Here is a 72,089-nt window from a genome sequence, read left to right as displayed (position 1 = left end):
GGATAAAGACTTGACTTTGTGGTATATTCCTGCTTGTGAAGAATCTTCAAGGGCTTGGACTAAGGTTGCCTTCTGTTTTGAAGTCTCAGGGCCATCAAAGACTTCCTTTGCCAACACCTGTACTCTCTGCTGAGACCCCTGCCCTGCCAAGTGGTGCCCATCCAATCCCTGGGCCCTTGAAAGGTGAAGCTGCTAGGACAAGGTCTGAAATCCAAGCATAGGACGCCGTGTGGGGAAAATTTCAACACACCACCTGCAACGTGGCTGAAAAACGACACGCCACACGCTTTGCGGCTAAAATCGACGCTCCACCTGCATCGCAGCTGGGAGATCGATGCATTGCGGCTGGAGAAATGACACAATACCCGCTTGCTGCTGCTGATAATGACACAGACCCAACACAGTGTGGTTTTCAAACACTGTACGACCGGATTTCTCACACATCATTGAAGTGTGTCAAAAAGCTTGCATGGATCCGAGGTTCCTGTCCAGAAATCGATGCATTGCTCTCTTGTGGGAGAGAAAAACGACCCATCGCCGACTCAACTGGAGAAAAAACTACGCATGGCCTCACTTGCAAGTAAGGAATCGATGCATCGCTGACTTTTCCTATGCACGCTCGTCCGTGTGGCTTAATTTTTGACGCAAACAAGGTACTTTGTGTAACAACGTTTCCACTGTTTTCTATGGCGTAAGAATCTTAATCTTTTGAAAATTCATATCTTGACTTGTGTATGTTGGATTTTTGTTGTTCTGGTCTTGTTTGATTTAGATAAATATTGCCTATTTCTCTAAACTGGTGTGGTGTCCATTTTGTAGTGTTTTCAATGTACTACTGGGTGTGTTGGTACAAATACTTTACACATTGCCTTTGAGATAAGCCTGGCTGCTTGTGCCAAGTTGCCAAGGGAGTGAGCAGGGGTTATCTAAAGTGTGCATCTCCATTGCCCTGACTAGAGTGAGGGTCCCTGCTTGGACAGAGTGCAAACTGACTGCCAACCAGAGACCCCATTTCTAACAGGTAGAATAAACTAGGGACAAACCAATATAACCATGTTTTTTTATGAGAAAGCATTAGCACTTTAGGACTGGTTAGCAGTGGTGAAGTGCAAATAATTTGAAGGCCATCAAAAAGAAAGTCAGCAAAACCAGGAGGTCTGAAGGCAAAAAGTGAGGGGAAACCACACCAAAGATGCCAGGTTAAACAATTAATATTGTGCAAGCAAGTGGACAATCTTCACAGAGACTGCTACATGTGGCTCTTCTACTTGGATTAAATAAATCGACATACATCTTCAAATAATTGAAGTGAGTCAAACACTACTAAATAATTTTGACTACTGTGTTCATCTAAAATATGTGGCAAACTAATCCGTTGTAGCGTTTTGATGATGGGAATAGGGTTGATCAATACTCAGGTCCCTCTTACACAGCACCACACCCAAAGCATGCCCTTGTAGCTGTGGACAAGTAGTCCTCACTCCTCTCCTCATTAACTAGGAGACCAGCACTTGATGTCAGCTCAACTCTGAAACCTAAATAAGAATCCATCATTGTGCGCTCGCTGTAAGCTCAGCTCATCCAAGTGTAGTGTTTTCTGTGTGTTTTGGCCTTCAGACAGATACTCCAAATCTCATCAGGAGCCTCCATCTGATCGTACCAGCTCATATTTAATTCCTTCAGGCAGGCACAAAGAAAGTATGTTAGCAGATGACTCCAAACCAAAGGTACAGATTGAGTGAGACACACTTTAAAGATGTGTGTCTTCAGCACTTTTCTTAATTTGTATAAGGGTCGGGCACACCTGATGGATATGGAGATCAAGTATTTTTAACCTCTCAGGTGCCCGGTATAAGCTCGTCTCGTCCTCGGCCATGATTGCCGTGTGCCAAGAACGAGACCGCTCATCCTGCACCCAGCCCATGAGAGGAGCACTAGCGCTCCCCCATGGGCCTGCCACCCACACCACTTGTCAGGGATGAAAGAGGACTCGCTTCCCCTTCCACCCTCCCACCCCCCCCTCGGCAAACTGATGAAGTTGGCACGCTCACAGCGCGCCGCCATCATCAAATGCTGCCAGGGACGCGCTGGAAGCCATTTGCTTTCAGCGCGTCTTGGAGAGAGGACCCTTTTCAGGTAAGTCCTTCTCCTCGGGGGTGGTTTAGGGGGAAAAAACAGACACAGGGTGAAAGGAAAGAGTTTTTCGTTTCCCCCTGTGCCTGTTTTGAGTGGATTCCTGCTCCACGATCGCGGGCAAGACCTGCGATCGTGGAGCAGGAATCTACCCACTAGACACTAGGGATTGTTTATTGTGTATTTTGGGGAGCAACCCCTTAGGCAAGGGTCGCTCCCTTGGGGGCAATAATCTATCCGTGTTTCGACCCCCCTGGGGGTCGAAACCCACTAAACAACAGGTATTACTTTATTTTGTATATTGTCTAGCAGCAACTCCCTGGAAAAGGATTGCTGCCATGGGCGCATGATATTTTTGTATGTTTCGGCCCCCCTGGGGCTAGATCGACCATGTTTTCAGCTGATCTGGCCCCCAGGGGGTTGAAACCCACTAGGCCCCAGGGATTGTTGTATTTGTGTGTTTTTGGGGGGCACCCCTTGGGCATGGGTTAACCCCTCCCAAAAGAGGCATAAGCGTGATAGCCATTTCTGCCCCCCTTGGGGGCAGATCGGCCTATTTTTTTAGGCCCTTCTGCCCCCAAGAGGAGCAGAAGCCACTAAGAAGCCAGGGATTTTTGTATTTGTTTTGTGTTGGGGAGCACCCCCTTTGGCAAGGGTCACCCCTCAAAGAGGGCACAGAACTGTTAGCCATTTCTGCTCCCCTTGGGAGCAGATATGCCTATTTTGTTTAGGCCCATCTGCCCCCAACAGGGGCAGAATCCACTTAGGCACCAGGAATCTTGTGTGTGTGTGTTTTGTGTGGGGGGTGGCCCCTTTGGCAATGGTCGCCTCACAAAGGGGGCACATTACTGATGGTCATTTCTGCCCCCCTTGGGGGAAGATTGGACTATTTTCTTAGGCCCATATGCTCCAGAATCTGCTTAGACACCAGGGCCCGTATTTATACTTTTTGACGCTAAACTGCGCTAACGCAGTTTAGCGGCAAAAATTTTTGCGCCGGCTAACGCCATTCTGAAGCGCCATGCGGGCGCCGTATTTATTGAATGGCGTTAGCCGGCGCAAGCAGACCGGCGCTGCCTGGTGTGCGTGGAAAAAAACCACGTACACCAGGCAGCGCCGGCGTTGGGAAAAATGGCGCTAGGGCGTCTTAAAAATGGTGCAAGTCAGGTTGACGCAAAAAATCGCCTCCACCCGATTTGCGCCATTTTTTAACGATGCCCAGATGCCATTTACATGACTCCTGTCTTAGTAAAGACAGGAGTCATGCCCCCTTGCCCAATGGCCATGCCCAGGGGACTTATGTCCCCTGGGCATGGTCATTGGGCATTGAGGCATGTAGGGGGGCACAAATCAGGCCCCCCTATGCCAAAAAAAAAAAAAAAAAAAAAAAAAAAAACAATTATACTTACCTGAACTTACCTGAATGTCCCTGGGGTGGGTCCCTCCATCCTTGGGTGTCCTCCTGGGGTGGGCAAGGGTGGCAGGGGGGGTCCCTGGGGGCATGGGAGGGCAGCTGTGGGCTCATTTTGAGCCCACAGGTCCCTTAACGCCTGCCCTGACCCAGGCGCTAAAATCCGGCGCAAATGCAGGGTTTTTTGCCCCGCCCACTCCCGGGCGTCATTTTTGCCGGGAGTATAAATACAACGCATTTGCGGCGCAGTCATTTTTTTAGACGGGAACGCCTACCTTGCATCTCATTAACGCAAGGAAGGCGTTCACGCAAAAAAATGACGCTCTTTCCTCATACTTTGGCGCTAGACGCGTCTAACGCCAAAGTATAAATATGGCGTTAGTTTTGCGCCGAATTTGCGTCGAAAAAAACGACGCTAATTCGGCGCAAACGGAGTATAAATATGCCCCCAGGAATCTTGTGTGTGTGTGTGTTTTGTATGGAGGGGTGGCCATTTCTACCCCATTTGACAGTAAATCGGCCTAATTTGTTTAGGCCTATCTGCCCCCAAGGGCGGGGGTGGTGCAGAAGCCACCAGGACACCAGGGTTTTTTTTTTGTGCCTTTGTTTTTTTTTGTGTTGAGGGGCACCCCTTTGGCAAGGGTCACCCCCAAAGGGGGCACAGAACAGTTGGCCATTTCTGCCCCCAAGATCTGCCTATTTTTTGTAGGCCCATATGCCCCAAAGTGTGGCAGAATCCACTTAGGCACGAGGGAAAATTTCTAAATGCTTGGTTGCGGGGTGTTTGTTAATTGGCAAAGTATTTGCATTTGTGATTATAACAGTTTATTTCTCCTTTTTGTTCTAGTTCTAAGCTTTTGCTTCCTTTGCTGTGGCTCCTTCCGGTTTTCGCAGTGGTTGACCTGTGGTTTGCGCAGTTGCATGTTTTAGGTAAGTATAAACAGTTTACTCCTATGGAGTATTATTGCCATGCATGAATGACATGTTTATAGGTGGTGTACTAACTGCAGGATTGTGTGTGAAATTGTCCTTAGATTTGTGCACAATGATATTTGTGTTGTCTTATGTCTAATTTGCTTTTCTTTTTTCCTTTTAGTGGGATATCAGTGGTGATTGCTGTGTCTGTGCAGAGTAGTTGCTGGTGAGTCTAGCTTTTTCAGTCATGTGAATGGTATAGTTTTTGAATACAGAACTCTTTGTGATAAAGCCACACTTTGTGTATTACTTATTTTAGACAGTGCTGGTTGTTTTTGACGCATTTGGCAAGTTACACTTTTTAGAAAGGATAAGGGCTAGCCGCAGAGTGACCGCTCAGCAGGTTGTTGGCATGCTTTTTGAGTCGTATTCTGACCATGAGTATGAGACTGACTGCATTTGAGGCAGAGGAGGAAGTGAGCAGTTCTGGCAGTGAGTTTTCTGTCTGAGAGGAATCTTCTGATGAGGAAGCCATTCTGAGTGCAAATGAAGGGCCTGCTTTAGAAGAGGACACTGATGTGCCAATAGTGCAGCAGCCTGGGGCTGAAAGGTTTCCCATTGGAAGACCTGACACCTGGGTTGCCCCAAACATGGAGCAGCCACAGTTGCCTGCCTTTAATGGTCTCCCATGGTGTAGAGTAAGTAAGGAAAACTTTTTGCCTGTCAATTTCTTTGAATTGTTAATGGAGAATGCTTTTTTGGATGAGTTTGTTGAGCAGACTAATTTGAATGCGGAGCAGTACTTGAGGGACAACGCTGCCAGACTGAGGGCTCAGTCTAAAGCTACCCAGTGGATTCCCACAAATCTGGAAGACATGAAAAAGTTCTTCAGTTTGACTTTTTTTATGGGATTGATGAGGAAGCCGTCACTGGCTATTTATTGGTCTACTAGCCCCTTGATGGCAACAGCTATATTTCCTGCAACCATGACTCGTAATCGGTATTTGCTTCTTCTTCAGATGCTTAATTTTGTTGACAATGCTTTAGCCTTGCCACAAGATCACCCTGATTGTGACCATCTTTTTATGATTAGGCCTGTCCTTGCTCATTTTGTAGATTGTTTTTCAGAGGTGTATGTTCCAAGTAAAGAAATAAGTTTGTCCGAGTCTTTGGTCCTGTTCAAGGGGCATTTGGTTTTTAAGCAGTACATTCCTAGCAAGAGAGCACATTATGAAATTAAGATGTATATGCTGTCTGAAAGTAGTACAGGATATGTGTATAATTTCCAGCTCTATACTAGTAGGGATTCCAGTACTGATCCCCCTGGTTGTCCTCCCACTTTTGGAGTTATTGAGAAAATTGTGTGGGAACTTGGTAGGCGACTGTTTAACAAAGGTCACCATTTGTATGTAGATAACTTCTACACTGGAGTGCAGTTGTTCGAGGAATTGTTCAAAATGGAGACTGTTGCTTGTGGCACAATTCATTCTAACTGGAAAGGCTATCCAAGGGAGCTTGTCTGTAAAAAACTTGAGAGGGGACAGTGCAGTGCCTTGCGGAGTAATGAGCTGCTAGCTCTGAAAGTTTCAGACGGCAGGGATGTGTACATGCTAACTACCATCCATGATAAGTGTCCTTCACCTGTGGCTGTTTGGGATCAGGCTGCGGAAGTGCACAAACCTGCATGCATTTTGGACTATAATAAGCATACGGGTGGTGTTGATAGAGTAGATCAGAAGTTGGAACCTTACACTACTCTTCATAAGTCTTACGTGTGGTATAAAAGGTTGGCCATTCATTTGTTTCATTTGGTAGCTTTTAATGCTTTTATTATGTTCAAGGATTGTTCCCCTGAGTCAAGGATGACATTTGGTAAATTTCAGGAGTAAGTGATAGAGAGCCTTATTGTGGTGGAACAGGCAAGAGCTCCTAGAGTAGCAGTGCTGGAGGATGTGACTAGATTGAAAGATCACCACTTTCCTGATCACGTTCCTCCCACTCCTAAAAAGACTTGCGCATTAAGAAATGTAGAGTCTGTGCCCAAAGAGGTATCCGGAGAGAGAGACGGATGTACTGCCCTGACTGTCCTTCAAAGCCTGGGTTGTGTGTGGCTGGCTGTTTCAGGAGTTACCACACCCAGAAGAATTACTGGGAACTACTGTGAGTGTAAACTGCCTGTTTTATATTTTCATATGTTCAGTTTCATGGTTGGCATTACTGTCATGTATTTAGTTAGAGTTTTGTGTTTGTAGTTTTGTAATTATTTCTCATTAGTTAGTAATTTATTTGTTGTTTAAAAAAATAAAAGTGATGACGGTGTGCACTGAGTGGAGCTAGGCTGGCGGTGTGCGTGGAGTGACGCTTGGCTGGTGGTGTAAGTAGTGCTTTGCTGTTGGCCACGGCAACAAACTTCCAGCCAAATGCCAGTCCACACACTCCCATCAACTGGTGTGACTGCTGCATCAGGCATGTGGGTGTATGCAAGTGATGGGCCCTTGAATGGCACTGTCTGTTGATGAGAGTGTTGTAATGTGCTCGGCCCACAGTTGGCAGCGTGAATGGTCTTGTGCATGTCATGTATGAAAGGTGTGTGAATGGCTGTAAAGCGGTTGGTGCCTTGACGCAGCTTTACAGCTCACCAGCTGTGAGTCATTGTTTCTGTTATTTGGCCTTTCAATTATTAACAGTGCATTTCATGTTTGTGAAATCTCTTGTGAATAAAATTTGATCTACTGAACCATCATTCACCCTTGTGCCAAATCCAATCAGTAAGTGTGGTAAAAATGACAAACCCTGCTCTGCTGTAATCAGTCGTCGCAGCACACCTATGACATGCTAGGTGTCTCGGGTGGGACCCCAATGATGTAGCATGCCACCAACTTGGTTGGTGGGTGAGGGGTCTTTTTAACATAACCTAAGTGTGTTTCTTTTCACAATGTTAGTGTTTGGAACATCACAGAAGGATGTGGATACACCAAAATAATCTATTACAAAACAACCTCTTTTTCCAGGTGAGTAGGCACTTACGTTTTTGGTACCCAGTGTGGCGTTCATCTAACCTACGGAACCCAGACATTCTTAAACCAGACACCTGGAGGAGTCCAGGGAGATGTGGCTTGCGTGCATCACCCAACATTTTCTTACCTTTTAGAAATGTTTAGCTGTCCAGGATCCAGCATTAGTTTCACACCCATTTATGTCACTAACTGGAAGGAGACTAAAAGCACAAAAAATAGTAAAAATGCCGAAATTGTGTTGAAAAATGTGGTTTTCTGATTCAAGTCTGCCTGTTCCTGAAAGCTTGGAAGATGGTGATTTTAACACTGCAAACCCTTTGTTGATGCTATTTTCAGGGGAAGAAACACAAGCCTTCTTCTGCAGCCCTTTTTCCAAAATTTGTTTTTTTTTTTACAAAATGTTCGCTCTATTTTAGCTAATTTCTTGGTCTTTTCCAGGGGAACTCACAAACTCTGGGTACCTCTAGAATCCCTAGGATGTTGGAAAAAAGGACGCAAATTTGGCATGGGTAGCTTATGCGGCCAAAAAGTTATGAGGGCCTAAGTGTGAACTGCCCAAAATAGCCAAAAACAGGCCTAGCACCTGAGGGGGAAAAGGCCTGGCAAAGTAGGGGTTAATGTGTCTCCTAAATTGAGACTAATCTGAAGTCTGAATTTTCCAAAACACATTTGTACTGGCTTCTGGTAAGAGGGTAGTTTATTTCTATGACTAACATACCCACATCCAACCTGATCTTATCATGAAGCTAGATTCCCTGCTGGGGCCCACACGGGACATGACTCTCTTGTCAAAAGGCATGAATTTTTGTTTGTTGTATCATTTATACAGCACTTCACACCCACTGGTGGGGCCCCAAATCCTATTATCCTATTATATAACTGTTGGGATTTCATGATTGTCAGTGTTAGATTTGTTTTGATCCCATGTAGAAAGTATTTTGGTGTTGTACATGAGTGACCAGAATGGTGCTTTTATCTTGTTTATGGGGTGCAGCTCTTAGCACTGTGATGGAGGAGGAGTAGTGAGAGATACACGTGAAAATTATAATTTAATTAGCTTGGTTATAATTTACTTTGGAGGTGTTATGATTGGTGGTTATTGATTTGCTTTAATTTTATATCCCATGCTAACTGCAGAAGCTAGGTGAACCACTCTGCAACATTTTGAGAGTCTGGGACAAGAACAAGTGGAGGAAATTGAGAGGTGGTAGTGATTTTCTGCATTATAAGTACGGCTCCCAGTTTTAAGGTATTTATTTTTTTACATTTCTGTCTGTATCCATATTTATTCTTTGGCCATCCTATTGATAGTTATCCATATTTATTTTGTGTTTTGAGAATATATGGAATCTAAAATGGTATATTTCAACAATTATTTAACTGATAAACATGCCTCATACTTTGATGCCTGTAGCGTTTTAGCAAATTTAACAGCCAAATATAGCACCACTACACCCTCAGATAAATACCAGTGTTATACTACAAATATATATTAACATATGTCAGAAAGTAGGGAAATCGGAACCTGTGTTTGAATTTCCCATGCTGTCTGTCTGCTCAGCTGTTCTGAAATTCAAGAAAGACAACATGCAACAAGCACAATTTTCAGTATTTTGCGCTTTTAAAAATAAATACAGACAGGAAACATGTTGTTTTCTGTCTGCATTTATCTGTAAAAAAATCAGTAAAAATGGAAATCTGGGAGTCTTAATTATAAGTAGCCAAATTTAAAGGGAGGGGAAGAGGGAGGGAAAAAGACATATAGGCCCTCATTACAGCCCTGGCGGTAAATCCCGCTTTCCGCTGTGCTGACGACCGCCAACATACTGTTGCGGCGGCGGAATTCTGCTACAGGTATTACGACCCACATCTCGGAATCCGTCACAATACAGACACCCACACAAGTCCACCCTCCAAAGGTCAGTGATAAACTGGCGATACCAAACCACACCGTCACGCCAACAAGAATACGCCCACACTATCACGACCCATGAATCAAAATACACACACACTTACAAAACACAACCACATTGGACAATTCAAATACACACACCTGATACACATACACACACCACACCCACACCACTATAATACACACACCTACATTACCCACAAACCCTTACAACCTAAAATTTTGAAGAAGGCCAGAGAGAGAGATTAGCAAACACAACACCAGCATCCCCAGACACACAACACCATCACTTATACAACATCCATGCACCTCAAACAACACACACAAACACATCCCCCCGCACATCACAACAGACAGCATCTCACACATCACCCACACCACATCATGGCACCTCAAAGACACCCCAGGTTTTCTGAGGAGGAGCTCAGGGTCATGGTGGAGGAAATCATCCGGGTAGAGCCACAGCTATTCGGATCACAGGTGCAGCATGCCTCCATTGCGAGGAAGATGGAGCTATGGAGAAGAATCGTCGACAGAGTCAACACAGTGGGACAGCATCCAAGAACATGGGATGACATCAGGAAGAGGTGAAATGACCTACGGGGGAAACGGCGTTCCGTGGTATCCAAACACCAGATTGCTGTACAGAGGACTGGCGTGGACCGCCCACACTATCACGACCCACTAATCCACGGGGCGGACTTTCAACCGCGGTATTCCATGGGCGGTACACACCGCCGAGCTCAAAATACACACACATGTACAAAACACAACCACATTGGACAATTACAAATACACACACCTGATACACATACACACACCACTCCCACACACTCAATACAATATAAAACACCCACCCACAAACCCTTACTACCAAATATTTTGACGAAGGCCAGAGAGACAGCACAGCAAAGACACCAGCATACAGAGGCACACAGCACCATCACACATACACATCAACGCACAAAACACCACACACCCCTAAACATCACCCCACACATCACAACACACACCACCTCTCACATCACCCACACCACCCTATGGCACCGAAAAGACACCCCAGGTTTTCTGAGGAGGAGCTCAGGGTCATGGTGGAGGAAATCATCCGGGTAGAGCCACAGCTATTCGGATCACAGGTGCAGCACACCACCATAGCTAGGAAGATGGAGCTATGGCGTAGAATCGTAGACAGGGTCAATGCAGTGGGACAGCACCCAAGAACACGGGATGAGATCAGGAAGAGGTGGAACGACCTAGGGGGGAAGGTGTGTTCCGTGGTCTCAAGACACCACATTGCTGTTCAGAGGACTGGTGGCGGACCCCAACCTCCTCCCCCACAACTAACAACATGGGGGGAGCAGGTCTTGGCTATACTGCATCCTGAGGGCCTTGAAGGAGTAGCAGGAGGAATGGACTCTGGTAACCAAATCTTAACTATTACATCCCCCACCCTACCTGCATGCTATCACATACTCCCACCCTCACCCTCATCACTCCAACACCTCACATATGTCCCACTATCACAACCCACACATCCCAACACCAAGCCCTGCATGCAACAACAAAGCATGGACACCCATTCCCAATGCATGGCCACTACACATATCCACACAGACCCCTAAACAATTGGCACACAAGGTCCTATACAGGAATGCAAGCACTGGGGTACACCCATTGCACATCATGGCACACACAGATGCAATAATCATGCCTTTACACCCTTGCAGGACCTCTACCCAACGTCACCGGACAGGAGGTTCCAGACATGTCCGCTCCACCCACAGAAGAGGCCCACACTGATGACAACAGCCCATCTGGGACCTCAGGACAGTTGGTTCCCCTCACACAGTCACAGGCCACCACAGAGCCTCCCCCCTCTGGAAACACCAGCACAGCACCCACCCAGCAGGCCCATACCTCTGTCCCCAGGACACATCAAACAGCAGCGTGTTCACCACTACAGGGAATCCAGGCTAACCCCAGCACCCCAAGAACAGCAGGGACCTGGGGGCAGTGGTAGTGGGCACACAGTTCAAGGAACAGAGGCCCAGGAACATAGGGGAACTGGGGGGGCTGCTGTCCGACAGGGGGAGGACAGGCCAAGGGAACCGACTCTCCATGAGGCCCTCTCCAACATCATGGGAGCCTACCATCATTCCCAGGAGACGATGGCAACGGTACTGGACAAGTTTCAGGAGACACAGTGGCTGCAGGAGGAACAGTATTTGGGGTTCAGGGAGGAACTCAAATCCATCAATACCACCCTGAGCACCATTGTAGGGGTGCTGAAGGAACTCGTGAACACCAGGAGGGACACTGTGGCACAACAAGGGGCCCCTGACACTAGCCTGGACGATGAACTGCCCACCACCTTCGCTGGCGCTAGTGGACAGGAGGCACTGCCACAGGACCACGACACCAGCACCCCACCCCCTGCAGATGGAGAACCGCCCCACAAGCAGTCCCTGAGATCTAGGACAATGACAGAGAACAATGCCAAGACCCCCGCCAAGAAATGAGACCACCCTGATTGTCATCCTTCTGTACCACTTTGTCACCCTGTCCATCCTTAAACTGCCCCAGCTCCACTTCCTATGCCCCTTTGGACAATGCACCTGTGAGACCAAGAGACAGGACTCTGCCATGGACATTCCTCCACCATCACCCCAGCCAATTTCACACACCCCTCCACTTATTTGCACAGAAATAAACACCCTTGAATCACCAAAAAATCTGGAGTCAGTCTGTGCTTTCACAAATGTGTAATTGCAAAATCTCTGGAATATAGCAATGTCAATGTACTTGTTCACATACCAATGTTACACAGCTGTAGGCCAGGAGTAAACATAGCAGAGGGCACAAATTGGGACCCAGATCTGTGAAATGGAAAGCCAAAGTGACAAGTCAGGGTCAATACACAGAGATAAAAAGGCAGACATATGCTAGGTCCTACAATAATATGAGATGTGGGAAGCAGTTCCATCTTCTTACCTGTGTCTCATTGGAAGTATTGCATGATGATGTTGTTTCGGTTGTCTACATCTTCTTCCTCTGCCTCCTCTTCTTCACTGTCCACTGACTCCACAGCTGCCACAAGACCAGCATCAGGCCCATCCTCCTGCAGAAAAGGCACCTGGCGTTGCAAAGCCAGGTAGTGCACCATACAGCAGGCCACGATTATCTGGCACACCTTCTTCGGTGAGTAGTATAGGGAGTCACCTGTCAGATGGAGGCACCGGAATCTGGCCTTCAGGAGGCCGAAGGTACGCTCGATTATCCTCCTAGTTCACCCATGTGCCTCATTGTAGCATTCCTCTGCCCTTGTCCTGGGATTCCTCACTGGGGTCAGTAGCCTTGACAGGTTGGGGTAACCAGAGTCACCTGCAAATATTGAGGGACAACTGTTCGACATCCTCCAAACATTAGGGAATCTCCCATACCCAGACAGCAAGTGAAACTGTGTAGGGACTTTAGGCTCACCTATTAGCCACACCTGGTGCCTCTGGAGTTGGCACATCACATAAGGGATGCTGCTATTCCACAAAATGTAAGCGTCATGCACTGAGCCAGGATACTTGGCATTCACATGGGAGATGTACTGGTCTGCCAAACACATAATCTGCACAATCATTGAATGGTAGCTTTTGCGGTATCTGTACACCTCTTCATTCCTGCGGGGGGACAAATGCCACATGTGTGCCATCAATGGCACCAATGATGTTGGGGATATGTCCCAGGGCATAGAAGTCACCTTTCACTGTGGGCAAATCCTCCACTTGAGGGAAAACGATGTAGCTGCGCATGTGTTTCAGCAGGGCAGACAACACTCTGGACAACACGTTAGAGAACATTGGCTGGGACATCCCTGATGCCATGGCTTCCTTTGTCTGAAAAGGCCCACAGGCCAGGAAATGGAGTACAGACAGGACCTGCATTAGAGGGGGGAGTCCTGTGGGATGGCGGATAGCTGAAATCAGATCAGGCTCCAACTGGGCACACAGTTCCTGAATTGTTGCACAATCAAGTCTGTAAGTGATAATGAGTATGTCTTCCATTGGTGACAGGTCCACCAGGGGTCTGTATAATGGAGGATTCCGCCATCTCATCACCTGCCCCAACGGACGTGCCCTATGGAGGAGAACGGTAAGCAGAGGGTCATACAACACTTAGGTATCACAATGCTGTTTTGCAAAAACTTTACATTTTCTCTATGTGCCTTTGTCTGTCCGTATTCCTGGCCTAAATAGGTGTGACACAGTTATTTGGCCTGCCATGTGGCCCTCTGAAATGGCAGCTGCCTCACCTGTAAGGTGGGGCAAGGGGAAATGAGGTAACTGCGCTGGCGTTGTACACCGTTGCGGTAGGCAGTCAAAGACTGCGGCGCAATTCAGCATTGGTTAACATTGGGCCCTATGGGTTCCAGGAGCCAATGACGATGTACGCTGGCAGTGACGGTACGCAGTGCCGCGGACGTGGCCGTCATTTTCTATCTGTTCCCTCACTTGATACCTGACCTTCAACAGGAGAGGACCTACACTGCAAGTGCTGCTGTGACCTATGTCTGGAAGCGACAATGGCTACAGTGTTGGGGGAAAGGTCCCCTACCTTCACTTCAGAGAAGTTGGAGAAACTAGTGGATGGGGTCCTCCCCCATTACATGCAACTGTACGGTCCTCCAGACAAACAGGTGAGTACACTGTGAGCATGGTGGATGGCACATGATTGCATGAAGTGTCGTGGATGGAAGAGGGGGGGACAGGTCAGCATGTGAGGATAGTGTGTGTGTATGTATGTCTGGGCCAATGTGGGAGGTTTTTAGGCAACATGTGAGAAGAACTGTACGGGAGAGTAACATCCATTATAACTTCACTTTTCCTCTAGGTCAGCGCCGACCAGAAGAAGGGTGTTTGGCGTGCCATCGCCAAGGGAGTGTGGACCCTGGGGGTCTACCATAGACGGAGCACCCATTGCTGGAAAAGATGGGAAGACCTGCACCGCTGGAGCAAGAAGATGGCAGAGGTCCAGCTGGGGATGGCCTTCCAATGTGGAAGGGGTGCCCATCGCACCATGACCCCCCCTAATGTACCGGATCCTGGCAGTGGCATATCTGGATTTGGATGAGCGCTTGAGGGCATCACAGTAGCCACAAGGGGGTGAGTACACTCTCATTCAGCAGACTCTGCGCGCTTGACGAGGTGTCTGGGTGGGGGTGGCTGGCCAGTGGGTTCCCCTAGGCCAGGGAAGACGCGCAAAGATAGATCCATTGTTTTGCAGCCTTATTTCTACTCCAACCTCAAAGGTGGTATTTGTCCTCTACACCTAGTCAGGCTCCCATGGGTTCCAGCAGTGCATGAAATGGGTCTAGACAGAGTCCCCCTTGTGCATGTGCTATTCCCCTGCACTGTTAGTGCATGGCTTAGTGCCTAGGGCTGCTCCCTGTGTGTTGTGTCCGCCAACGGTAGTGGTGTTGCATGCACTGACCATGTGTCTCTTCTGTCTTTCCCCCACTTTTTGTTTTGTCACCCTGTTCTTGCGTGCATTAGCATCATCTGGTGGAGGAGCAGTGGCACCAGAGGAGGAGGAAGCTGCATCCCACATGGCAGTGGAGGGTGAAGTAACGGAGTCTGAAGGCACCAGTGGGACGGAGGGCGAGGGGAGCTCCATGACGGGGACAGAAGCATACACCACGACAGCAACTCCTCCTCTGATGGGAGCTCCCTTGCGATGTCGGGCACCTCTGTGCCCACATCAACAGGTACAGCCCCCACCCCCCCTACCAGCACCGCCTTCCCAACAGCCCCTCAGCATGTTTCCCGTGCTCGCTCACCCAGAGGGTGGGCCTCTCCTTTGCCCCAGGCACCTCAGCCCCTGCTCTAGTCAGCCCTGCTGCCCTCAGTGAGGAGGCTATTGACCTCCTGAGATCCGTCACTGTTGGGTAATTTACTATTTTGAATGCATCCAGGGTGTTGAGAGGCATTTGCAGCAAACAAATGCATACCTGGAGGGCATTCATTCTGGCCAGGCGGCCCAACAGAGAGCATTTCAGACTCTGGCCTCAGCACTGATGGCAGCCATTGTCTGTGTCCAAGCTCCCCCCTTTAACTTCCTCCACCCAGACCCAACCCCCTGTAGCTCAGCCTATCCCAAGCACACCATCAGACCAGCATGCACACTCACCAACACACAAGAGTGGACATGGCACACCTAAGCACCACACATCCCACAGGAACTCACACAAGCAATATACCCATGCAGACACACCAACATCCACTGCCTCAACTGTGCCCCCGCCTCCATGTCCTCCTCCTTCCTCCCTGTCTCGTCTCCACTCACACCTGCATGCACTACATCCTCAGCCACTACCTCCATCACCAGCATGCCCATCACCACACACCACTCACATGCACTCACCACCCCCACTACCATTCACACATCCCCTGTGTCCTCTCCCATTGTGTGTCTGTGAGCCCTCCTCCCAAAGTACACAAACGCAGGCACACACCCACCCAACAGCCATTCACCTCACAACAGCCTCTGGCTCATGCAACTTCACCCAAATTCAGCAAACGTACACCTCCTACAACCACTACCTCTTCGTCCACTCCCAAACCCCCTCTATCTCCCCATCCCAGTGTGTCAAAGAAACTTTTCCTGGCTAACATTGACCTCTTCCCTACACCTTCCCCCCCCCGTCCTTCCCCTAGGGCCAGGCTGTCCAGGTCCCAGGCCAGCACCTCAGCCACCAAATCCTCAAGCACAGCGGTCCCAGCAACTCTGGTCTTATCGCGGGCGCCACCCATCAGGGCTGCCAGTGTGCGACCTAGTGAGGCCAAGGAGCAGGCCATTCCACCACCTGCCAAGGTGAAGAAGGTGCCCACATGCCAAAGGGAGAAGCCGCACCTACCAGCAAGCAAGGACTCCTCCAAATCAAAAGGGGACAGTGGCAAGACACCAGCAGCAACATCAAAGGTGGGGAAGGGACACAAGCCGAAGAGCAGGTCAGGACACTGCATGGTGGCTCAGGCTGAGGGACCAGAGTCACCCCTTATGTCAACCACAACATCAACCTGTACGGCGGTGGACACCGCCACCTGCAACGCCATCAGCACCGCCACCAGCACCGCCACCTGCACGTCTGCTGCTTCAGCAACAGTCCCCAGCATCATCCCCAGTGGGCAGCCGTCCGAGGCTGCAGGAGACATCCTGCTGTGTCCCTCAACATGTGCAGACACATGCACCACCACCAGCACCTCCGCCACAGACACTGCCGCAACCAACGCCACCAGCCCTGTGACGTGCTCAGACAGTGCCACCACAGCTGACATGGCAATCATCCCCAGTGGGCAGCCGTCCGAGGCTGCAGGAGACGTCTTAGACCCTGCCTAGCATCCATGAGGCATGACTCCCAGCACTGTTGGACAATAGGATTATCCTATCCTGTTTGTACCTGCAGGTGGCAGGCGAAGTCGCAGCAGGGTGGGGTGTGTCTCTGCCTCCATGGCGTATCATTCTACCTGTTCCCAGGCAATCTCGTGGCACACACACCCAGGTGAGGGAATGGGACCTGCCACACTGCATGTGAAGCACTCTGGGCACAAAGCCCCCTCCAGAACCAGTGGAGATTGACATCCACTACCTCAGTCCTTGGCAGGATGAAGCACTCTGGGCACAAAGCCCCCTCCAGAACCAGTGGAGATTGACATCCACTACCTCAGTCCTTGGCAAGATGAAGCACTCTGGGCACAAAGCCCCCTCCAGAACCAGTGGAGACTGACATCCACTTGAGAGACTGTGCTTTGCACTTCCCAGGATACAGCAGTGGGCAAACCACCCACTGGAAAGACTTGAGAGACTGTGGATTTGCACTCCCCAGGATACAGCAGTGGGCAAATCACCCACTAGAAAGACTTGAGAGACTGTGGCTTTGCACTCCCCAGGATACAGCAGTGGGTATGGAGCCCCCTCGAGGAGCAGTGGCGTCATCCATTCATATGGCTGAGGTGTCCCCCCTCCCCTTCCCCATGAGGTGCCTGTTTATTTTCCATCTGATGCCCCTGCAATGTTCTCTCCGTTTCGAGTCAGGTATCTTGTGTGGGCTTCACCCATGCATTTTGGGACACTGACCCACAGACAATGATTTAATTGATATCCGGACTTGTGTAGTTGGTGTATATATTTGTATATACTGATTTTTTAAATTACCCTATCTGATTTTTATTGATTACACTTGTTACAAACATTTCCTTTTGTCCTTGCGTTCTTCCAGGTGGTGAGGGGGTGTATATGTAATGTTGCTGCATGTATTTGTTTGTATGGTGTTGTGGGTGAGGGGGGGTTGGGGGTGTTGCGTGTGTGTGTCACTCTCTTTTCCCTCCCCCCTACCCTGTTGTAGGTGCAGTACTCACCGTGGTCTTTCCTTCTCCTGATACACAAGGAGGAATACCAGCATGGGCAGGACCTGGAGTTCGGGCTCCATGGTGTCCTGGTTCCTCGTTGGGCGCCGAGAGGTGAGTGGTTTCCGTTCCAAGTCCTGTTTCCGCCGTGGTTTAATGCCGTTGGTACCGCCCCGGAAAAGGTGGCGGTTGGGCGTGTTATAATACAGTGGGCGGAACCTGTTGTGTTCCGCCTGTCTGTTGGCAGTTACCGCCGCTGTGTATGTTTCTACCGACGTGGCGGTCGGAGTGTTAAAGTGGCTGTCTATGTTGGCGGTTTCCGCCATGGTTGTGATTAAAAAAATAATTTCGCCGGCCTGTTGGCGGTATTACGCTGCTTTAACACCAACCACCAGGGTTGTAATGAGGGCCATAATTACACTACACCAACCTAATCTGAGAGGAAGTATAGAGCTGATGTCCGGATGTACACAAAAAGTGGTGGGAACAATACCAGAGAAGATACATTTGGAAACGGGTATGGCAAAGATGCTGTCAAATGAGTACAGTTGTTCCACGTTGTCAAGGATGAGAGTTGGTGAGGAGCAGTACCTATGTATATTTTTAAAGACGATGCTGGCGTCTACTCCTGTAGAAGTAAACATTTTGAACGCCGTCTACTCCTGTGGAAGTAAACGTTTTGAACGAGGAAAGACATGAAGGGCTGTCAAGTTTGGCAACATGAGCAGAGACTACACAATGTTTAGTGGCCCAGATTTCACCTAACCTTGCTTGGCCGAAGGAGACCAACGTTTAAACAGGGGTTTGCACCCCATGTCCCTCTCATGCTCCCAAATGCGACATAAAATCCCAGTAATGCCAATTCAGCTTTCTGTGCTCAGAGATCACAAAAATTAGTACCGACAGAGTGGTAGCATCATATGTGATCTACAGCGCTTAGAAGCAGCACGATTGCGGTATGTGTTAAAAAAGAAAACGTATTATTATAACGCAAAACATTGAGACAGCGCAATATGCAGTTTACCTACATATGTAGGTAAGCTAAATCCAGGGCCCCAGCTCGTCACGAGGCCGCGCAAAGCACTTCCTGTGAGCTTTTTCGAGGATTCGGATCACTTTCGGCCCATTTGATCCAGCCCACGTAATGTTTTCGCCCTGGTGGCAGCACTGCGGCGGCAAGGCCAGAGAATGAGATGCACGGAAGGATGGGGTGCGTGGGAGGCTCTGCGAACACTCGTTGGCCCTGCTGCTGGCTGCAGCCAGGTTCTTAATGGCTCTCGAGCACGAGAAGAAGCAGAGGAGGTGCGTGGGAAACGTCAGATTCCACGCTGCTCTCTGACTCTATTAGCGCGAGAGCGCCGCAGAGGTGGCCTGAGAAGATGGCATTTTCTGTGAAGAAGAGCGCGCGGGTGAATAGAAGCATTAGGCAACGGGGAAATATATGTGTTCAAGTGATTTTAAAATCATTGGGCACATTCATGTTTTTTATTTAAGTATCTATGTGTGGACACATGGGTCGCCAAACTTTCCTTTAGCAAAAACTACTTATGTTCAATTAAAATAATTTCGAGCTACTAATATTATTATATTGGAGAGTTGTGATAGTCACACAGACATGATTACCTTAGTGGCCACCCTGTGTAATGTTAGCACCAGTAACCATCCATCAGGCAGAGTTGCTAGCAGCAATGTAAATAAGCATTTGCAATGCACTAGGGTCTCGCATTTCTCCGAGTTATTAGCAGTTGTAAACTCCCAACCGGATTTTTCTTTCCACATTGAAAGAAAAAACCAGCGCAATCACACTGCTACATGTGGCATTCTATGCTTAGAATGCGCTTGAAGAGAACCTTGGGGGTAACCATGGTGACGGTGGCGGTTGAGTGAGTGAAGGGAGACCGGGACCAGATCGGCAGGCCGGGGTGTCTTCCTTCACTCTCTCAACCGTAAGCAGATCGGCGGGCTGTGGTGTCTTCCTTACTGATATCGTAAATAAATAGAAGAGCAATCAACTCATGAAGAGTCTCTGTGTATTTCTCTTCACTCCAGTTCACTTGTAATGAAACCTATCGGCAAAAGTGCAATTATCTACGTAACCGGAAAAAGTGCAATTAACTATGTAACATGGCCGATGTTATGCAAAGCGCTCAACTTCTGCCAAGCGAGATCAAGCTGCAAACAAAAGATAAAAAGAAGTCCACAAACCTGACGGGAAACAGCGAGCCTCGCATGTTTTCAGTTCTTGGTCGCTGCGCTCTAGGAGGGCTAACCACCGGAAAAGGCAAGACGGATGCGTGCCTTCCACTAATGAAAGTAAGCATATTTTAATAGGCAAGCCCACGAACCAATGAAAGACAACTGACGTGACGTTAACGGGGCTCTGAGCCCTTTTCTAACCCCTAAAGGGTCTCGCAAGCGAAGCGCATGCGACGCAGGCTCAACCCTAAAAATGGATTTGTCATTTTGGAATGCCTTTACATGGGAAATATACAAAAATCATTGCTGCAGGGTCCCTGGCTCCAAGATAATAATAGTAGTAATAAACATCCCCAACACCAAATGATTTATCCCTCAACTATCAGCTTTAAATACAGTTTGGAAATTCAACCATTTTCTTTCTCCAGTGGTCAGCTTATGAGTTCTACAAACTCACACATTTCATCTTAAATACACACTTTTCAGTTTTGGTATATGTATATTAGGCCAGTCAATCAAAATCCTCTAATTTAGGAAGTAGAGCTGCATACAGGAGAGCTACTTACGGGTAGTTGGACAGCTACCAGAAGCACTAGAACTACTTGTTGGAGAAGCCTGAACTACTGCATCTGATGACGATGATTTTGAGGTGAAACCCCTGGGACTGAAAACAGTGAGTCTATAACAGTGGGCTATCTAGATATATTTTTAAAGAGAGGGCACGGGACACCCCAAATAAAGCTGGTGGTGTCATCTTCTAGAGGAAAGTTTGAACAGTGTGCACACATAGACACTCACACACAACATGAAATACCTTTAATTATGAGGATCAGTCATTGACCGTAATGAAGTGTGTATTTACTATTCTAACTCCTACACATACGCTACGATAGTACGAAAGGTTATAAAGCAGACCAAGGCAAATACAACTGCACTTTTAGTTCTTTGATGCACTCGCTCGAAACTACCTAAACACACTACGGGGACCAGTCCTCCTAATGCACCAGTCCTCATAAGAATACTGTTTGTCTGAAACTGACAGTGTTTACCCATGCGATGAGGAGTGAAGCGGTCCTCACAGCATGGGCTATACATTCTCACACTTTATATACACACACACACATCTTCTAGAGGACCATTTGAACAGTTTACACACACAGACACATACACACAACATGACATAGCTACAATTATGAGGACCAGCCATTGACAGTAATGAAGTGTGTATTTACTATTCTAACTCCACGCGTGCTTTGATAGTGGGGAAGGGTAGAAAGCAGACAGAACCAAACATAACTGCACTTTTAGTTTTTTGATGCACTCACTTGAAACTACCTAAACACGCCACAGGGACCGCTCCTCCTGACATGCCGGTCGTCACAAGGATAGTGTTTGAACTAGTCTTCACAGCATGGGGTATAAACACACACACGCACACACACACTCTCTCTTTCTCTCTCTTTCTCAATATGTCTCTGTGCATGCTGCACTATGTAGTTTTGGTGTTCTCATAACAATAAGGGGGCAAGAAGTCCTGGCATACACCCCTCATTATTATGATGATAAATTACTCCACCTCACTAAAGATTCAATGTGCCAGTCCTGGGTTTTTATTTCACCATGTTAGACCTGACAGCCTTAGGGTGGTCTTCCCCCAACTTTTTGCCTGCCTCCCTCCATTTTTCTGATCTAATTTTTGTGGGTTTTAGGAATGTGCTGACCAGTGTTAAAGTGCTGGTACTCTTCACCCTCAACATGGTAACATTGGCTCATACCCAATTGGCATATTTAACTTACCTGCAGTCCCTCAATGCACTAGTCGTGCCCAGGGCCTGTAAATTAAAAGCTACTAGTAAGCCTGCAGCACTGATTGTGCCACCCACATAAGTAGCCCCTTAACCACGTCTCAGGTCTGCCACTGAAAGGCTTCTGTGTGTTTTTTCACTGCCACTTTGACTTGGCATTTGAGGCTACTTGCCAACCCTTAAAATCTCCTTTTCTTTCATATAAGTAGCCCCTAACGTAGGCCCCAGGGAACCCATAAGGCAGGGTCTTATGTAAATAAAAGGCAGGACATGTACTTATCTGTTTTGCATGTCCTGGACATGAGAAACTCCCAAGACCATTTTTCACTACTGTGAAGTCTGCTCCTCTCATAGGCCAGCATTAGAAATCCCCTTATATGCTTGTAAGTGGTAATTTCTGATCTGAGAGAAATATCCTTGTCATGTCTGGTCTGTGCTGATTGACAGCTCTCCTTGTGCATTCCACCCAGACAGACATAAACACAGGACACTCAGCTACCTCTGCATACTGATCGGTCATCCTGGGCAGGAAGGGTGGGGGGGGGCTCTCATTTACAATTCAAAGGTCAGTGGCCTGCTCACACACAAAAGACTGATAACCCCCACAGGGCTCCTGGCAGACAGGGTTGGGTTGAAAGGGGAACTTGTGCACTTCAAAACCACTCTTTGGAGCTTCCCCCACTTCAAAGGTACTCATCGGTGTATGCACTGCATCTGTGACCAAATTAGACACTTTTGAACCTATAACTGGACTCTGTCAGAAGGACTGAATGGCTGCCCAAAGGACTCATCAAGGTTGCTTTACTGGAAGGACTGCTGCCCTGCTTGTTGCCCTGCTGCGTACTGGCCCCTGACTCTGCTGGAAGGACTCTGTATTCCCACACAATTGCTCTCCAAGGTCGTGGACTGAGCTTGCCTCCTATTCTGAAGTCTCAGGGCTATCAACGACTTCACAAAAGAGAAGAAAATCCAGTGCATTGGAAAATCGAGGCAACAACTTCAAAATTTGATGCAATGCCTGCCAGATCGATGCAGCACCTGTCTCGCAGGTGAAGAATTGCCGCATCTCCTGCCGAATCGACACAGTGCCTGTTGCTGCTTCACAATGCATTCTGGATTTTCCACTCATCATCCTTGGTTGTCAAAATATCTGTACATCATATTGAGGAACTGTGAGACTTTTTATCCTTGGCGTGGTCTCCCTTAACTTTTTGCCTCTGCTCCCCAGGTTGTTGATGTGTGCTGGACTCTGATTTTAATGTACTACTCTGGGCACTTTACCACTGTTAACCAGTGCTAAAGTGCAAGTGCTCCTTCACAAAATGTGTATGTAATTGACTTATCCATGATTGGCATATTTGATTTATTAGTAAGTCCCTAGTACAGTGCACTAGAGGTGCCCAGGGCCTGTAACTCAAATGCTACTAGTGGGCCTGCAGCACTGATTGTACCACCCACTTAAGGTAGGCCCTAGGTATCCCCAAAGGCAGGGTACAGTGTATGGTTAAGGTAGGACATATAGTAATGTGTTTTATATGTCCTGACAGTGAAATATTGCTAAATTCTTTTTTCACTGTTACAAGGCATGTCCCTCTCATAGGTTAACATGGGGGCTACCTTTAAATCTGATTAAAGTGTAGATTCCATTTGGGAGTGGATGGACATGTGGAGTTTGGGGTCCCTGAGCTCACAATTTAAAAATACATCTTTTAGTAAAGTTGATTTTGAGATTGTGTGTTTGAAAATGCCACTTTTAGAAAGTGGGGATTTTCTTGCTTATACCATTTCTGTGACTCTGCCTGTTTGTGGATTCCCTGTCTGGGTCAGGTTGACAGTTGGGCTGGTTGCACCTCACACTAGACAGTGACACAAAGGTTGCTGGGGTGGAGCCTGCATATTCTGATGAGCCATCTGTGCTAGGAGGGAGGGGAGGAGTGGTCACTCACACCTGAAAGGGCTGTGCCTGCCCTCACACAGTGCAATCTCCAAACCCCTGTTGAGTGTCTGGGGCCTGACCTGGGCAAGGCAGGATTTCACATTCAAAAGAGACTTTACTTTGAAGTAGGCCTACTTCAAAGGAAAAATTGGGTATAAGAAGGGCACCCAAAACCACAGACTTTAGAAACACTTCTGGAAACAAGAGGAACCTCTGCTTGGAGAAGGGCTGAAGAGCTGAGGAAGAAGAGCTGCCCTGCCTGTGACTGTGCTTTGTGGAGCTATCCTGCAGTTGCTGCTTCTACCAGAGTAAGAGGGCAAAGACTGGACTTTGTGTGCCTTCCATCTTGACAAAAAATCTCCAAGGACTTGATTTAGAGGTTGCCTCCTGTTGTTTGAAGTCTCAGGGACAGCAAAGACTTCTCTCTGCCAGCACCGGGAGTCTCTGGAGAGACTGCTACTCTGCACTGTGGTGCCCATCCAGTTCCTGGGACCCTGAAAGGAGAAGCTGGCAGCCTAAAGACAAAGAAATCCACGCACAGAGTGCTGTGTGGGGAAAAGATCGACGCAACTCCGATATGCGGATGAAGAAACGACGAGCCGCGAGCTCCGCAGCTGAGAAACAATGCTTACAGGGAACGCGACGGAAGAATCGACACACGGAGCAGGAGAAACAACACGCAGCATCGCTGACGGAGGCTGGGAGATCACAACCCGTGCTGCGGGGTTTTTGGATCATCATGAGGCTGGATTTCTACTCAAGTACAGCTGTGCGTGGAAAAACAACGCAAGGCCTGCCCGGACCTGAGAGTGCTGACCGGCTCGACGCCTCGCAAGTCCTTTTTGATGCGCACTCGCCCGTGCGGGGTTATTTTTGACGCGCCCTAGGTACTTTTTCACGCTGACAGCGTTAGTGTGTGTTTGAAACTACTTAAAGACTCTTTTTGATGTTTTTATTGATAACTTGACTTGTGTATTGTGGATTTTTTTCATTTTCGTCTTGTTTTGTTTAGATAAATATTTCTTATTTTTCTAAACTGGTGTGGTGTCATTTTGTAGTGTTTTCATTAAGTTACTGTGTGTGTTGGTACACATACTTTACACCTAGCACTCTGAAGTGAAGCCTACTGCTCTGCCAATCTACCAAGGGGGTAAGCAGGGGTTAGCTGAGTCTGTTTCTCTTTTACCCTGACTCGAGTGAGGGTCCTTGCTTGAACAGGGGGTAACCTGACTATCAACCAAAGAACCCATTTCTAATAGGAACCAAGGAAGCCCCCACTGAAACCGAAGCATCACCTTGCCATGTGGAAAGAAATGGTGCATCGACTTCACTGTGCTAGAAAGACCGACACATCACTTTACATTTCAATGCATCTCCTGCTCTGTGGCCCTTTGTGCCGTTATTTTTTACACATCCCGGGTACTATGTGTTAGAAGGATGCAATCACTGATTCTTAAGGATTGAGACTCATCTAAACATTTTAAAAGTGATGTCTTGACTTGTGCATATTGGATTTTTGTTGTTTTGGTCTTTTTTTACTCAGATAAATATTATGGCCCTCAGTACAACCCTGGCGGTAAATCCCGCTTACCGCCGTGCTGACGGCCGCCAACATACAGTGGTCGACCCACATCTCGTAATCCGTCACAATACAGACACCCACACAAGTTCGCCGCACCAAAGGTCAGTGATAAACTGGCGATAGCAAAACCTACTCCGTTACGCCAACAGCAATACGCCCACACTATCACGACCCACGAATCAATGCGGCGGTCATTCAACCGCGGTAAACCATTGGTGGTACACACCCCGCGCTCAAAATATACACACACTTACAAAACACAACCACATTGGACAATTCAAAATACACACACCTGATACACATACACACACCACACCCACACCACTATAAAACACCCACCCACATTACCCACAACCCCTTACAACAACTTTTTTGGAAGAAGCAGGGATAGAGAGAATAGCAAACACAACACCAGTATCCACAGGCACACAACACCATCACTCATACAACATCCATGCACCCCAAAGAACACACCCCAACACAACACATCACACAGCACAACAAACATCACCTCACACATCACCCACACCACATTATGGCACCTCAAAGACACCCCAAGTTTTCTGAGGAGGAGCTCAGGGTCATGGTGGAGGAAATCATCCGGGTAGAGCCACAGCTATTCGGATCACTGGTGCAGCAGACCTCCATTGCAAGGAAGATGGAGCTATAGTGGAGAATTGTCGACAGGGTCAAAGCAGTGTGACAGCGTCCAAGAACACGGGATGACATCAGGAAGAGGTGGAAGGACCTACAGGGGAAGGTGTGTTGCGTGGTATCCAGACACCAGGTAGCCGTAAAGAGGACTGGCGGTGGACCACCACCTCCTCTCCCACAACTAACAACATGGGAGGAGCAAGTCTTGGCGATTATGCATCCTGAGGGCCTCGCAGGAGTAGCAGGAGGACTGGACTCTGGTAAGTCAAATCTTTACTACTGTATCCCCCCCACCCTACCTGCATGCCATCACAAACTCCTACCCCTACCCCTACCCTCACACCCATCACCCCAACACCTCACAGATACCCCACTATCACAACCCACACATCCCTATACCAAGCCCTGTATGTAACACCAATGCATGGACACCCATTATAGACCTGCATGGACCCCATCACCAAAGCATGTCCAGTAGAGAGACTCACCCAGGCCACAAAATCATCCCTCACAGAAGGGCCCAGGCAATAATTACAGCACAGGAGTAGAGGGAAACTCACACATTGCACAAGATGGCACACACAGATACAATAACTCTGCATTTACACCCCAACAGGACCCCTACACAACGTCACCGGACAGGAGGTGCCAGACATATCCAGTCCCCCCACAGAAGAGGCCCACAGTGATGACAGCAGCTTTGCATGCCTGGATCAAGATGATCAGCCCAGCCAATCAGGGATCTCTGGACAGTCGGTTCCCCTGCCACAGTCCCAAACCACCACTGAACCTCCCCCTCAGGAAACACCACCACAGCACCCACCCAGCGGGCCCATGCCACTGTCCCCATGACACATCAATCAGCAGTGTGTCCACCACTACAGGGACCCAGGCAAACCCACTAACCCAAGACAATCAGGGACCTGGGGACAGTGGCAGTGGGCACACGGTTCAGGGGACAGAGGCACAGGACAACAGGCAAGCTGGGAGGACTGCTGTGCGACAGGGGGAGGACAGGCCCAGGGAACCCACTCCCCATGAGGCACTCTCCAAGTTCATGGGAGCATACCACCATTCCCAGGCAACCATGGGCACGGTACTGGCCAAGTTTCAGGAGACCCAGCGGCTGCAGGAGGAACAGTACCTGGGGATCAAGGAGGACTTGAAGTTCATTAACACCACCCTGGTCACCATTGCAGGGGTGCTGGCAGACATGGCCAACACCATGAGAGAGACAGTGGCACACCACCGGGCCCCTGACACTAGCCAGAACGATGAACAGCCCTCCACGTCCGCTGGCGCTAGTGGACAGGAGGTCCCACCACAGGAACAACAGGCCACCAGCACAACACCCCATGCAGAAGGAGAACCACCCCACAAACGGTCCCTGTGATCCAGGCACAAGACAGAGAACATTGCCAAGATCCCCGCCAGGAAATAAGACTCTCCTGATTGTCACCCCTCTGTCCCACCATGTCATCCTGTCCTAATTGAACTGCCATTATGCCACTTCCTATGCCCCGTTGGACAATGCACCTGTGATACCGATAGACTGGAATTTACCATGGACATTCCGCCACCATCACCCCAGCCCCTTCCACATACCCCTCCACTGATTAGCACTTAAATAAACACCCTAGAATCACATAAAAATCTGGATTCAGTCTGTACTTTCACAACTGTGTTATTAGACCCTCTCTGACAAATATCAATGGCAATGTTCATTTGCACATACCAAAGTATGACAGTTGCTGGCCAGCAGTAAACATAGCGGAAGGCAGATTGTGGTACTCAGATCTGTGAAAAGGAAAGCCAAAGTGAACTGTCAAGGTCCATACACAGAGGTAAAAAGGCAGATTTGTGCAATGTCCTACAGTAGTCTGATATGAGAGGAGCAGTGCCAGTCTCTTACCTGTGTCTTACTGGAAGTATTGCATGGTGATGTTGTTTCGGTTGTCTACATCTTCTTCTTCTGCCTCCTCTTCTTCACTGTCCACAGACTCCACAGCTGCCACAAGACCAACATCAGGCCCATCCTCCTGCAGAAAAGGAACCTGGCGTCGCAAAGCCAGGTTGTGCAACATAAAGCATGCCACGATTATCTGGCACACCTTCTTCGGTGAATAGTATAGGGAGCCACCTGTCAGATGGAGGCACCGGAACCTGGCCTTCAGGAGGCCGAAAGTCTGCTCTATAATCCTCCTAGTTCACCCATGCACCTCATTGTAGCATTCCTCTGCCCTTGTCCTGGGATTCCTCACTGGGGTCAGTAGCCATGACAAGTTGGGGTAACCAGAGTCACCTGCAAATATCGAGGGGCATCTGTTAGACATACACAAACTCTTAGGGACCACTGCATACCCAGATACCTATTCAAACTGTGTGGGGACCTTGGCCTCACCTATTAGCCACACATGGTGCCTCTGGAGTTGGCCCATCACATAAGGGATGCTGCTATTCCTCAAAATGTAAGCGTCATGCACTGATCCAGGATACTTGGCATTCACATGGGAGATGTACTGGTCTGCCAAACACACCATCTGCACATTCATGGAATGGTAGTTTTTGCAGTTTGTGTACACCTGTTCATCCCTGCAGGGTGGGACAAATGCCACATGTGTTCCATCAATGGCACCAATGATGTTGGGGATATGTCCCAGGGCATAAAAGTCATCTTTCACTTTGGGCAAATCCTCCACCTGGGGTAAAACAATGTAGCTGCGCATGTGTTTCAGCAGGGCAGACAACACCCTGGACAACACATTAGAGAACATTGGCTGAGACATCCCTGATGCCATGGCTACTGTTGTTTGAAAGGACACACTGGCCAGGAAAAGGAGCACTGACAGGACCTGCACCAGAGGGGGGATTCCTGTGGGATGGCAGATAGCTGACATCAGGTCTGGCTCCAACTGGGCACACAGTTCATGGATTGTGGCATGATCAAGTCTGTAGGTGATAATGATGTGTCTGTCTTCCATTGTCGACAGGTCCACCAGAGGTTTGTACACCAGAGGATGACACCATCTCATCATCTGCCCCAGCGGATGTGCCCTATGGAGGAGAAAGGTGAGCAGAGGGTCATATACCACATAAGTAGCACAAGGGTGTTTTAGTCTGTGTGTGGCGCTGTCTGTCCGTATTCCTGCCCTAAAGTGCTGTGACGCAGTTAGGTGCCCTGCCATGTGCCCACCTGAAATGGCAGCTGCCTGACCTGTAAGGAGGGACAAGGGGAAATGAGGTAACTGCGCTAGCATTGTGCAGCGTCGCAGTAGGCCGACGAAGACCGTGGCGCAATTCAGCATTGATTATCATTGGGCCCTATGGGTTCCAGGAGCCAATGACAGTGTACGCCGGTAGTGACGGTACGCACCGCCGTGGACGTGACCGCCATTTTCTAACTCTTCACGCACTTGATACCTGACCTTCAACAGGAGAGGACCTACACTGCAAGTGCTGCTGTGACCTGAGTCTGGAAGCGACAATGGCTAAAGTGTCTGGGAAAAGGGCCCCTGCCTTCACCGCAGAGGAGTTGGACAACCTGGTGGATCGGGTCCCCACCCAGTACATGCAACTCTACGGTCCTCCAGATAAACAGGTGAGTACACTGTGTGCATGGCGGATGTGACGTTAATGTATGGAGTGGGGTGGATGGAAGATAAATGGGGGATGGGGGGCCTCCATGTGAGGATGGTCAATGTATGTGTTTCAGGGCATAGTTGGGAAGGTGTGGCCAATGAGTAAGATTAACCGGACGGGCGAGTAAAATCCATTCTTACTTAACCTTTCCTGTAGGTCAGCGCCCACCAGAAGAAGGGTATTTGGCGTGCCATCGCCAAGGAAGTGCGGACCCTGGGGGTCTAAGGACCTGCACTGCTAGAGCAAGAAGATGGCGGAGGCCCAGCTGGGGATGGCCTCCCAACGTGGAAGAGGTGCCCGTCGCACCATGACCCGCCTGATGTTCCGGATCCTTGGCGGTGGCATATCTGGAGTTTGATGGGCGCTTGAGGGCATCACAGCAGCCACAAGGGGGTGAGTACAGTCTCATTCAGCTGACTCTGTATGCTTCACGAGGTGTCTGGGTGGGGTAAGTCAGCTGTGGGTTCCCCTAGGCCAGGGTGAACTTGGTAGGGTATGTCCCTTGTTAGGCAGGCTCTGTGGCACTCAAACCCCAATAGTGGTAGTGGCCATCTACAACTAGTCAGCCTCCTGTGGGTTCCTGGTGTGCAGTAAATGGGCTTAGGCATAGTCCCCCACCGGCAGCTGATTTTCCTAAGAACTGTTAGTGCATGGCCTAGTGCATAGGGCTGCTCCCTGCGTGTTGTGTCCGCCAACCGTAGTGGTGTTGCTGGCATTGACCATGTGTCTCCTCTGTCTTTCCCCCCCTTTTTGTTTTGTCACCTGTCCTTGTATGCATTAGCATCATCTGGCGGAGGAGCAGTGGCACCGGAGCAGGAGGGATCTGCAACCCACGTGGCCCAGGAGGGTGAATGTACGGAGTCAGAAGGCACCAGTGGGACAGAGGGTGAGGGGAGCTCCACGACGAGGACAGGAGGGGACACCAGTGACAGTGACTCCTCCTCTGATGGGTGCTCCCTTGCGGTGGCGGGCATCTTGGTGCCCACCACAACAACAGGTACAGCCACCACCCCCCTACCAGCACCACCCTCAAGCAGCCCCTCAGCGTGTTTCCCGTGCCTGCTCACCCAGGAGGATGGCCATCTCCTTCGCCCCAGGCACCTCAGGCCCTGCCCCAGTCAGCCCTGCTGCCCTCAGTGAGGAGGCTATTGACCTCCTGAGATCCGTCATTTTTGGGCAGTCAACTATACTGAATGCCATCCAGGGTGTCGAAAGGCATTTGCAACAAAAAAATACATACCTGGAGGACATTCACTCTGGCGTGGCGGCCCAACAGAGAGCATTATAGGCTATGGCCTCAGCACTGATGGCAGCCATTGTCTCTGTGCCCAGCCTCCCCTCTCCAACTTCCACTACACCGACCCAATCCTCTCTACCTCAGCCTATCCCAAGCACACCATCGGACGAGCATGCACACACATCAACACACAAAAGTAGCTCAGGCAAACATAAGCACCACACATCCCACAGGCACTCACGCAAGCACCATACCCATGCAGATACACCAACATCCACTGCCTCCACTGTACCCCCTCCTCCACGTCCTCCACCTCCCTCTCAGTCTCGTCTCCACTCATACCTGCATGCACTACATCCTCAGCCACTACCTCCATCACCAGCACGCCCATCACCACACACCATTCACGTGCACTCACCACCCCCACTACCATTCACACATCCCCTGTGTCCTCTCCCAGTGTGTCTGTGAGCCCTCCTCCCAAAGTACACAAACGCAGGCACACACCCACCCAACAGCTATTCACCTCACAAGAGCCTCCGGCTCATGCACCTTCACCCAAATTCAGCAAACGTACACCTCCTACAACCACTACCTCATGTGCAATCACCACCCCCATTACCATGCATACGTCCCCTGTGTCCTCTCCCAGTGTGACTGTGAGCCCTTCTCCCAAAGTACACAAATGCAGGCACACACCCACTCAACAGCCATCCACCTCACAACAGCCTCCAGCCCATGCACCTTCACCCAAACTCAGCAGACGTACACCTCCTACAACCACTACCTCTTCCTCCACTCCCAAACCCCCTCCATCTTCCCATCCCAGTGTGTCTAAAAAACGTTTCCTAGCTGCCATCAACCTCTTCCCTACACCTCCCCCCCGTCCTTCCCCTAGGGCCAGGCTGTCCAGATCCCAGCCCAGCACCTCAGTCACCAAATCCTCGTCCAGTGTGGTCCCTGCAAGTCCGGGAACATCGATGCAGCCACCCATCAGGGCTGCCAGTGTGCCACCTAGTGAGGCCAAGGACCACCCTATTCTGCCACCTGCCAAGGTAAATAAGGGGCCCGCATGCCGAAAAGAGAAGCCGTACCAACCACCCAGCAAGGCCTCTTCCAGGACCAAAGAGGACAGTGGCAAGGTCCCAGCACCGACTTCCAAGATGGGGAAGGGACACAAGGGCAAAGGGAAGTCAGCTGAGGGTACGGAGCCTCTGGGTGAGGGACTGGTGTCACCCCTTCTGCAAGACAGACCAGCAACCTGTACGGCGGTGGGCACCGCCGCAACAACCGCCACCTGCACCGCCACCTGCACGTCTCCTGACTCTACCACAGTCACCAGGATCATCCCCAGTGGGCACCCTCCCGAGGCTGCAGGAGACAGCCTGATGTCTCCCTCCACAAGTGCAGATACCTACACCACCGGAAGCATCTCCACCGCAGACACCGCTGCAATCACCGCCACCTGCCCCGCAACATGCCCAGCCAGTGCCACTACAGCAGACATCAGCAGCATCCCCAGTGGGCAGACGTCCGAGGCTGCTGGAGATGTCCTGGACCCTACACACACTACATGAGGCACCACAACCAGCACTGGCACTACCAGCAGTTGGCAGGCTAATTCGCCGCAGGGTGGAGTGTGTCTCTGCCTCCATGGATTATCATGCTACCTGTTCCCTGAAAATCTTGTGGCTCAGACATCCAGGTGAGGGAATGGGAACTGCCACACCCCAGGTGCAGCATCACTGGGCACAAAGCCCCCTCTTGAACCAGTGGAGAACAGCATCCACAACCTCAGTCCTTGGCAGGATGAAGCACTCTGGGCACCAAGCCCCCTCCAGAAACAGTGGAGAACAGCATCCACAACCTCAGTCCTTGACAGGATGAAGCACTCTGGGCACCAAGCCCCCTCCAGAACCAGTGGAGAACAGCATCCACAACCTCAGTCCTTGGCAGGATGAAGCACTCTGGGCACCAAGCCCCCTCCAGAAACAGTGGAGAACAGTATCCACAACCTCAGTCCTTGACAGGATGAAGCACTCTGGGCACAAAGCCCCCTCCTGAAACAGTGGGCAAACCACCCACTTGAGAGACTGTGGCCTTGCACTCCCCAGGACCAGGCAGTGGGCATGGAGCCCCCTCGAGGAGCAGTGGCATCGTCCCATCATCCGGCTGAGGTGCCCCCTCCCCTTCCCCCTGAGGTGCCTGTGTTTTTTTCGACCTGATGCCCCTGCAGTATTCTCTCCGTTTTGAGGCAGGTGTCATGTGTGGGCTTCGCCCATGCTTTTTGGGACCAGTGGTCCATGGACATTTAATGGAACAGTATATGGACTTGTTTACTTGCTGTAAATATTTGTATATAAAGATCATTTCAAGTTATCTTGCCCTATCTGAATTTTCAATTATTACACTCGTTGCAATCATTTAATTTGGTCCTTGCGTTCTTCCAGCGGGTTACAGGGTGTACATGTAGTGTTGCTGCATGTTTTAGTGTGTATGGTGTTGTGGGCAAGGGTGGGGGTGGGGGTGTTGCGTGTTGCGTGTGTGTGTGTCACTCTCTTTTTCCTCTCCCCGTGTACTAGGTGCAGTACTCACAATGGTCATCACCACCGTCTTTGATGTTCCTGGTAGATGAGGAGGTACACCAGCATCGGCAGGACCTGCAGCTCGGGCTCCATGGCATCCTGGTTCTTCGTTGAGTGTCGAGAGGTGAGTGGTTTCCGTTCCAAAGACCGTTTCCACCGTGCTTTTGATGGCGTTGGTACCACCCCGGAAAAGCTGGTGGATTGGTGCCTTGTAATAGTGTGGGCGGTACATTGTCTTCCACCTGTCTGTTGGAGGTTACCACTGCGGTGTTTGTTGCTACAGCCGTGGCGGTCAGAGTGTTAAAGTGGCTGTCTGTGTTGGCGGTTTCCGCCATGGTTGTAATTCCATTATTTTTACTGCCAGCCTGTTGGCGGTATTACCGCCACTATATCACTGTCCTCCAGGGTTGTAATGAGGGCCTATATATTTTCCTATCTTGGTGTGGAGTAGTTTTTGTGCTGTTTTCACTGTGTTACTGTATGAGTTATTGTACCACTACTTTACACATTGCCTTCTATGTTAAGCCTGCCAGCTCTGTACCAAGCTACTGAAGGGTGAGAACAGGATAATTTAGGTTATGTTGTGACTTACCCTGACTAGGATTGTGGTCCCTACTTGGACAGGGTGCATACCTCTGCCAAGTATAGACCCCATTTCTAACACACAACATAGCACATTGTGGTAGTTTCAGTCTCGGTTCCCATGAATGACCACAATTAGACTATACCACTGAATTGCAAGTGTTTGTAAAAGGGAAGCTCAGAATTGGACTATTGCACCTTTTGTGATATGGGTGGTCCTCTAGTAATCTTACAATGCAAGTGGCAAACATTTTGGTTAGTGGGAGTGAAATATGTAAACAATACAAAACCTCAAATCCTCATTACAGAAAATCCCACAGCAACTTTGAAGATTGCTGCCATTATTTTTCAACTTTAACACATGTCCTAGCCCATGTCTCTCTTCACCTCACCATCATATTACAAATCCAGCATCTCTTGTCTACTTCCTTTCTGCAAACATCTGTATCCGTTCACGGTCACATCTGTGTACCATCTCAGCAGCTCATCAATGCCCCATCTAGTCACAGTTCCTACATCTCTTAACTATAACATATCACTGTATCCTATGCAACAATTCACAGCCCCATCCCTCTACAGCTGCCTCATCCCGTCACTGCCCTTTTCTCCACTGCCCCAGCATTGCTCCAAGTTCCCATAATTCCTCTACAGTCCCTGTATCTTGTCCCTGTCACATTTCTCTAGTGTCTGCATCTCTTCATTCTTCCATCTTTGCACAACCTACTCACTGCCCTATCTACAGAGTCTTACCATCTCTTCACTGCCCCATATTTCTACAGACCCTGCATCTTTTCACTGTCACATCTATGTACATCTTGCATATTGTCAAATAATTAAAGAGAGATACAGGGAGAATATGAGCTGCCTAAAATCAAACAGTTTGGTAAAGAAGGATGTGGAGTACTACTAGCAGAAAAGGCTATAACCTTACCATCATATTAATTAGATCACAAGACTGTGCACTATTTTCGCTTCTAGGGTGATATTAAGTCTAGTTTTATTTTTTAATCGCACACACTCAGCTATTAGTTTGATTGTAAATACTCCCAACACTTCCAAAAAGGAAGCAAAGGATATAATCCAATAAGTGATTGCCCAAGAGCACAAAAATGTGACCAATTCAGGAGGCTGGGATTAAAATCCATGTCATACACCATGATACCTGTCTTGTGTAGATTCCTCAAAGATTCATGGTATGGAAAAAATTTCAGCTGGTCCAGTAAAACCTGAAAACAACAGACATATTCCTGGTGATGGTTTGCTGATTTTGGTCTGCCCTGGCCATGGAATCATGAATGACGATGCAACTGACGTTTAGAACTTCCCCGGTAACAATTGTGAAACTATCTCCCAAAGGAAGCAGGGAGTGTTGGCACCTTTGCAATGGTTAACTCTCTCGTTGGTGGTGCACAGATTGTCAGTGGTCTCTGGTGTCTTCATGGTGAATGGAAGCTCAGTAGGTATTATTAGCATTTTTGCAGACTTCTCATCCAAACAAGGATGCCAGGGTGCACTTAGTCATGCCCTACCTACAGTGTGTTTGCAGCGGCGCAAAGGAACTTGTGTAATTCCCACTCCACCACTTTTTGTTGTTCCATACAAATTCTTAGCATCCTTTTAAGGATCCATATGGAGCGCTTGTATTTAGAATTAGCTTGAAACCAGTGGGAAGTGATTGTATGATGGAGTTCATTGAGATTTCCTAGGTAACCTGGAACTCACTTCTCCGAAATTGTGGTCCTTGTCTCTTTTTAGGAGGATAAGTCCTTACCCACCTAGCATATTTTCCCAATTGGGCTTTGCTACCAATCGCTTAGACTATTACATTGGTAGGATAATTAGTGCAGGTCTTAATGCACAGAAGCAAATGCCCTCGATAGCTCACAGCATTGACATTGGCCCAAGGGTCTTCACGCTCATCTTCTGCAATGATTGTTTCAAGCTGGCCTGCGTACATGTTGCTTGGAACAGTGAGCAGTATCTGATCATTCTCCCCCCTTTCAATTAGGTCATGTAACAATACCTTTCCTTTGAGTCTTGCATTTGTCTTTTCCATGACTTATTAATGTTGGTGTGCTAGTTGTAGGATAAATAATGATGTATTGACCTTGTACGAGTGACCCATCATTGGAAGTGTATATTTCATGATGGATTCTCCTGGGAGCTTGGATTGCCATCTAGGATGTAGAATATCTCTCCTGTTGTCCCTCTAAAATGCTTTCCAGTGCTGAGTGTGCCCTGAAGGCACTTGCCATTTGCTGTTACGTCACTTATCTCATCAGACCTCATGCTGGTTGCGCTGAATTCCCCAGCCACATAGCAAACATTATCTTCTGCAGCTGTGGTGTGTTACTTTTCAGAGCCCGTTATGGGCTTTTAGTGCACTGAAAGGTAGTTGCTGTATTGCTGGCTTCTGGTCAACAGAGGACTATGAACTGGAAAGTTTGTAGCCGCACAGCCCATTTTTCTAATCTAGGCAGTTGGCACGGAGTAGTGCCAAGACAAAAGTGAGTCAGTGACCTCTTGTCTGCGATGGCTCTAATGACATGAAAGTAGAGGTATATATGAAACATTTGGCACTACCACTTGATTGCTAAGGCCTTGTGTTTGATTTGCCTAATATCTGCACTCTCTAGCCATCAAAACAGCTGCAGAAAGCTTAGCTATCAACTCCAGAGACAACTGTATGTTTGTTTTTCAAATTGCAGGGGCTGGCATCCATTATTAACTCCATGTTCTTTTGAGTGTTGCAGCAATTCATTACTGTATCTTGTGGTATGGCCTGCTTCGGTACAGGAACAGAAAACGTATGCATTGGTATTATTGCTCAATATTCTGTAATTGTTGAAAGGTTGACTAGTGTGTTTTAGGGTGGGCCTGCTGCCTTGCTGTCCCAGATCTTCCAAAGTATGCATTGGTAAAAGTGTCTGAAAAGATGTAGGCAGGAAAACTAGGGATTGTCTTTCAGAAATTCACATTATTACCTTAGAATGGTAAAATCACAGGTGGACATTCTTTGGAGTGTGGCTCTGTCTTTTGCAGTGTTCTTGAATAGTAGTAGTATGTATGAGAATAATGTCACTGGTGTTCATAACTCCTTCTAGACTGATCAGAACTTCTCAGGTGGCATTCTGGAACATGTTGGCTGCTGGTGAGATCTGAAGTCAAGTCTGTGGTACTGTCTGAGACCCAGCAGTACAACAGAAGGTTATGCACCTGAACTCAGCCAGCAACAAGTGGTGAAATTATTTCTGTTTTGGGATTGGCTTTTGTGAATCACTCTGCACCTTTCAGGTCAGCAGGAATTTGCTGATGGCACATACCAGGTTTGGTCCCCTTTGATGGCTTGGTTGACATTCTCTTGTGTATGCAGATACTGAGTGCACCTGATTACCATCAGGGGCACCTATTAGGTTGACCTTAACACTTTCCTCAAATGGACAAAGTGCTACCTTGCCAACAGAGACAACTGGTACCACAATGGCAATGAAAAACCTTGAAAAACCTTTACATCAAACTTCCAGTCTTGGTGATTGGCTCCTGGTACGAAACTAATGTATGCCAAAATCCATCTGAAACTTACTTCATTCAAAAAGAAAATGTTCACCTATTGAACTTAGCAGTACTATGACCCACTATCAGTGTGGCCTTCTAAACTATGATGTCAAAAAACATATAAAAAAATGAAAATCCTTGAAATGATCATGGACTCCAGCCTCTTACTCAAATCCCGATGTGACCAGTCATACTTTCTTTAGGATGAAACACTAAGATATATTGGTGATTAGCTTTGTCACATAGGATTCCGTATAATTAATTCTAGTAGCCTTATGCCTTTGACACCCAATGACCTTTCAAAGCACTAGTAAACAAGGTAAATAAGCTACATTAAAAAGAAATTGGCACCTAGACAAGTCTTAAACATCAGACAACAGGAGCACACCCCGACCTCTAAGCCCTAAACTGGTTACCCTAAGCTTCAAACAGAGTCTTTCAAGCCACTCTATATAGATCACCATACAATTCTCAGGATAAGACTGACCTTCTTGCAAAGGAAAATTAAACTGTACAGCCAAAGAAGAAACCTGAGATCAAATATGGCTCCATTCGGAATGATTCCACCTTTTATTCGGTTTTGCTTTGTAGGCAGCTACTGTGTGTTCAAACATGTAAGCTCCAAAACTAGCTCCCAAAGAGAACAGGGACCATCAGCAGTCAAAGAAGATCTGAAATTTCCTTCAATCATGATTTAACATCATAGTGCAAGACACCGATTTGTTACATGTAGTTTGCAATACTGTTCATTGTGCTCCATTTACATACCGCTTCATATGTAAGATATTACTAAATATTGCTGCATCCAGTCTAGAGCACGTATGTGGCCCTCATGAATGAATACACAACATAAAACTGTTAGTTGACATCAACCAACCCTCCATCTAATCATACACAACGAAGGAAGTCACCTCTTCGTCGTTTAGTTGAAAAGCTCTTTGTGTTTCCGTCAAGGAATAGAAAAGTACTATACAAATACAGTGATCTAATAGTGGATACGGAAACATAGTATCAAATCCATAAAATAGCATTGCCAACATAGCAGATCGGACTTCGATGCTCTGCCCGTCTATCTTTCATTTTTTGAATCGTGAAAAGCTCTTCCTCCATGTCATCAGCTTCAGCTTCTTCACATGGAGGCCTCGGCCCAACATATAGAGGTGCATGTACAATACAAAGAGGGAGCACGAGGTGTAACCCTTTGTCATATTGGTGCATGGGACACACGATGGTCCTGCTGATATTCATGCTATTATCTCAGTCGGACAGCGTTTACTCTAAACCTCAGATTCTCTCTTATTAGAAACCCCATCGTTCACGCCAGAAAAAAACTGAGGAAACCATTTTCCATAAGTGCTCCCAAAATCTGAAGCTCCCTACCACCATCAATTAGAACTCTGACCTCCTGCAAAACTTGCAAGAAAAAACTAAAGGGCCTATTGTTTCATTGTTAATGCCCCATAAATAAAGTCTAACTGTAGATGTTTAACTGCTTCCGCTCCCCCAATGGGGCCCTTCATTTTGTCCTCATTCATTTATATGTAATCTTGAACACTGATTTATGCTTCTTTATTGTGCTAACAATTTATATTATTTGTATTCAATAACCAATCCATTTCAAACTATGTAAGTGTTCTGTCACCATTTTCCTGCAATATAAAATTGCTGATTAATTAATGAATTAATGATCACCAAATGTCACTGCTTCCTCTCTGGTCTCTAGCCCTACCCAATGCTGCTCCTTAAGTTGGTACATGGTTGCTCTCATGCTGCTTTGAGCCCCTTCTATGCCCTTCAGGCTAAGCAGTGCTTAATTTGTAAATACAAAGGTGCCTGTGCCCAAAGACCTCCTCTTAAACATGCGGCTGCTGTAATTAAATGTGTGAACAGGGATTTCTGAGGTGGTGTAATCCTGAAGCCATCTCGGGGCCTCTTCAATCCATATAAAGCCACTCGCTGCCCCTTCACCTCACTCTTGAAGCTTTTTACTTTCTCCCTTTGTGACGCTTTTTCGTTTTTCCCTTCATCCGTCTTTCCAATGTGTGTCTTTTGTTCACAGCAAATGCTTGAGGCATAAGAATAAGCCCCGGCCCTCAAAAATAAGTGCCGGTGCTCAGCACCAGAAACAACAAGCACAAATTAAGCGCTGAGGCTAAGGAGGATGACATAAATGCTAAACTTTACCGTAGCAGCAATGTTGGGCTAACCTAAGAGCTAAACTAATAGACTCATTGTCATTGATCATGAGCATGCAAATAGTAACCACATCATGCTCAGCTCTAAGAAATGCTGGTAACAACTATCCCATGGACATTGCTTTCTATACCACTGCTGCTGGTCAGAGAAGAACGCTGAATTGATATTTGTCCTATTGGTGGCGGTACTGAGACTGCTGACACCAGTGACAGCAGAGGTGGTGGAAATGTTGATTTGGAAATTAAGATAGGTTAACACTGAAAAAAATAACTTAGCAGTTTTTTTACTATCTTCATGCCCAATGACACAGATGGATTTTGCCATTTGGCAAGCAACAGAATTCTGTTTTTCTTTCCGGTAACACATTTCATGGAGAGTTTTAATTTGGTGCCCACACCTAATGCAAATTTCATGGATTATAACATTTATGGAAACATTGGAAACATTTTTGCAACTTACTTGCCACAGGTAATACACATAGAAGGATTAAACAACAAAGCGATTAGCTGATGTGGATTTATTGCCCAGGTGATGTTATTATTAAAGGATGTGCTCCACAGACGATACTTTAGTGCGGTGGAACTGAAGGGGTAAAAATCAGAAATGCTCCTGCACAGCACATAGCCCTGAACACCCTGATTTGGCTTGCTTCGCACATAAGGTCGGGGAAGCTCTCAGGTTAGGGTGGCAGATGCCTTTGAAATGCTTTCTGGTCACTTTAAAGGTTTAGAGTGGGGTAGGAGGAGATGGACTCCACTGGGTGAGCTTTATCTGTTGCCCGGTGTTTAGGATTACACTGTCTGCAACTGTGCTTAGTGATGGACTTTGACAAACATAAAGTCAGTGACAGAATTTTATCAACTTTTTCTTTTGAGAAAAGTCTTTGGGATTGGTTGTTCATGCTGACGTATTGGTGACTATTATGCTACCAATAATGGGATCTGAGCATGACCATGTTACCCTGTCCAATTGGAGTGCTTAAGGACAACCTTCGGCATCACATGGAGGCGCAGAATGACTTAGAGAAGCCAACATCCATGTTTCTTATAAGCTGCTGTATTAGATCATGTTCCTGGAGAACACAATTATCTTTACCTTCCCGTGAATCAATACAGCAAATGGCAGGAATCTGATAACTCCAGCTGTTACCTATGGTGATCAACATATGGAATGGCAATTACATTCGTGCCAACACTCTGTGAACAAAAAAAGGTAGAAGTATCAGGGTTCAAAACTATCAATTAGCATAATGATGACATTGCGTGAAATGATGTCACATGACCTTTATCCAATGGCGACATTACTAGAAATTACAAGAAGTACAGCTCTCAAGTTGTTCCACATAAAGCCTGAGTGGGTATGCAGTCTTAGTTTTTATTTTTTGTCTTCTGATATTTGTTGTTTTGCTTTTCCCCCAGCACAAGGGCTTGACTACAAATCTTAGAATCCACAATAAGATGGATGATATACTCATGCTGACATGTAACAATTGGCATGAGCCAGTTCAGGGGCTATGACTATGTGACTCCATAACATCATGAGAAATAAGTGACATTAGTTAACCGTAGAAGCTGTGAGCCCTGACAAGCAACAACTAAAGAGACTGATAATGTACAGCAAGCAAAACTAAAACAAATAGTGTCCTCTATTTGAAACACGCATAATTTCTCTGATCCTTTCTGTCAAAAGTTCCTAACTTTTGGGATTCTCAATGCTTCAACAAGCTCATCCTAACTAATTTTGCCCGCTAAGATGCCACGTGCACTGACTGCATCTATGCCTATATTGTACAACTAAACAAGAAAAGTATTACTTTCTGCTCTTCACAATATTGTGAATACACGATAACAAGCCCTTCCTATTGTATTTAGCAAACAGTAATAAGTAACGTTTCTCTAGAATCGCACACACTGGTCTTAAAATATGGATCATTGCTTTGTAAAACTGCCTTTCTGTGACAGGTTAATTGGGGAGTGGGTGTAGACATTGAGGAGGAGAAGAAACACGTGGAATTTGTGAAATATGTGAATGCAGCTATTCTGGGACTGCTGTTGAGAGTAAATTGGGGATTGACTGAGGCTGGAATTGGGGGACAGGTATTAGGGGATATACATGGGAGCAGGAATTGGAGAAGGTTGGTGTTGCTGCTAAATATACAGTTAAACATGGAAAGCTCTTCCCTCTCTCTCTTATCCTATTCCCAATGATTTGAGTCCCTCTACTTCTCTGCCTTCTCCTGTTTAACCTTTTAACGCCTGACTCTACCTTCTAGAAATATCAATTTTTTCAGTCCCTGTCTGCCTCTTCTCCATTTCCTCCCCTCACCTTTTCCCTTTCTCTTCAGGATTTCAATTTGTTTCATGTCAGCTGTACTTAATTCAAATGCAACAGATTTTCATTTCCGTTGTGGTGCTCGTAGTCCTGTGTATTAAAATGAAATACAAAACTGCAAACTCTGGTTTGCGGAGAAAAAACTGGGTTCTGATTTTATGACAATGTCAGAACGCTACTCCATCCCTCTGAACTATAAACTTCTATTCCTTTCTCTTCTACCTTTCCTTACATTTCATCACATTCTCTCTTACACGTTGATATCCCTTCTTCACCTCTGTCCCTTTTCCTTTTTCTTACTCCACATGCTCCCCAAGTTCTCGGTCTTGCTTTATTACTAATTTTTTCCTCTAGATCCCACCTTCTCTGCATCATCTTCTCTACTTTCCATAGTTCACCTTTACACTCTCATTCCTTTCCTCTTCTTCATCTCCCTCTATTTTTATGGAATCAATTTTATTTTTATTTTTATCACAGTGGGACAATTCACGGAAACATATTGAACCTCACACAGATTCTGTACAGATATGGCAGGGTCAGCATTTTGGCAGAAGCAATTGGTTCATAAAACGAATGCATAAACGGTTACAAACTTTAGGTCATAACGGTGGGAGTCCCTCTCAATTGATCCATGCCGTTGTGTTTTTGACATCTATCATCTTGATGGCCACCCGACTTACATAAGTATCGTGCAACGGAGAAATAGCCTGTGCAACTGCACCCCACTCCCTGTTTGCTCCAAGGGCTTGACGAAATGGAAAAGAATGGGAAGCATAAGCGGAAGGGAAGGGCAGGAAGGTGGATGAGAATGCGGTGGTAAGCCGCTGCACTTCTGTGAGGATAGCAAGCTCGTCAAGGAGGGTCTCTGTGAATGTTTACTAGTCCTGTAATCGGACATCCTATGATGCTGCTATGGGGACTCCACACAAGCCTCGGACAATCTCCCACCTATGTGCCACTGCTTCAGCCTTACCCCATTAAAGTGTTGCAGCGCACCAATATTGTAATCCTAGAAGTGAATCTGCTTTCCAATGCATTGCTATTGACGACAGGCAATGAGCAGTCTGAGGTCTATTAAGGGATTGGTTACTCTTTGAGCTGTCTTCCGTTTGAACAGGCCTAGCAGCATCCCCTCAGTAGTAAGCAGGACCTCACGACCCATTACCTCCGACAGCGCTTCTGTATCATCCCTCTATATGGTCGCAGAGGCCAGGCAATTCAAGGACATGTGCTCCATGTTGCCGTTTGCCAAGTGGCATCTGGGACAGAGACAGGTGGACCCAAACATTTTATGTAAGCATGCTGGTGTGAGGTATGCCGTATGAAGAATGTTATGTTGCATGTATTGAAATTTAGCATTTCCTGATAACTTTTGTGGATAATGGAGTGCCCAGTCCCATTCCTTGGACATCAGATCGTGGCCTATGTCTCTTTTCCAGCACCTGCAGGCCGGTAATAAGGGGTCTTGAGTGGTGTATGCCAGTGCACGGGTGAGCCCAATGATGAGTCTACGAGCATTATCCACGACGCAGAGTGTGTGTACTAACCAATGTTGCTCCAGTTCCGTATCGATCATATGCCATACTCAGCCCAGCTCTGCCACTAGTTTACCATGAGCCAGTAAATGACCCACCGGCAACCCAAGGGCATAAGTGCGCAATCTCGGAACTGAGCACCCGGGGTTCCTGCCCCAGCCTCTTCTCAGGCTGGCAGTGTCTCCCTCCGGACCAGTCACAGAATGGTTTAATATTGCTTACCCTGATCTCAGGGGAATATGGTCTGATGGGTGACATTAGGCGCAGGCTTCTGCAGTAGCTTTCGGACGCTATGCACAATAAATTGTTAGCCTCCTGGGGGAGTTTTGCCCGTGGAAGGAGCGCTTCCCCAGTCCCTTTCTGCACTCTAACCACCAACGGTAACCCTATCTTGTCTGTCAGTCGCCCCCCCAAACTCTGTGCAGGCCACTGTAACTGTGCCGCTAGGTAATAATGTTAATAATTGGGATCCCCTAAGCACTCCTTGTCCAATGGTAACTGCAGCTTTCACAGTGTGACATGCCTCCTGCCCTTATTCCACATAAAGCTCCCTACTGTAGCTTGCTGAGCATGGAAGGTGGAGCACAGTATGTGCACAGGAAAGTTGTGAAAAATTTACAGGAGATGAGGGAGAATCACCATTTTTGACAGGGAGAGACACTCTCGCTTGAACTGTGAATGGGAGGGTGCTTGAAAATGACGATTGGGGGTAGAGGGGAGCGTTGACTCTGGTGAGGTTACCATCTATGTGGTCTTGTATGTCGTGGTATAAGTGAATGCCTAAGTAACAGAACATCCAGGTTTCCCAGAGCAGGAGATTTGTGCCTACTGTCAGATGTTGAGGTGGACAGTTCACAAGAAGTGGCAGCACACAGGAGTTGGCCCAGTTGACTCCTAGTCCTGAGGCCAGCAAAAACTCTGATAGGAAGTCTGTTATCCCTGTAAGGCCGTACGAATGTCATGGACATATATTAGTACATCATCAGCATACAGGGAGACTCTATGGCCCTCATTACAACTGTGACGGTAAATGCCGCCTACCGCCATGCTCACGGTCACCAACATACCGTGCCCACAGAGGTATTCCGCTACGGGTATTATGACCCACACAGAGAATTCCGCCACTATACAGACACCCACACAAGTCCGCCAGCTCAAAGGTCAGTGATAAACTGGTGATAGCAAAACCCACCCTGTTACGCCAACAGGAATACACCCACAGTATCACGACCCACGAATCACTGTGGCTGTCTTTCAAATGCGGTAAACCATTGGCGGTACACACCACTGTGCTCAAAATACACACACATTTACAAAACACCACCACATTGGACAATTCAAACTACACAAACCTGACACATATACACACACCACACCCACACACTCACACCACTATAAAACACACACCCACATTACCCGCAACCCTTTCAATGAAAAACAAGATTGCTAACACAGAGAGACAAAATCCAAGAGTACCCACTCAATCTGAGCCACAGAACACCATCACCCATACACCATCCACGCACATCACAGCATACCCCCCAACACATCTCCCCACACATCACCCCACACATCCTCACACATATCACTCACACCACATCCATGGCACCCCAAAGACACCCCAGGTTTTCAGAGGAGGAGCTAAGGTTCATGGTGGAGGAAATTATCCGGGTAGAGCCACAGCTATTTGGATCACAGATGTAGCAGACGTTCATTGCTAGGAAGATGGAGCTATGGCGGAGAATCGTGGACAGGGTCAACGCCATGGGACAGCACCCCAGAACAAGGGATGACATCAGGAAGAGGTGGAACGACCTACGGGGGAAGGTGCGTTCCTTGGTTGCAAGACAACAGATAGCAGTACAGAGGACTGGCGGTGGACCCCCACAACTAACAACGTGGGAGGAGCAAGTCTTGGCATTAATGCATCCGAGGGCCTCGCATGAGTAGCAGGAGGACTGGACTCTGGTAAGTCACATTTTTACTACTTTATCCCCCGCACCCTACCTGCATGCAATCACAAACTCCTACCTCTACCCTCACCCCCATCACTCCACCACCTCACACACACCCCACCATCACAACCCACCCATCCCAATACCAAGCCCTGCATGTAACACCAATGCATGGACCCCCAACACAGACCTGCATGGACACCCATCACCACAGCATGCCCAGTAGAGAGACTCACCCAGCGCACAAAATCACAACTAACACAAGGCCATGCTGACAGGGAAATCACAATCATATAGTGAAACACACACATGCACAAGATGGCACATGTAGATACAATAACACTGCATTTGCATCCCCACAGGACCCCTATTCAACGTCACCGGAGAAGAGGTGCCAGCTACATCCAGTCCCCCCATGAAGTGGCCCACATTGACGAAAGCAGCTCTGCACGCCTGGATCAGGATGACCAACCTGGCCCATCCGGGACCTCTGGACGGTCGGTTCCCCTGCCACAGTCCCAACCCACCACAGAGCCTCCCCCCTCAGGAAACACCAGCACAGCACCTACCCAGCGGGCCCATGCCACTGTCCACAGAACAAGTCAGTCAGCAGTGTGTCCACCACTACAGGGACCCCAGGTAACCCCACAAACACAGGATGATAAGGGACCTGGGGTCAGTGGCAGTGGGCACACAGTTCAGGGAACAGAAGCACAGGACAACAGGGAAGCTGGGAGGACTGCTGTGCGACAGGGGGAGGACAGGCCCAGAGATCCCACTCTCCATGAGGCACTCTCCAACATCCTGGGAGCATACCACCATTCCCAGGAGACGATGGGCCCGATACTGGCCAAGTTGCAGGAGACCCAGCGGCTGCAGGATGGACAGTACCTGGGGATCAGGGAGGACCTAAAAACATCTACACCATCCTGGTCACCATTGCAGGGGTGCTGGCTGGCATGGGCAAGACCATGAGGGAGGCAGTGGCACAACAACGGGCACCTGACACTAGCCAAGCCGATGAAGAGCCTTCCACCTCCGCCGGTGCTAGTGGACAGGAGGCCCTGCCACAGGAACAACAGGCCACCAGCACCCCACCCCATGCAGAAGGAGGACCACCCCACAAACGGTCCCTGCGATCCAGACAGAAGCCAGAGAACATTGCCAAGACCCCACCAGGAAATAAGACTCTCGTAATTGTCACCCTTCTGTCCCACTCTGTCCACCTTGAACTGCCATTACTCCCCTTACTTTGCCCCATTGGACAATGCACCTGTGATACCAAGAGACTGGACTCTACCATGGACTTTCCTGCACCATCAGCCCAGCCCGTTGCACATCCCCCTCTGCTTATGAGCACTTAAATAAACACCCTTGGAACAAATACTAATCTGGAGTCTGTGAAATGATTCACATATCCATTAGTACAACATTATCAAAGCATTGCAACTCAGAGGTACAGTGAAATATACTTTGGAATGACCTTCGGTGGGCAGCAGTACACATAGCAGGAGCCAGAGTGGGGCACAGAGATCTGAAAATAGAGATGCCAAAGGGTACAGTCAGTGGCCCTAGACATAGGGAAACAGGCTGCCATGTACAATGTTCAACAGAAAACTTTAATGTAAAGTGAACTAACAGTGTCTTACCTGTGTGTCACTGGAAGTACTGCTGAATTATATTGCTTCTGTTGTCAACATCTTCTTCCTCTGCCTCCTCTTCCTCACTGTCCACAGGCTCCGCCGCTGCCACAAGATCATCTCCAGGCACATCCTCCTGCAGAAAAGGCACGTGGTTTCTCAAGGCCAGGTTGTGCACAATGCAACATGCAACAATGATCTGGCACACCTCCTTGGGTGAGTAGTACTGGGAGCCACCAGTCAGATGGAGGCACCGGAACCTGGCCTTCAGGAGGCCGAAGGTCCTTTCAATAATCCTCCTTGTACGCCCATGTGCCTCATTGTAATGTTCCTCTGCCCTTGTCCTGGCATTCCTCACTGGGGTCAGTAGCCATGAGAGGTTGGGGTAACCAGAGTCATCTGCAAATATCAAGGGACAACTGTTTGACACACACTAACCCTCAGGGAGAACCCCATACCCAGACACCTACTGTGTGTAGGGACCTTGGGCTCACAAATTAGCCACACACAGTGCCTCTGGAGTTGGCCCATCACAAATGGGATGCTGCTATTCCTCAAGATAAAGGCGTCATGCACAGAGCCAGGATATTTGGCATTCACATGGGAGATGTACTGGTCCACCAAACACACGATCTGCACATTCATGGAATGGTAGCTTTTGCAGTTTCTGTACACCTGTTCATCCCTGAGGGGTGGGACAAATGCCACATGTATACCATCAATGGTACCAATGATGTTGGGGATATGTCCCAGGGCATAAATGTCAGCTTTCACTGTGCCAAATCCTCCACCTGGGGGAACACGATGTAGCTGCGCATGTGTTTCAGCAGGGCTGACAACACTCTGGTCAACGTGTTGGAGAACATTAGCTGGGACATCCCTGATGCCATGGCCACTGTTGTTTGGAAGGAACTGCTAGCCAGGAAATGGAGCAGTGACAGGACCTGCACTAGAGGGGGGATAACTGTGGGCTGGTGGATAGCTGACATCAGGTCTGGCTCCAATTGTGCACACAGTTCTATGATTGTGGCACAATCAAGTCTGTAGGTTATGATAATGTGTCTGTCCTCCATTGTCGCAAGGTCCACCAGGGGTCTGTACATGGGAGGATGCCGCCATCTCATAGTCAGCCTCAGCGGTTGAAGCCTATGGACGAAAACTGTGAGCAGAGGGTCATATTCCCCCATCTATTGCACTAATGATGATTTGTTAACTTTACAGAAACAAGATGTGAATGCGACAATCAGTTGCTGTGCCAATGTCTGCTGTGACACAGGTAGGTGCCTTGCCCTGTGCCCCCCTGAAATGGTGGCTGCCTGACCTGTGAGGAGGGACAAGTGGAAATGAGGTTATTACGCTGGCGTTGTGTGCCATCGCGTTAGGCGGTCAAAGACCGCCGCACAACTTTGCATTGGTTATCATTGGGCCCTATGGGTTCCAAGAGGCAATGGGGATGTATGCCGGTGGTGACGGTACGCTCCGGTGCAGTCGTCACCACCATTTTCTATCTGTTCACTCACTTGCTACCTGACCGTCAACAGGAGAGGACCTACACTGCAAGTGCTGCTGTGACCTGTGTCTGGAAGTGACAATGGCTCATGTGTCTGGGCAAAGGGCACCTGCCTTCACTGCGGAGGAGTTGGAGAAACTGATGGATGGGGTCCTACTCCAGTACACGTTCCTCTACGGTCCTCCAGACAAACAGGTGAGTACACTGTGAGCATGATGCGTGGGCCATGAATGTATGGAGTGCTGTGTATGTAAGCCACATGTGGGGGGGGCTGCGGCGTCCTGGCCAGAGTGCTGCATGTAAGGTGGTCAATGTATGTGCGTCAGGGGATGGGAGGGATATGGTGGGCCATGAGTGTGATGGTCCGGATGGTTGACTAATTCCCTTTTCTGCTGTCTTTTCCATGCAGGTCAGCGCCCACCAGAAAAAAGGGTATTTGGCGTGCTGTCGCCAAGGAGGTGCGGACCCTGGGGGTCTTTGACAGGCAGAGCACCCACTGCCAGAAGAGGTGGGAGGACCTACGCCGATGGGCAAAGAAGACAGTAGAGGTCCAGCTGGGGCTGGCCCCCTAACAAGGAAGGGGTGCGCGTCGCACCATGACCCCCCCTGATGTTCCGCATCCTGGCGGTGGCCTATCCGGAGTTGGAAGGGCACTTGAAGGCATCACAGCAGCCACAAGGGTATGAGTACAGATTCTGAATCCTGACTTTGCATGCTTTAAGAAGTACCTGGGTGGGGGATGTGAACTATGGGTGCCCCTAGGCCAGGGCGAAGATGGTAGGGTAGGTCCCTTGTTGGGCAGGCTCTGGAGCACTCCTACCCCAATAGTGTTAGTGGGCATGTACTACTGGGCAGGGTCCTGTGGATTTCAGGTGTGCAGCTAATGGCATTAGGCATTGTACCCCATGGGCTGGTGACTATCTTAATAAATGTTTGGGCATGGCATAGTGCATAGGGCTGCTCCCTGTGTGTTATGTACGCCAATGGTAGTGGTGTTGCTGGCATTGACTAAGTGTATCCTCTCCCTCCCCGCCCTTTTTGTTTTGTCACCCTGTCCTTGTGTGCATTAGCATCATCACACAGAGGAGCAGAGGCACCAGCGACTGAGGGAGCTGCATCCCACATGGGTCTGGAGGCCGAATCCACCGATGGTGAGGGCACCAGTGGGACGGAGGGCGAGGGGAGCACCATGACGGGGATAAGAGGGGAGACAACAGACAGTCACTCCTCCTCCGATGGAAGCTCTGTGGCAGTGGCGGACATCTCTGTGCCCACTCCAACAACAGGTACAGTTGCCACCCCGTACCAGCACCGCCCTCCAAGCAGCCCCTGAGCGTGTTTCCCCTGCCCGCTCACCCAGAAGGGTGGGCATCTCCTTCACCCCAGGCACCTCAGGCCCTGCCCCAGTCAGCCTTGTTGCCCTCAGTAAAGGGGCTATTGACCTCCTGAGATCCCTCACTGTTGGGCAGTCAACCATTCTGAATGCCATCCAGGGTGTCAAGAGGCATATGCAACAAACAAATGCATACCTGGAGGGCATTCACTCTGGTGTGGCAGCCCAACAGAGAGCAGTTCAGGCTCTGGCCTCCGCACTGATGGCAGCCATTGTCACTTTCTCTAGCCTTCCCCCTCCAACTTCCTCTGCCCAGTCCCAATCCCCTCAACTTCAGCCTATCCCAAGCACAGCTTCAGACCAGCATTCATCCAAATCAGCACACAAAAGTGGCTCAAGCAAACACAAGCACCACACATCTTCCCACAGGCATTCACACAGACACCATCCCCATGCAGACACACCAACATCCACTGCCTCCACTGTGTTCCCCTCCTCCTCCTCGTCCACCTCCCTCCCAGTAGCGTCTCCACTTACACCTGCATGCACTACATCCTCATCCACTACCTCCAGCACGCCCATTACTACTCACCCCTCACTGGCAGTTACCACCCCCACATCCATGCATACGTTCCCTGTGTCCTCTCCCAGTCTGTCTGTGACCTCTCCTCCCAAAGTACGCAAACGAAAGCACCCACCCACCCAACAGCCATCCACCTCACAACAGCATCCAGCCCATGCACCTTCACCTAAACTTAGCAGACACCTCCTACAGCCACTCCCTCTTCCTCCACTCCCAAATCCACTCCCTCTTCCCACCCCAGTGTGTCTAAAAAGCTTTTCCTGGCAAACATTGACCTCTTCCCTACCCTTCCCCCATCCTTCCCCTCGAACCAGGATGTCCAGAACCCAGGCCAGCACCTCAGCCACCAAGTGGGTGTCCGCTGTGGTACATGCAACTCACAGAGGCTCAAAGGGGGAACCGTCAGCACAGCCAGTGTGCCACCAACCCCTGCAAATGACAAAACCATTCCGCCACCTGCCAAGGTGAAGAAGGGGACAGCATGCAGCAAGGGCAAGGAGTACGACCCACCCAGCAAGGCCTCATCCAGAACTCCAGCTGCCAGAGCCAAGGTAACAACAGCATCTGCCAAGGTGAGGAAGGGGCAGAGAACCCAAGACAAGGCACTTCAGCCATCGGAGGCTGCAGGTGAGTGCCTGGTGCCCGCCAGCACAACCACCAGCCCCTCCACCTGCACCAAGGGCAGCACCGCTGCAAACACCGCCACCTGTACCGTCACCTGCACCGCCGCTAGCACCACCACTGTCAGCAGCAGCATCCCCAGTGGACAGCCATCCGAAGCTGCAGGAGAAGGGCTAGAGCCTCCCTCCACTACTGGCAGCACCTGCACCATGGCCGGCACCGCCAGCAGCCCAGCCGCAAGCTCGGCCACCTGCACAGCTGACAGTAGGACCACTACCACCAGCAGCAGCCCCAGTGGGCAACCATCTGAAGCTGCAGGAGACGGGCTGCAGCCTCCCACCACCACTGGCAGCACCCCCACCAGCTCCAGCTCTACCACCTGTTTGCAGCCTTAGCCGCCGCAGGATAGAGTCTAGCCCTGCCTCCATGGACTATCATGTAACCTGGTCCCTGCAAATCTCTTGCCTCAGACACCCAGGTGAGGGAATGTGAGCTGCCACACCCCAAATGCTGCATCAGTGGGCACAAGGCCCCCTCCAGAACCAGTGGAGATACGCATCCACTCATCCCCTCCTTGGCAAGATGAAGCACACTGGGCACAAGGCCCTTTCCAGAACCAGTGGAGGTATGCATCCACTCACCCCCTCCTTGGCAGGATGAAGCACACTGGGCACAAGGCCCCCTCCAGAACCAGTGGAGAAGCCATCCACTAGAGAAACGGTGGCTTTGCACCTCCCAGGACCAAGCAGTGGGCAAACCACCCACTAGAGAGACTCTGGCTTTGCACTCCCCAGGACCAAGCAGTGGGCAAACCACCTACTAGGGAGACTGTGGGTTGCACTCACCAGGAGCAAGCAGTGGACAAATCACCCACTTGAAAGACTGTGGCTTTGCACTCCAGAGGACTTCGCTGTGGGCATGGAGCCCCCTCCAGGAGCAGTGGCGTTGTCCCATCTTCCGGCTGAGGTGCCCCCACCTCCCCGTCCCCCTCAAGTGCCTATGTGTTTTTGACAGATGCCCCTGCAGTGTTCTCTCAGTATTGAGGCAGGAGTCAAGTGTGGGCTTGGCCCATGATTTTTGGCCCAGTGGCCCACGGAAATTTGGGAAGGACAATGTACGGGCTTATGTACGTATTGTATATTTTTGTAAATACTGTTATTCTATTTGATACGTATATCTGCCTATTTCTAATATATCACTGATTTAACTCACTTCATTTTGTCCTTGCGCTCTTCCAGGTGGTTAAGGGGTGTAAATGTAATGTTGTTGCATGTGTCTGTGTGTATGGTGTTGTGGGTGAAGGTGGGTGTGGGGGTGTGGCGTGTTGCATGTGTGTGTCACTCTCTTTTTTCTCCCCGCTCCCCGCTCCCCTGTGTACTAGGTGCAGTACTCACCGTGGTCGTCGCTGCCACCTTTGGTATTTCTGGTAGATGAGGAGGTAGACCATCATTGGCAGGATCTGTAACTCGGGCTCCATGACGTAGTGGTTCTTCGGTGAGTGGTTTCCCTTCAGTTTTCTGTTTCTGCCGTGCTTTTGATGGCATTGGTGCCGCCCTGGAAAAGCTGATGGATTGGCAGGTTGTGACGGGGTGGGCGGTACATTGTCTTCCGCCTGTCTGTTGGCGGTTACCGCCACGGTGTTTGTTGCTACCGCCATGGCGGTCGGAGTGGCTGTCTGTGTTTGCGGTTTCCACCGTAGTCGTGATCCCATTTATTTTACAACTGGCCTGTTGGCAGTATTACCGCCGCTTTAACACTGACTGCCAGGGTTGTACTGAGGGCCTTTGTGTCTCTCCATTCAGAGGTATACCCCACTCCTGTCCCTACTTATGCAGCCACTGTGCCAGTGGCTCCATCGCCAGGGCAAACGGGGGTTGCAAGGGACTCCCTTGTCGGATCCCTCTCTTCACTGGGAACATGCGAGAGATGCATTGGCCTACTTTTGCTTGTGCTGTGGGCTCGCTATGGGCTCTCTGTGAAAGAGTCTGCTAAGTCTTTGGAGTCTCCTGGCTGTGCCCGGTAAGGTAGCCCGCAGTCCGCCATACAAACGCCTGTTTTAAGACTAACATTAAGCAGGCTGCATGTGGCCACTGGACTGGAGCAAACTCCTTTACTCTGTGTAGTCTACGGATATTAAGGGTAGTCGCATGGGCATGTGCTCCAGCAGGCAGACTGCATGATTTTACTGAGAATCTTATAGTCCATTCTGAGCATTGATAATGGACGGTATGAATTCACCTCCAGTGGGTCTTTATCGGGCTTAGGCAGGAATACTAGTAGTGATTTACGGAGTGTCGGCCGGAGCTGACCCTCCGTAAAAGCAGCCTGATATAGTCCCAGAAGCTTAGAGGCTAAAAGGAGTTTGTAGGCTTTGTAGAATTAAACGGTGTTAGACCTGACAGCCTTAGGGTGGTCACCCCTAACTTTTTGCCTGCCTCCGTCCACTTTTGAGATACTGTTTTTGCTGGGTTTTAGACTCTGGGCACTTTACCACTGCTAACCAGTGCTAAAGTGCATTTACTCTCTTCCTTTAAACATTTTAACATTGGATCACACCCAATTGGGCTCTTTACTTTACTTATAAGTCCCTAGTAGAGTGCACTATATATGCCCAGGGCCTGTAGATTAAAAGCTACCAGTGGGCCTGCAGCACTGTTGTGCCACCCACTTAAGTAGCCCCTTAACCTTGTCTCAGGTCTGCCATTGCAAGGCCTGTGTGTGCAGTTTCACTGCCAATTCGACTTGGCATTTAAAAGTACTTGCCAAGCCTAAAACTCCCCTTTTTCTACATATGCCACCCCTAAGTTGTGCCCTAGGTGACCACTAGGGCAGGGTGCTGTGTTTGTAAAAGGCAGGACATGTACCTGTGCAGTTTACATGTCCTGGTAGTGTAAAACTCCTAAATTCGGTTTTAAAATACTGTGAGGCCTGCTCCCTTCATAGGCTAACATTGGGGCTGCCCTCATACAATGTTTTAGTGGTAGCTGCTGATCTGAAAGGAGTAGGAAGGTCATATTTAGTATGCCCAGAATGGTAATACAAAATCCTATTGACTGGTGAAGTTGGATTTAATATTACTATTTTAGAAATGCCACTTTTAGAAAGTGAGCACTTCTCTGCACTTAAATCTTTCTGTGCCTTACAATCCACGCCTGGCTGGGTTTAGTTGACAGCTCCTTGTGCATTCACTCAGACACACCCCAAACACAGGATACTCAGCCTCACTTGCATACATCTGCATTTTGAGTGGATCTTCCTGGGCTGGGAGGGTGGAGGGCCTGCTCTCACATAAAGGACTGCTACACCCCCTACTGGGACCCTGGCAGATAGGATTGAACTGAAAGGGGACCTGGTGCACTTCTAAGCCACTCTTCAAAGTCTCCCCCACTTCAAAGGCACATTTGGGTATGAAAACAGGGCCTCTGCCCTACCACCTCAGACACTTCCTGGAGAAGACACCTGAACCAGAACCTGCATCCTGCCAAGAAGAACTGCCCGGCTGCCCAAAGGACCCACCTGACTGCTTTCTGATAAAGACTGCTGCCTTGCTGTTGTCCTGCTGTCTTGCTGCTCTCTTGCTGTGCTTCTGAAGTGCTCTCCAAGGGCTTGGATAGAGCTTGCCTCTTGTTCCCTGAAGTCTCAGGACCAAAAAGACTCCTCTCCTGCAGCTGAAATCCCTGTGCAGCGAATATTTGACGCACCGCCTACCGGAATCGACGCAGCCCCTGTGACTTTGCTCCGCAATCCCAGGATTCCACGCATCGTTCCCGGGGCGTCTGAAAACCCCGCAACCCGAAGAGGATCCAAGTCTGCGTGCTGGAAATCAATGCAACGTCTTCCCTGGGTGGAAAATAACGATTCAAGTTTGTGTGCGAATGGGTGAAACCGACGCACACTCACCGTTTTCCACACACCTCCTCCCCTGCGGTCACTTTCAAGGATTTTTCAATGCAGACCAGGTACTTTGCCCTGCAAGAGATACTTGTTGTTTCTAGGAGAACTTAAGACACTTTTTATTGCTTTTACAGTAATATTTTAACTCTAAGACACTTGATATCACTTTCAGTGCTATCCCTACATTTGCTTATTTAATCTTTAATCGTTTTGACCTGCATTTATCCAGATAAATATTACATATTTTTCTAAACAATGGGTGGTGTGTTTTTGTGGTGTTATATTGTGGTATTGTATGATTTATTGCAAAAATACTTTACACATTGCCTTCTAAGTTAAGCCTGACTGCTCAGTGCCAAGCTACCAGAGGGTGGGCACAGGATAATTTGGATTGTGTGTGAGTTACCCTGTCTAGAGTGAGGTTCCTTGCTTGGACAAGGGGTAACCTGACTGCCAACCAAATACCCCATTTCTAACAAATGGGTAGCCAGTAGAGGCCTGGAGTTTTATGTATGGTTGCTTTTCTGATTGCTCTTCGGATTTCCTGGAGTGTGACAGGTGCTTTGAGCTCCTCTCTATCCAGGGGATCTAGGGTGGGTAATGTAATCCCATTAAGGAAATTGTGGATGTGTGTCTGACAGTCTATGGGGGGTTGTATAGGGTGTGGTAGTGTGTGGTGGATGCTGAGTGTATTTCTGCGTGGCTAGTAATTATGTGTATCAGGGTTACTCTGATCATAGTGACCGGGGAGATAGGTGCCACAATGCGCAAGAGCCTGGCCAGCAGGTGGCCCCATTTGTCTCCTTCAGCAGGCATTTTTGCCTGGTAAGCTCTGAAGTCCAGGCAGGGTAACTGCTTTATCAATTGGGCGTGGTGCTCTAAGGCTATTGTCAGGGCCGGTAGCTCCGCAGGGTCTTATCTGGCCACCGCCTCTGAAGCCCCCAGTGAAGCTTCCCATGCAGGCCTGCCCTGGCCCCTACAACTGCACAAATGCATTGACCTCTGACCACTACTTTCAGTGCTTCCCATTCCCTGAGCTAGCATATTGTGTACTGCATTCCATAGCCTTGGACAGAAAGTACTCAAATTATTACTATTCAAATAATTTTGTATTGATTATTCTATTTTATACTGTCTCTTTTTTTAACTCCTCGCCTATCCTATCTAATGTATTTTAAATGATTTTTTATCCCTGCATTATCCTTTTTTTCTACGTTTCATGTTTCTGTAGCTGACTTCTTGTCTGTACTAGTAGTCTGTATCTTTCTTCTGATTTGTCATCATGCTTTCCCTGTCCCTTTATATATCTTGTGCAATGGTACTGTAAGGCCAAGAGAACAGCTTTTTTGGTGCTCTACTGTGAAGAGTGTAGGCCCAAGTAAGATATTTTTCTCTATGCATGTTTGTTAAGAAAGCTTTCTTTTTCTTGCTCATGCTCAAACAGTAAAATTAGAGCATACCCATGGTCATGGTAGACCCTCCCTTATAGTTGTGATGTGTTATCATTCACTTTATAAAAGCAGATTCCATGACAGTGCAGCATGGCAGGAAAGTAGCATGAGGTCCCATTGCTTTTGCCAGCCAAGACCATATGTAATTCTTTACCAGTTTATTCCACCGTTTCTTTGTGCTTCAGTCACTCAGAATCATCACAGCTTTGCCTCTCCATTACGAAAAGTTTTTGGTTGGCTTAACTACCTGGCTTGTCTAATGTTGTTAACCAACAAAATGCCCAAACAGGTATTTTCAACAGAAGATACTGCTGACTGAACTGTAGTGCTTTACTACAGTTTTATTTTGTTAAAAAAAATAATAATGGGAGTTGTATCTGGCATATGAAATGTGTAATTTCTTTTAGCTGCACAGGACACCATAGCCAGGGCCAGCAGCAGATGCAGAGGTGGTTGGAGGGGGACTACCTGCGACAGCATGGACTGACAGTGGTATGTCACATTGCTTGCTTGTTGACAAATTACCAGTATACTCACTGTATTTGTTAAGCAAGGCAGTTTTGCATTCCACCCATCATCATTCACTACCTCTCTGCCCATGTCATTTCACCACCTATGACCTATGTGCAGCATGGTTCAATTCAGTACTTCAGTGTTGGCTGTACAATGTGAGTCTGCTTCAGTTAATGTGGCATTTACAAAGTTTTCAATGCATTGTAAACCAAAAACAAGGTGTGTTTCCCTTCCCTCCCAGTGCCCACTCAGGCACTTCCTTGTACTTTACTCCTTTATTCTTTCCTAAGTTCTGTCGGTCTCTGCAAAAATAAATGAAAAATCCATTCTTGGCATGTGCCACAATTTTCTGGCCAATTGATTCATATATTTCCTGGCTTCCATAATGGATTTACGCCTGTTCAGATTTTTCCCTTTCAATATTCGTCAACTACAGTGACTGACTATGCCAAAGGTTAGGCACATGATGAGGGTCAGTGGCACCCCACTATTTTATAGCAAACCTCTACCTACCTAGCCTAATCCCTCTAAATTACCCTACAGCAGAGTAAGTTAAGGTTCTTTACTGCCAAGCAAGTGTTTTTGTTCAAAATAATTTGTAGTGGACTTCAAGTCAAGGAAGTAAAGTGGGACTAAGCACCTGACTTTGAGTTTTGTGGATGGGATACTCTTAGACGAACATGCCAAATAAACTCTAGAACCCATTCCTTTCCTTGTACTGCAGTGCACCGTTTTTCCAATGTCTATTTACGGCAGACAGGATATCTGCATTTTATTGGTGACGTGTGTGATGTCGTATCATTATTATTCATCTACATCTTTGGAGTTAGGGTACAATTGGAAGGCATTGGAAAAAGAGCAGGGCTATTGGAATTAAATTAAGATAATTGTTTATTACTGTTTCCCTAGCTGCAGACTGCAGAGAGCAGCAACATAGCCAGTCCGTGCTTTTATGTAAGGCAGGTCTGGGTAAACAATGGCACTCTGACTCTCCTAATCACATCAAATTCCAATTGCCCTAGGTGACCAGCAATATAAAGCTACTGTGCCACTATATAATTTTAAACAAGTGTTTGCAAAGAGTGTTGTTTACTATTTGTCTTTTTTGTTCTTTTTTCTTTCTTCATATAGCTACTCCTGCTGGTCCACCACCTATGTGGCAGAAGATAGCAGCCCAGCTGCAGCAGCGGAGTTTGAAGGCCATCCAGGCTGAATTCCGTCAGCTGGTGGTTCTGAGGAGGCTGAGGCAGTGTCATCTGCCACCCCCAGGCAACAGTTCCTCCAGCCAGCCACCAGTACCTCCACCCGCCAACAACAACATTGCCAGCCTCACTGGCCGTTGCCCTAACCTCCACTGTCACCTCCTCCCATCCAGACTGCCAGTTCCAACACCATGTGCTGCATGAGTTGGCACAGCTTTGCCATTAAATGGCATGCCTCATGAAACAACAGGAACAACTCCGGGTCCTCTTCTGAGCCCTTATTTTACTTTTTAGCTTTAGTGGGAGGGGCTTTGGTTGTGGATGGAGAGGGTCGGAATTGGAGAGGGCAGCTGGGACAATTTTAGACTTTGTTTTGGACACTTCTTTGGACTTTGGACATTGGATGGGGCGATATCTATTTGAGGAGAAGGACGGGCCTGCTGTCGTGGAGAGGGTGCAAAAAGTAAAGGGAAAAGTTATTCTGATACTATATGCCTGGAGTCATTTTTTGTGTTTTGCTTTTACTTTGCACTGCTGCTTTTTTGCATAGCCTGTTTTTTAAATCCACTTATCAAAGTGTATACCCGTTATTTATAGTTAGTTATACCCTTGTCCCACTTCCTTCTGTACCTATATTGACCATTGAGGTATGCTGTCATTCCCTGTATTACCTATAGCAACCTACATAACAAGAAATTACTTATCTGCAGTAGAAGTTAGTTACTTGCTAACTAAACTAATTCACTTTCCTCCATAGTTCTCTCATCTGAATAGATGAAGCAATGGCTGCTACCTCTCTCAATCTTCCAAAACATTACTGCACAGTTCCCCACGGTGCCTTCTTAATGGTGGTGGTAGTAGTAGCAGGCTAGTGCGCTAACGGAGAAGACATCACAAGCAAGGTCCCACTCCCACCTAGGTGAGCTCTAGCTATAAGACAAAAGGATTATCCATCACAGACATTGAAAAAAACACAGTTAGTGGGTAATATTTATATCATAGCATTACAAAGACTGAGACCAGACTAGTACCACCATGACACAACAAATACCTGACATTATAACAAAAACTAGCAATTGTAAGTTCTTCTGAGCAATAGGGAGCTAGTGTTCAATTAAAACTAAAGTGTATAAAATCCTTGAGTCAGGAGACATGGACTTAGATTCAGGAGTGGACAAGGTTAAGAATTTATGCAACACAAGGCCTGAATGATGATGTTGATAAATGATATTCTGTATCTAAAATATTGATCCCTTTTAAGTGTGGGTGGATTAGTGGGGCTGGTTTGGGCTTTTGCTCAGGTAATAGAAGATCCTGTAGTGAGTTGGTGTCACTTTCACCATATCTGCCCCCACCAAGTGTGTAACCCATTTATTTTGCAATTTAAGTCACACCCCAATAAATCACAGAGCCCAGGAGAAGAGGGTTATAGGTTTGATGAATGGGTGAGAAAGGGGATTTGGGGAAAGGTGTAACAAAGACAAACACTACACAACAACAATATTCATCAGGGCGATGAGCAGCACATTATCATCAATTGGTTGTGAAATGAAATGAAGGAAACACAGTTCACTTAAATGCAATGCGCAATCCTTCAGCTTCAGAGACCTATGTTTATAGATATCTAAATGTTCTGTCATCTAGGTTTGAAAATACAAATGATGGAGGAGTGAAATGAACCCACAAAGTTCTCAAAATTATGATTGTTAAAAAAAAAATGATATTGTATTGATAAATTGGGCGGCGCACCTGTATTCTTGGAATGTCCATCTTGGGTGCCTGGATGAACTGGTCCAGTAAGGTAAGCAGGAGTGTTATGGAGCTTGCTCCTTTTGAGCAGGAAAAGAGAAGGCTTGCAGATTGTAAAACAGAAACAATACTGTAGAGTCAAGAGAAGGTCAGAGGTAAGCTTCATGAGGAGAGTACCATGAAGAGTTAGAGGCAAAGCAAGAGCATAGGCTGCTGCAGTTATTTTTTTTATTACTCCTGTGCGATTGATTAACTGAGAAGTGAAGGCAATTTATAACCAATCACGGAAAAGTAGCTGCATGTACCAGGCTGATAAGTCTCACAACTGTCATCTTAACATTTAGCTGACTGCATGCTTCATGTGATGATGTGGCATCACAACAAGTCTGTATCCAGTTACAAAGAGGCCCCCACAACAACTACATTAGAGAAATTTCACATTTGAGCCAGCACACACACTTAGCAGCATTTCCCAAATCAATGCACCTGTCTCCAGACGACAGAGCTGAGTAGGCCTCATAGTGATCATCATGTCGGTTTCCCTTTGAAGCCAATAACTTCCTTCTTCAGGCTGTGAGGTAGTCCTTCCTTGAGTCCTTCCATCTCCCTCCTGACTCTGAGTAACAAATAAGCACCACTCCACCCGGACTGAGATAGACCTGTAGTATACTGCTGTTGAAGAACCAAAAGAGAAACAGAATTTGAGTATTTTGTGTAGATTTGTGTTTGTTAACTAAAGGGACTCTTCTGGTCTCTGAAGAACCAGAAGAAAGGAGTGGGCCCTACAAGTGAATCTCGCTATGTGTGAAAGGGCCAATCACCTTCAGGAAAAATGATCACCCATCAGGCCCCAAACATTGCAAATCTTCGTGATTAAGTTTACACATCAGTTGAACACCCTCCCTTACTGTCTGCCAGCACACAAATCATCAGTCATCACTCACAATCACTCAGCAATATATCACTCATTGGTGCAGTAGTTTCCCATTCTAAACCTTTCATGGTGGTAGTTACAGAATTGTATCTCCTCTTTGATGCAAGCAACACATTGGAATTTGGCAGCCTTGCAAATCAAATTATCTTTACTGGGGCAGCACTGCTAGGTGATGAAAAAAAGAAGGATAGGTATGGGAGAGTGGCAGGCATTGCCTCCAATGTCCTGAAGTGAATGGGGAGGCTTCACTGTACACTGGTCCAACTCCTATTCAGGCAAACATGTGTCTAAAATGGTGGGGCTGCATAAATCAGATAAAAGTAAAATATATAATGTTCCTCTAGCTATATACATTTTTGTTGGGCAAAGCAGTAAGCAGTTTGACAATAAATAATTGAAAGGTTCTCTGGTGATCTACTGAGTCAGGGAAGTAGAGTTTGTCCTCAAACTCAAGGGGTTCGCCCAGAAGTTGATCAGCTAACGCACTTGAGTCTCATCAATTGCCCTCATCTTCCTCCTCCTACTGTGGTGTTTCAGGGACAGTTAATTGTTAGTGGTGGTCGAAGAATTCCACTGTGTTGGCGGAGTTTGCAGAGTTTTGCCCACTCCGCAGGAATTCCAAAAACTCAGCAAAGTGACCTGGAGCAGAGTGTTTACTCTTGTGCAGCTCGCCAACGTTAAGTTGGCAAGTGCAAGTGAGAAAAATCAATATGTTGGCAACAGAGATTTCTGAAAGAGGGCGAACATGACAGGTCACGCCCGCCTGCTTTGAGAACGCTGCCCCTTGCGTTGATGAAGCTGCAGCTCAAGTAGAAAATCTACTTAAGCAGCCGAAAGAAGTTAGCAGACTCTGGCTCTCCATGTGGTGCCGTTTGCGCTGATTAGATGGCAGTTCAAGTTGGACTGTTCCCATCGGGAACAGGGTCAAGACTTATTTGCATATGACTGAGTCCAAACTTGGGTGGCATGGTGAGCAAAAGAATGATGGATTAAACCCAGATCTGTGACTGGGGGTGAGTATTTGAAATGTTTCAGCACTCCGTCAGTCATCAGTTTGTCTTACTAAAGCCACCCTAAGTGGCCAGGGTTTTCCCTGACGTGGGTCCCTTGCACACCGTGCCACTGGATGCATGCTAGTCCGGCTGAAGAGGGGTGATACCCTGAAACCGGTCCCAGAATGCTTGTTTCTGGTCCATGGGGGATTTGGCCTGGCATTTTAGGCTAGACTGTTCCCATGGGGAACAGAGTCAAGACTGATTTAAGCAGCCAAAAGAAGTTAGCAGGCTCTGGCAATCCATGTGGTGCCGTTTGTGCTGATTAGATGGCAGTTCGAGTTGGACTGTTCCCATTGGGAACAGGGTCAAGACTGATTTGCATATGACTGGGTCCAAACTGGGGTGGCATGTTAAGCAAAAGAACAATGGAATAAAACCAGATCTGTGACTGGGGATGAGTGTTTGAAAAGTTTCAGCACTCTATTCATCATCCTTTTGTGTTACTAAAGTCATCCTAACTGGCCAGAGTATGCCCAGATGTGCATCCCTTGTGCAGTGTGCCACTGGATTCAAGCTAGCCTGGCTAAATAGAGGTGATACCCCAAAATCGGTCCCAGGATGCTAGTTTCCAGACCAGGGAGGACCTGGCAGTTCAGGTTGGACTGTTTCCATGGGGAACAGGGTCAAGACTGATTTGCATATGACTGGGTCCAAACTAGGGTGGCCTGGAGAGAAAAATAACAATGGATTAAACCCAGATCTGTGAGTGGGGGTGAGTGTTTGAAAAGTTTCCGCACTTCATCCATCATCCTTTTTGTTGCTTAACTATATTACTGCCCTTGTCAGCAGCAACAAATCCCATTGTCAGACCTCTGAGACGCAGCCATTCAAACACCTTGCTGTTAAATTCTTTCAAGATGTTTGCAGCTATATGGCATTTCTCCATGGCGAACATAGCTACTGTTGCATGCTGCTGAACAGCCTTAAAATTTTCTTCAGTGCTGAGACCTGTAGGTAGTTGTTGCCTAATCCTCGCAAAAGATATCCAGTGTGCAGCGATACACATTTAATCCGTTTCTTGATAGCTGGTCCACATGTCCATTGTCAGGTGGATGGTGAGCAGCACTCTACTGCAAAGCTTGTCCAACCAATTGCAGCACATTGTGATGGACCACTGGAACAGCAACTCTGGCAAAGTAGGTCCGAATGGGAACCTTCCATTTTGGGCAGGTGGGGCCACAAATTCTAAAAATCCTATTCCTTCCACAAAAGAAAAAGAAAGGAGGTCCAGTGCTAACATTTTAGCCAGCTTCTCATTGTACAAATTTGCTGTTGGATGGTTGTGTTCGTAGGGTCCCTACTGCTTAAACATGCCAATAAAAGTAGCCTGGATTTGTTTTTGTGGCTGGTGCCACTGACGCAGGCGACTTCCAAGAATTAGGAGGTGGTAGACTCAATGTGCATTTTGGGGCAGTTAATGTATAACTGTAGAACTGATACTCCATCTGACTCTTGTGCCATTTCTAAGTTGCTGAGGCAGGTGATACTAGTGCACTGCTGGGGACAGAGATGCTTCTAGTAAAGCTGTCACCCTCTTCTTGCTAATCATCTTCACTTCCAACCATGATTGGAGCTGATTCCCCTCTCTTATCATCACCACTACCACCAGCAGCAATTGTTTTAAGGTGCTCCTCCTACCAGATTGAGTGATGTTTTTTCTTACGGGTCGTTTGGCCTCCAGTACCATAGTTTGAACTAGGCTTACCTCAAACACACTTGTGGCAAATGGAGCATACTGCAACATTATCCTCCTGCTTGCTAATTGTAAAGAAGTCCCAAACTGGAGAGGAGAACTTTTTTAATGGGCCACTGTTGCCACTGCCAATGCCCAAAGAACTAGAAGTAGGTGGGTGTATTGAAGATTGCCTCTCTGCAGTTCGTACTTTGACTGAGGTGGTGGTGGATGCTAGTCTCAGTGCGGCCTTGCAAATATCTATTGGAGCCGGTTCAAGAGGAGTGATAATGTCTGTGTCCTCTGAGGAAGCTCCCATGACACTGACCTGCTCGTCCTCCTCATTCCCTTCCATAATTGTAAGGCTTTCAGGAACTTTCCTTTTTGCTTGTCCCTTATGGCGGGTCTTGGACTCAGCCAGGTTCTAACCCATGTCCAGATCACCAGAAGTGGGGCCTGGAGAAGGTGGTGGAATATACTTTGTTTTTCTTGCCAGAGATCAGGAAGCCAATGGTTGAAGAAGCGGTGCGTCTTGTCAAGCAGGAATCGTAACCAACTGTTATGCTCCTACTTCAGAAAGATTTACTATTGCTGGCTGCGGCTCCTGTTACCACTTTGCTCAGTTTCCTGCGACGATTGGGTACTAATTTGTGGCTGAGTCATCTCCAATTCAGACTCCAATTCAGATTCACTGCTTGTTGCCATGATTACAGTGACTGCCTCGCTGAGAGACATGGGATTGGTTCGGGTGGTGCCACTGATGCAGGAGTACTGCTATCAGTCTGCTGCCTGGAGGAAAGGCACACATTTCCTGAAAAAGGTTTGTGGCAGCACACCAGTGGTGGAAATCAGAATCTTCTCTTTCTCACTGGCCATTCTCTTGTTAGCACCTTTCTTTGAGGCCATCTTTAAGGTCTGTCAGTTGGCAGTAGCACATAGCTTCACAAGCAGAAGAGGCTGGAGGTCTCACGTGTTGTGGTGATATCACTTTGTGCCAGCCTTCTGTCTGGCAGTAATCTGTGGGTGATGTAGATTATGCACCGAAGGCAAACAAGCAAGAAAAACATATAATGAAATGTGGCATTTTTGTAGTTTTCTTGTAATTATTCATAATACAGACAATGTAATTTAATTTGGTTAGTGTATCCATTCCAAAGTCAGCCCACACACCAATAACATATTTCCTTAGGGCTAATGCAGCACCACAAGGACTCATAGCAAGGAATGAATCTTTCATATTCCAACATGACCAAACATTAAAAAAGGATTGGTCACTGATCTCATAGCACTTTACACGTGATCAACTCATCCTGATTATAAAAGCAGTCGCTTGTCTGTCTGATGAGATTAAACTGGAGATACATACCATTGGGTTTCAATTTAAATCTTACCAATCTATCTCTAACCTTAAAAAAAGATTGTAAGAACTGAACAAAACAATGTCAGAGTTTGAAATAATGCTTAAGCAGTTCAAATTTCAGAAACTCCATAAGGACAATGGCAAGTTTTCCCACGAATGGTTGAACCCATACATTCAAACTGATTATACGAACACCAGGGGCAACACAGGTCTGAATGGATATCGATTCCACAGGCACAAGATCCAACAGTTCAGACTCAAGTACAAGCAACAGTGGAGGCTACATGTCAAGATCAATGGAATGGTCTTACCTGAGAAGAAGAGATGTTCCTTTTAGGTTGCAGGGGCGATAAAGACTCAACTCTTATCTCCTTGTTCTTTAGTTAGCCCTGTATCCAGCTGAAGATTTTCTTGTAGGAGGTGTGATGGAAACTTGCTGGATATTGTGGGAGTGATATGCAGAATTCTGTTTCAGTACAAGAACTTATTGTTCAAAGCATGTCTCAGTAAATCGACTATGCATGCGAGAACACTTTCCCATTACTAACTTACTGGTACGCTATGAAGAGAATCTCACCTTTTGGCTTGAAGTGCCTCCTGATTTTACATGTACTTGTAAATTGTGGCTGAGTCCATTTGCTCATGGTATATTGTCGGTGAAATAGTTGACTTCTTCAAGTTGGTTCCTTTTTGGAAGGCTTAGTGCACCTGGTGCCACCCTGATACTAGTGCAATCCAACAGGCAGAGGGTGCTTGTGCTGATTTCTGTTTCTTATCAATGCATGCTGCGCAGCTCTGCGGTTAGAGTTCACCTTTTAATCTTGTCTTTTCTTGTTTTCTACAGATGTCGAGCTGCCTGGGAGTCAAGGAAGAAGGTTCTGGTCTTCCGAAGAAACTACTCACATTATGTATATGCTCTGAACTTAGGCTCTTTGAGGATCCAAGGAGGCTTGGCCAGACTCTGGATTCTCAACGTGAAGAGCTGATTCAAGGGCAGAGTGGGTTTGTCTTTGGTCTGTGATGAGTCATTTAGAATGTTCATGATTACTGAATATGTTTACCATCTGGTGATGAGTCCTTTAGAACCACATGGTTGATTGTTTTTATGACTTTATGATGAGTCATTCAGAATGTGGTGGCAGATGTTTTGTATTTACTTCATTATGGGTCATTTTGGAATGCTCGTGGGGTGACTCAATGTGCCGGCTTCATTGGTTCTGCACATGTTTTTTTCATGAGTCATCAGCATGTTGTGAAACCGATCTAGCAGGTGCACTTTAATCAGGAAACTAGGAACAAACAAGTCCAGGCATAATTATGTTCTGGAAAATAAATCCCAAGTGTCAAACAGAGTTCAGATAGGGGTGCCATGTGAGACTGTATTCTGGTTATAACTGTGCACCATTAGCTTTCGAGAAAATGTTCAAGCATGTTTCCTAACACTGCACAAATGGTAGAAACTATCAAAAAGGAACCCACTTTGGGTACGGACAAGGGAGAGTTTGGAGACCTTGCCTGGGGCTCCCTAGACAATCCCCTCCATACTATTATAGTTCTCCTGCACAGATGCATCCTCCCCCACTTGAACAGTGAAATCAAATCAGTCAGTACTTGTAAAGCGTGGCTTATCACACATGGAGTCTCAAGGTGCTGTGGTGGGCATGCTGATCATTCAAATAGCCAGGTCTTGAGATCCTTCCTGAATTTTTTCAGTGATGTGGCCCGTTTGAGGTTGAGAGGGAGTGTATTCCATGTCCAGGCTGAGAGGTAGGAGAAGGATCTTCCTTCAGCTGTTCTTTTCTTGATTCTGTGGATGGCAGTGAGGGTGAGATGGGAAAGTGTGGTTGCCTGGCTGGGGTGTAGAAGGTCAGGCGGTGGTTGAGGTAGTCTGGTCCGATGTTTAGAAATGTCTTATAGGTATGAGTCAATAGCTTGAAGGTGATATATTTGTTGATCTGGAGCCAGTGGAGGTCTCTGAGATGGGTGGAAATGTGGCTGTGTCGGCGGATGTCCAGGATGAGTCTGGCTGCTGCGTTCTGGATTCTTTGTAGTCTTGCTTGTAGCTTTTTGTGATGGCAGGGTTGAATACGTTGCCGTAGTCCAACTTGTTGCTGACAAGGGTAAGGGTTGACCATCTTTCTAGTCTCAGTCTCAGTCTCAGACTTGAAGATCTTTCGAATGAGCCGGAAGGTGTGGAAGCAGGAATAAGAGACGGTCAAGGAGGATGAGGGCAGCCATGTCTCTGTGGTCCAGTGTGGCATGGATGTCGTATGTGGCTGCAAGGAGGGCTGTCTCAGTACTGTGATTGCTCCTGAATCCAGACTCTGAGTGGTCCAGAATGTAGTTTGAGTCGAGAAACTCCATCAGTTGCATGTTGATGACCTTTTCTGTTATCTTGGCTGGGAAGGGGAGCAGCGAGATGGGTCTTTAGTTTTTCATTTCCCTTGGATCGGCGGAGTGCTTCTTCAGAAGTAGGTTGATTTCTGTGTGTTTCCAGTCAGATGGGAATGTGGCGGTTTCAAAGGAGCAGTTGATAGTTTGGCAGAGCTCTGGTGTGATGGTGGTGCTAGCCAGGTTGAAGATGTGATGTGGGCACGTGTTTGAGGGTGCCCCTCAATGGACGGGGTTCATGAGTTTCTGGGTGTCTTCTGTGGAGCTAGGGGTCAAGAGGTTCATGTTCCTTGCCGCGGGGTCCTTGGTGATGCTGTTGGGTGGTGGGGGCAAGTTTTGGTTCTTGAATACTTCGTATATGTCCTGGGTTTCCCAGTGAAAAAAGGTGTGGAGGTTGTTGCAGAGGTCTTGAGGGGGGGATGTCTGAGCTGTCTGGTCTGGGGTTTGTGAATTGGAACAATCCTAGGGGTATGTGCCTTCAGTACCAACAGAACACACAACAATCTTTTTTATGGTCTGGCAGAGGCCACTCCAGGGGAAAGAGGAAGAACCAGGTCCATTGGGCAACCCCCAAAGAGCAGACAGGGATGACAATGAGGAGCATGTAGGGGGATGCAAAGATTGGGACCCAATAATTGCTCAGTCTAGCAGTAAATCTCAGTGGGAAGACACTTATAGAACCCCAGATAAGGGTACTAAAAAAGGGTTGGGTTTTGTGCCAAAACCAACCTTGGACAAATTTTAATTACACTGTGAGGTTGGTGAGTTCATCAAAAAAATAAAGTTGAAGGGGGTTGTCGCTGGGAAGCAACTGGACGAGGACACACAAGGGGGTACAGGACTAAGGGTCAAGTCTATATTTACCGTCCACCTCAGCTGTCCCTGTGTAAATCCAAGCATTTGAAAAAGCAGACCAGGACTTTTCAAAAGATCACACAAGAGGAAAGGACAGCTATCAAAGAACTATCTTAGGATAGAGACATTGTGATAAAACCAGTGGACAAAGGTGGAGCCATTGTCATCCAGGTGGTGGAGGCATATTGTAATGAGTGCCTCCGTCTTCTGAATGACAAGATGAACTATGAACATCTCAAGACAGACCGCACCAACTTTTTGATAAAACAAATTAGTAGAATGACAGAACAAGCTGTAGCCAATGCCTGGGTCATTAAGGAGATTTTTTGGTCAATAGCTCTCCCACAACCCCTTATTTTTACATGATCCCTAAGTTTCACAAAAGTCTTTTGAACCACCCAAGAAACTGTATAGTTTTGGGGATAGAGCTGTCTTTGGAACCATTATTGAGATTTGCAGACGCCTTTCTCAGACCCATAGTGCACAGCTCAAACAATTATTTGAAGGATACCAAAGAAGTATTTCACCTTCTGCGTGATATTGATTTCTACCCTGAATCCCAATTATTTCTGGGACTTGACATTGAGTTTATATGAGTTTACCTCAGCAGAAAGAACCAGGCATCCTACGAGAGGTATTTTTTAGGTGGGTTGGTATTACCAGACACCAATGAATGCGGTCATTGAATGTTGTAAATGAGCACTAACAGAGAAGTTTTTTGAATATGAGGGTGTGTTGAGCATAGTAGGTCTGCATGTACACCGTCTAGAGACATATAGGCCCATCTTTATACTTTTTTTGCACCCCATTTGTGTCCTTTTTTGACACAAAACAGGAGCAAACTTACAAAATACAACTGTATTTTGTAAGTTTACACCGCTTTAGCGTCACAAAATGACACAAATGCGGTGCTAAAAAAGTATAAATATGGGCCTTCGAATTTTATATTCTAATAATCCTTATTTAGATGAAATCACCCTCTGGAAGAGGTTTACGTAGACAACGTCCCAATGATATGGACTGGTGATGAGGGGACAGCCATCAACTTTATCAGTTGGTTGAACACATAAAATGCATTTTTCTAAATTTACTTACACCATAAGTAAAAGGGAACTAATGTTCCTCACCCTCAACATTATAGCTGATCAGGAGTCATTGAAAGCAACCACTCACGAAAAGCCAACAGCCAAGAATTGCCTATTATTATATGATAGTTTTCATCTAAGTCATTTAAAGGGCAATCTCCATTTCTGCCAATTTCTGAGATTACAGAGGGACTGCTCTGACATTAGCTGCGGTTGGCTGCAATGACTGCCCTGTGGCCAGGCCCTGTGGCCAACCCATATAGCTACGCAAACCTGTGCTGCACCCGCCCATTAGCCATGCCCATGAGTCCCCCCTCCCCAGGCTGATCTTACCCCCGGGGACCCCATCCTTTGGCATGTGGCCTAAATATTTATTTTTTGTCGGGGAGAGGGGCCACATGACACCCCTTCCCAGGCCGATCTTGGCCCCTGAAACCCATCCCCCAGGACTGGCCTTATTATTTATTTTTTTGGGAGGGGGCCACATGCCCCCCCCCTCCCAGGGCAGATCTCAGCTCCAGGGACCCAATCCCTCAGTCTCTGGCCATATGATCTGGTTGCACACGAGGGCACCAATGACAGTGTTGGAACCCGTGGGGGGAGCCTGACGGCCCCCGCCGTCCCAGCTGACTCCCCACCTCCTGTTGGAGCCAGCATTGCTGTCACACAGAGGGAGTTGCTAAAGCTGCTCCCTCTCTGGAAGAGCAATGTTTTATCTGTTACTCTGCGGGCAGGGAAACAGAGGAAACCTCCACTCACAGTGAGGGAGATCTGTTTCTCATCCCCAGGAACCTCATCTCCCAGGGCCTGACCTAAATATTTGTTTGGGGGGTGGAGAGGGGCCATATGACACCCCTTCCCAGGCCTATCTAGACAGCTCACTTTCACTGTGAGCAGTGTTTGCTGTGACTTGGTGGGAGCTGTCAAAGCTCCTACCAAGTCACAGCAAACAGTATGTCCCAGGGATGGGCAACTCGAGACATAGCAGGATCTGGCACTGGAGGGTGGTGGTCCCCAGGGCCATCAGTGGTTCCTCATGGCCCCCTGAAATAAAAATAGCCCCAGCGAGGTGGTGGTCCCCGAAGCCTGGTGGTCTGAAATGGACCCCCTGTCTGTTTTGCCTCAAGGAGGTGGCAATCCCTGGAGCTGCAGGGGCGAGCATTCCCCAGAGCTGCAGGGGGCACCTGCCCCCCATTAGATTGAGAGATGTGCCCCAGGGAGATGGTGGTCCCTAGGGCTGCAGGGGGGCCACGTGCCCCCGCCCCCACATTCAATTTTAATTTCTGCCCCGTGGAAGTGGTGGTCCCTGGGGCTTGGGGTGTCACATGGCTAATTACTTTTTATACATGTATGAGTGTGTTCACATGTAGAAGGGCCCTCTTGCTTGTCAAGATATAGAGAGGAGGATGGGCCTTTCTCATGATTCTCCTTATCTCCTCCTTTTTTTTGCATACTATGGCAAAAGCACACTGACTGGCTTTACAAAATGGCTGCTGTTCCACATGGTCAAACAACATGCAAGGACTCAGGCATGGACAACAAAGAACACATGCAGGCTTATGGCAAAAGGACACTGACTCCCTCCACAAAATGGCTGCTGGCCACATGGTCAAAAAACCGCAGCAAGATGCATTGGAGAACAAAGAACACATGCAGACCTATGGCAAAAGCACAATGATTGGCTATACAAAATTGCTGCTGGCCACATGGTCAAACAACAAGCAAGGACTCAGGCATGGACAACAAAGACCATATGCAGGTCTGTGGCAAAGCACACCGTCTGTCTGCACAAATTAGCCGTCGGCCACATGGTCAGACCACAACAGCAAGCATGGAGGCTTTGGAGACCAAAGAGCACATTTAAACCTTTGGCAAAAGCACACTGACTGCCTGCACAAAATTGCCGTTAGCCACATGGTCAAACAACAAAAGCAAGCATGAGGCATTGGAGAACAAAGAAGACATGCAAGCCTATGGCAAAAGCACACTGACTGCCTGCACAAAATGGCTGCTACCCGCATGGTCTAACAACAGCAAGGAGGCATGGATAACAAACAACACATGCAGGCCTATAGACACTGATTGCACAAAATGCCCCCTGGCCACATGGCATGGAGAACAAACAAAGATAGATGGTGGCCTATGGCAAACACACACACTGCCCAGGTATTGTAACAACAAAGAAAACACTGCCATTAATCCAGCAATGCCAAAAAAACAAACATTAAGGGGGTCATTCTGACCCTGGCGGTCCAACGACCGCGGGAGCACCGCCAACAGGCTGGCGGTGCTCCCATGGCATTCTGACCGCGGCGGTACAGCCGCGGTCAGATACGGGAAACCGGCGGTGTACCGCCGGTTTCCCGCTGCCCAAGGGAATCCTCCATGGCGGCGGTGCAAGCAGCGCCGCCATGGGGATTCCGACCCCCTTACCGCCAGCCTTGTTCTGGCGGTTTTGACCGCCAGAACCTGGTTGGCGGTAACGGGTGTCGTGGGGCTCCTGGGGGCCCCACCGTGGCAGACACTGAAAATCGCGACGGGTGCAACTGCACCCGTCGCACCCCTTCCACTCCGCCGGCTCCATTCGGAGCCGGCATCCTCATGGAAGGGGGTTTCCCGCTGGGCTGGCGGGAGGCCTTCTGGCGGTCGCCCGCTAGCCCAGCGGGAAACTC

Source organism: Pleurodeles waltl, chromosome 4_1 (assembly GCF_031143425.1).
Source record: "Pleurodeles waltl isolate 20211129_DDA chromosome 4_1, aPleWal1.hap1.20221129, whole genome shotgun sequence".
Classification (NCBI taxonomy): domain Eukaryota; kingdom Metazoa; phylum Chordata; class Amphibia; order Caudata; family Salamandridae; genus Pleurodeles; species Pleurodeles waltl.
This window is presented reverse-complemented; position numbering follows the sequence as displayed.